At 42.0% G+C, this 72,089-nt stretch overlaps 1 protein-coding gene across 1 annotated transcript; it reads left to right on the forward strand.

Annotated features, from left to right (window-relative positions):
• Nucleotides 1-7,263: 7,263 nt before the first annotated feature.
• Nucleotides 7,264-51,223, forward strand: LOC148033499 (protein NUCLEAR FUSION DEFECTIVE 4-like). Its single transcript, XM_087681443.1, has 2 exons — nucleotides 7,264-8,216; nucleotides 49,138-51,223. Exons 1-2 carry the CDS (start codon nucleotides 7,707-7,709, stop codon nucleotides 50,422-50,424), a joined length of 1,797 nt encoding a protein of 598 aa, XP_087537569.1. The 5' UTR covers nucleotides 7,264-7,706; the 3' UTR covers nucleotides 50,425-51,223.
• Nucleotides 51,224-72,089: the final 20,866 nt, after the last annotated feature.

A 72,089-nucleotide genomic window follows, 5' to 3' on the forward strand; every position in this document is an offset into this window, starting at 1 on the left:
GTCCACACGAGAATGGCTCGAATATTGGCTGACCGCCGACCATCACGCCTGCTCATATCTTGCACAGTGGCCCCCTCCTCCCACAAAATCTTAAGCTCATCAACTAATGGACAAAGATACACGTCCATATTTTTTACTTTGTAGCGGCCTGGGACAAGCAAGCTAAGGATGAGATGTCCTTTCTTCGTAGAAAGCCATGGAGGGATATTGTAGTTGACAAGGACTATAGGCCACACGCTGTAAGAAGTTGAGTGCAGATCGAATGGGTTCATGCCATTCATTGCGAGACCAAGCCGAAGATTCCTTGGCTCTCATACAAAGCCTGGGAAGGTAGAGTCAATGTGGCTCCATGCGCGCGAATCCGCTGATATTCGTTGAACTCCATTCGTGGACCTATTCTACGCATGCTACGTTGTCAAGCTCGCCATGCCGGACGTACGAAACATGTGGTTTATGTGGGGGATAAGCGAAAAGTGTCTGAGAACTTTTTGAGGGATGGTTTGCCCTTGCAAGTCCTGTCGATACCTGTGAGCACCACACTTTGGACATGTCTCCATAGTCTCGTATTCTCCTCGAAACAGATAGCAATCGTTGATACATGCATGGATGTTATTGTAGTCCATGCCAAGCTTTCGTAAAACATGTCGTGCATCATCACGAGACTCAGGTATGGTATTTGTAGGTGGTAATATATGATATTTCAATAACCTTTAAAAAATCATAAAATACCTTGAAAAAGCACAAATGTTTGTAATAATAGTGTCGAAAAAAAAAAATCAATGAAGCGTATGCACAAGATACTTGAACAACTCGGTCACACTCGTATTGCTCCACCCATATTTTGCTTGCATACTTAAGAGTGCAAGCAGTGTCTTCAGTCGAGATACTCGATACCCATCATATAATGGTATGGATGCTTCCTCTCTAAGCGGATCAGAAGTCTCGACATCCATGGGAATCAATATATCGATCATTGCCTCCATCTCAGGCTCTAAGATTGTAGGTAGGTCTGGAAGGTTGCCTGTCCCCTTTGGCATTGACCGTATAGATTGGCCTTGCGAGTGGTGGATTGGCTCTTGCACTCCATCCATCGCACGCCCACGTACTCTTCTAATTGGCCGCAAAGGGTGCACTCCCCCTTAGGACGAGACATCACCTCCCTAGATAGAAAATTTGCTAGCAAGACCCAATCTTATTGTATATGGTATTCAATTAGCTTGCGAGTACAATGCATGATTGATATTAACTTCAAATTACTGTTTGCTGAAAATCCACAATCGCCTGATTAATGATCTCAGATTGAAACTCGCCAAATCATCGTACGTGTTCTATAGACAATCGGAGTTTTCGTCTAATTGCCAACTTGCATTGAGAGCAAGGACATGGGACACACTGATTAAGATACGCCTTGAGATCTTGAACAACAGGGCCTTCTTCGTTTTCCATCTTGTCTACGTTACAACAAACAATTTAATGACTTGTAATACAATTTGGAAAAACCCTTTACTCATTGTTTATTGGAGGTCACTTATACTTCTCAAGATGTCTATTTGATGTGTGATCACTTGGGATGCTATGTCAATGTCTTAACATGCTATTGGACTAATTTGAGCACTCATTTACTCAATTTTATAGAGGTTTTCACTTTTGTAATAAGTAGGGTTGAATGCTATTTTGTTAGAGAAAATTCATGCTTATTGCTTGTTGATGCTTATTAATTACTTTGCATGCTACACTAATGTCTATGGTTGATGCCATATACTTAGCCATGCTTCTAGAATGCACTTGGATTGAGATTGAAGCTTAGTCTCATTGAGTTTGACTGTCACTTCTCACATCAAGCATTAATTTAAGACACTTCATGCCTCTTATCATTGGATGATACATGAGCCATTTATTAGATATATTATAGTGAGACAATAGGACTAATTGTGACATGTATATGCTCTCTTGATACTCATTGGATGCAGTACCCCTATTGTAGGATGGTTTGATGTTTTGTCTTAGATCTAGTACTTATATCTATCATAGTGTTGTTAGTGGTATTTATATGCTTCTAGGTTATGTATTGAGCCTTAGTGCCCTCTCTCATTTCCTTTTCTCTCTCCTCTCTCTCTCTCTCCCATTTTTTCTCTCTCCTCTCCCTCTCTCATTTCGTTTTCTCTCTTCCTCTCCCTCTCTCATTTCATTTTCTTCCTTAAATGTTTTATTTGGAAAATATCTCCCTCTCTTCCTGCTAGCTTTCACTCAAGAGGTCCTTCCATTTAAATGCTCCTAACACTCTCCAATGAGTTGCATTTAGATGAGTTACATTGTGAGTTCAATTTGAATGCAACCCATAGGGTGTTTTATCTAGAGAACTAATTTCATGTCGTAAGCAAATTTTTTTTACTAATTTCTTTCCTATCATCACGAGACTCAAGCATGATATTTCCAAGTGATAATATATGATACTTTAGCAACCTGAAAAGAAATCATAAAACACCTTGAAAATGCACAATTGGTTTTTATAATGATGCCAAAAAGAAATCCTTAAAGCATACCTAGAATGTGCATGAACAACTCGGTCACACTTGTATCGCTCCACCTGTATTTTGCTTGCACACTTAGGAGTGCAAGCAATGTCTTCAGGTGAGATACTCGGCACCCATCATATAATGGTATGGATGCTTTCTCTCTTAGCAAATCAGATGTCTCGACATCCATGTGCATCAATGCATCACCTCCATTTGAAGCTCCAAGATTGGAGGAAGGTCTGAAAGGCTGCATATCTCCTCCAGTATTGACAGTATAGATTCAGTTGTGCCTTCCAAGTGGTAGATTGACTCAAGCACTCCATCTATTATACATCCACAAACCCTTCTAATTGGCCGCAATAGGTGCATTCCTCATTGGGATGAGATGTCATCTCCTTGTATAAATTTTACAGCCACATTTAATATTTTTATATATGATATTCAATTAGTTTGCAAATGTAAGGCATGATTGATACCCACTTTTCTTACTGTTTGCTCAAAGTTTGAGATTGCATGATCAACGATCTTCGATTGGAACTCGCCGAAGCCTCGTACATGTTCTATAGACAAGCGACGCTTTTGTTTGATTTCGAGCTTGCATTGAGAGCAAGGACACATGACACGCTGATTAAGATACGCCTCGCGATCTTAAACAACACGACCATAATCGTTTTCCATTTTGTCTACATTATGACAAACAACTGGTTTTTGTTCTCATTCTCTTTTTCTTTTTTTCAATAGAATTAACGTCAACTGAAACATATTGGTCTACAACACATAACGAACTAGCTTAATATACATTATAAAGATTTCATATAAACCTTCTTGCATTTTAATATAATTTTTTAAGAGCTATTGAGCTTACACAAGTAGAAGGCAAAGAGTCATCTTTTATTTACGTTTTTCCAATAGTTAAGAGACATTTCATCATGATAAGAATCCTATTATAAAGATTTACCCATGGAAATTATATATATTTATAGTATGCTTAACCATAGATTCCTTCAAAGTAAACATTAAACAACTTTTAGATTTTCCATCCACTATATCTACTTAAGGTTGGTTCTAATATAGGGAAGATGATCGACATTGATAAAGCAATACATGCCATTTCATATCCAACACCTTTCATAATGTAGAAAGATCATAAAGTCAATCTAAGGTGTGCACAAATTGATCCCTTTTCATCCAAATTTTAGAGAGTGCGTAGCCTTGCAAATCTAGAGACTATAGTCATTTCTAGGTGCATATTTATATTTGTAACATGTCTATCCACTGAATCCTAATGGCACAAATTTATCAAGAGGTAATCAATGTAACTTCTGCTCAAAACTCCATTGTAATAATCAAATTGCATTACCTGAAACTACTTAAGTCTACCTCGTAGGAAAAGTTTCACCTCAACCCTACAAGGATCAATCTAAAGCAAGCCTTAATCGTGACTATAGTCTCCTACCATGGTTATCAAATATTAGCTTAAGATAACTACTTTGCTAAGAGAGGGAGAAATGAGGGGGAGTAATATGCATCAATCACTTTATTAATAAGGTATAGTCTCAACTAAGGCCTCCTAAAATAACATTGATTTGGATCTAGAATGACACACTAGGATAGTTGATATTCAATCATTTCTAACTTGACCTAATCTAGCATTTCAGATTTTTAATGGACTTCTCTTAGTTAGAAGACCACTTTGTTGTATAAAAAATCTATGGGCAATTTAAACACCCCCTTCTCTCGAAGAGTAGCTTTAGTTTTCTAACTAACCTAACACAATTTATCCACCTCTGTCCGCGCTCTTCGTTTCATGTTCTCTCTCCCTTCTCTTTCTCTCTCTCTCTCTCTCTCTCTCTCTCTCTCTCTCTCTCTCTCTCTCTCTCTCTCTCTCTCTCTCTCTCTCTCTCTCTTTGTTGCCTCTCTCTTTGTTTCTCTCCACCCCCTTGTGTTTTGTAACTCATTCTTCTCCCTCCCTCCCTTTCTTTCTCTCTTTCTCTCTTTCTTTATTATCTTTCATGCTTACTCTCTCTCTCTCTCTCTCTCTCTCTCTCTCTCTCTCTCTCTCTCTCTCTCTCTCTATTCTTCTTACTCTCTCATTTTCTCTCTTTCTCCCTCAATGCACCTCATTCTCAAGAAAAACAAATAAAAGAAAAGAAGAAAGAACAATAACAAACCAAGAGGAGGCAATGTACTCACCACAAAGGCCTGAGGATGGATTCTTCGTCTCCTCTTCGCGACGGCCCCCCTTCTTCCTTCGTGCACTTCCTCCTCTTCTTCCCAAATGACAGCAGTGAGAAACTCTCATTCTCTTTTCCTCTCTTTCTCTTCCTCCTAAAGTCATGGTCTCTTTCACTCTCTCTCAAACTCTTTGCAGCAAAATGCCTCGCTTGGGTCTTGCTCGCTTTTTTTTTTCTCAGAGTACCATTGCTATTTGCAACACAGCTAATTTGCGTTGCAAAAACCTGTCGCTATACCCTTGTACCCTTGCAGTGAACCAAAATAATATAGTAGCACAGATGACTCTCACTTGTATTTTTTGAATTAGGAATATATAGATCATTGAGGATTTGGTATTTGCTCATTAGCACTTATTATGAATACATATTTGATAAAACTTTATATACTTTACTATGATTCTATAGATAAAATTATGTTTGATTTATGTACCCAAATGTTTTATTACATCATGATGAGTTATAAGATATTAGTATACATATAAAGATATAGAATAATAATCTATCCTTGGGATAGATTCCACGATTGTTAGTAAGTTATTAGCAAAAGTTATAAAGAAAACTTATTTATAAGATAAAAAGTGTAAGAAAGAGATGTAAACAATCTATTTTAGCACGACCATGTATTCCAATTAAAGAATTCATAAATTTAAATTCTTCTGAAGGAAAAGTATAAATATAAATTAGGATCAAATGTCTTTCGCAAAGTTAAAAAATAGTAAAAAGCTAATAAGATAATAAAATACACAACAAGTTGTACTTATAAGCTATATTTACCTTTCAACATAAAGACTAAAGATATGATAGTTTGTTACACTATCATATGAGTTGAAAAATTGTATAATCTTTGGTCTTGTTTTCAAATATCATAAAGAGGTCATCAAAATATTAGAGACTCAAATAAGAGTTGGACACATTTATAAGTGGAGAAAATGCCTCAATATTCTTTCACTGATCTCTTTCTCTATTTCAAGTTTTTCTTTAAACTTCTCATCATGTATACTTTTCTACTCAACATCAAACCTTGTGATGTGCTCATTCGTAACATTAGAATATTTATTTTTAAAAATCTCTTAAACTTATCCAAAAAAGTTGAAAAAATTCTTCATCAGTACCATGTGTTCTTAAAAATACCATATTGGGGAATATGGGAATTTCCCATAAGTTTGAAACACGTGGTTTAATCTTTGGATTTGACATAACTTGATCACTATAACTCCACATTGAGCACTCTATAGCTCAATAGATTCCATTTTTCAAGCGCTTTTCAATGATAGGTACATCATATGGTTTTAAGAAACTTATGGACATGTTATCCGGGTGCCCCCTTTTTAGTATTCAAAAAATGGGAATTGGGAGATTCCCAAACTCACTAATATTGTGTTTAAAGAAAATTGTAAAAATTTCACAAAATTTCAACTCATTTTTTATCTTAAAAAATTTAAGAGGTAAAAATAAGCATTTTTTCTAATAATGTTTTATCAACAACCCTCATTTCAAAAATCACTAAAAATTCAGGGTTGTTAGTACAATATCTTGAACACTTGAAAATCCACAATCTATTCCATATTAGCTTGTTAAAAGCATGTATACCCAACACTAAACATATTCTAGATGATCGACAAGTTGTAATGCCAAGCCAAAAACTCCTTCACCTGATGTAAAAGAGAAAATTCTTAGAAGTAGAAGTTTTAAGGAATACCACTTAGAGTTGCGTTGCACTAGCTTCATGAGGGGTAAAAGGAAGATAGCATGAGAGTAAAGTTGACTCTAGTTGCAAGAGGTGTTGCAAGGATACATGAGCATTTGCATTCAATCACATCCTTTTTGTTGGTCGCATCCCATGGATTCTAGTATTTATGTTGATAGTTGATGGGATTTCCAATTCATTATCCTTGCTAAGGTCCTACAAAACCTGGCTTTTCTGTGTGCGTTACGAGTGCATAGAGAGGCTTTGTTGAAACCTTGCTGCCCCCACTATGTCTCCATGCAAGCCAGTGCCAGTGGGGCTAATTCGTTCCCACTAATACTAACCCTAGTGCACCCCAGTGCAACGAAACCCTTAGGGTGGGTTTAGACCCGACAGACAAATAGGCATCCCAAATACAGATGGCCAATCAAATTTCAGGATGGAAAACTGTATGTTCACACACATGGTGGAAGGCCAAAAAAATTAGGGGCCTTTTTTGACACGTCATCGCCAAGTTTTTGCTTCTCTCTTCTGGCCTGTCCAGCACGGATACTTCTCCTTCATGCCATGTCTTCTCTTTGGCTCCTTTCCTTGTCAACCACTAATGTGAATGAGATGGCGGACAACTCTTGGGAAATCCTTGTAGATGGGTGGAAAAGGGGATTTTTCACCCTTTTGTCCACTGTACAAGTGTGAACCCACCCTTAGAGTGGAAAGACTATGCGGAAATTGGAATGTCATTTAAAGTCTAAAAACTAGTGACGACGTCACACGCGTGGTCGGATGCAAATGGGTCCTAATCTCCGACTGCGTAAGAGGTGAATATGACTGCCAGGACAGCGACGATAGGGTGGCAGAAACTCCCTGGCAGTTCTGCTCTTTAGGCTTTCGTGTTTCCCCTCTTCTTCGGTCGGACGAGCGAGACGAGAGAGAGAGAGAGAGAGAGAGAGCAGCCGTTCTGGATTAATTCCTGTCAATACATGTATAGCACAGAAGAACAAGCAATCAGAGAGAGAGAGAGAGAGAGAGAGAGAGAGAACTCGTACTCTTCTACGGAAGATTCATTGAGAGAGACAGAGAGAGAGCAGCTGTACTGGATCAATCCCTGTCAATATATGTATAGCACAGAAGAACAAGCAATCACACAGAGAGAGAGAGAGAGAGAGAGGGAGAGAGAGAGAGAGAGAGAGAGAGCGAGCTACTCTGACCCCCTTCCTGCACAGCAAAACAAATTTTTATCAATATTAATTGTTTCACCTTCACGTAGCCATGCCGCTCCCAATACAGTTTCCCTGCTCCTCCCCTTCCTCTTCACCAGACCTCGATTATACTGAGCGCACCAAATACCGACACCGCCTCATCGTTCGCAACTGGCTTGTCCTCATCGCAGGCATCTGGCTTCAGTCCAGCACAGGCTCGTCTTATGATTTCAGCATCTACTCGCAGACCATCAAGGGTAGCCTCGGATATGACCAGCAGCAGTTGGACTCTGTGTCCTTCGCTAAGGACATCGGCGCTAACGTCGGCATCCTCTCTGGATTGCTGTACGATGCTGCCCCGACATGGATAACCCTTGCCTCTGCAGCCGTTCTCGGTCTCACTGGCAATCTCATGATGTGGCTCTCCATCACAGCGAAGGTCGCCACACCGCCCCTGTGGCTCGTCTGCGGTTATGCACTACTGGCAGCAAACTCACAGACCTTCTCCAACACTGCAGCTGTCGTTACTTGTGTGAAAATATTCCCCAGGAGCAGGGGAACAGTTGTTGGATTGATGAAGGTCAGCTGTCTTTCCTCTCCATCTCATAGCTTTTGGCTTCAGAATTAATTGCGTGTTAGCCTTGATCATGTGTTTTGGAAGTACTATCTGCAAATGTTTTATCTTGAGGAATTGTAGTGTCTCGCTTGAGGATACCTTATTTTCAAGTTCACGACAATGAGCGAGATACCTAATGCTCAGAACGGCCTCTGGTTCCATGTGGATATTCATTGGTCTGTATTCTTGGTGCAGATTGCAGAAGCTACCAAAAACACAAAATAGAATTAAGAATAAAGTAGGAAAACCTACAAGAACGAACAAAGAAAACAAAAAAGGATTCCTGAGCTTAGCCGTGTTTATTTATCTTGTCTTTGCCAGCTATAGGCCTATGACTGGAGGTTATCAGAGAGAGCACCTAGAATGCTAATTTATTAAGTTTCAAAGTTTGGAGTTGATTGCACACAATTGATTCAACTGTTCTTTATGCTCTTTTTTTTAATGAACCCTTCTATATTGATGTAATTAGGCTACAATGCACATACACCACACCCTTGACTCTTGATGAGTGCATTAATGTTTTGATTTGAAAGTTGCACTCTTTTCCTTTAAAAGAACTGCAGCCTTTAACTGTGATGCTGCTGTCTTTTGATTTCTTTGGAGGGTCAGCACAAAGTTGATTTGTGTAGGAACCAGATGGATCTAGGTATAACCAGATGGAAGTGGCTGGATTCACAGAGTGGTATTGTGTGTGTTGGAGGAAGTGAGTAGGAGTTACAAGACAATGTGACAATTCTGAAGATGAGGTGAGTGCAGTCACTTTCATGCAAGCTAAGTTGCAAAAAGCTTGATCTTTAGATACAAGCATATAGCTGGGAGTGTGAAGGTAGGTGACAGCAGTTTGAATGATTTGGTGCAACTCTGGGACTGTTGACATGAGGGATAGAATAGTTGGTGCATGTTTATGGCAAAAGAAGCAGTTGGATATTGTAAGAGAGGTTGACTACCTAGAGAGTAATTCAACATGCCACTTTACGAGATTGAGGTCATGACATGATCTTCATCAATAAGGTTGGTTGGTGTGCAATTGGGGCCCTGGAGGCTCTACTCAGCTGACAAGTATTGGAGCCTATTGCATGGTGATCAGAGGTGTGGGAGATTATCGGTAGCATCACAAGGTAGCACATTATGAAGGCCTATTGCTAGCAGGGAGAACCTTTTGGTATATGCCAATTTGCTGAAGCTTTGGTCATCCATCATTCACTCCTTGAGAGGCTATTGGGACTTTGGGAGCAGCTTTAGGGGAACTCTTGCCATCAATGAGAACTTCGACAACAATTTCTACTTGGGCTTACCAAAGCTTGTTTTTCACCTTACAAGAACCTTGATGGTGTTACACTCCTCCACATTGGCTTTTTTCTCCCATCTCCCATCTGCTATCGTGCTACTATGTGGACACCATGTGAAAAACCTTGGAGTGTATTATTATCCGACTTTCTTATTAATCTAGAGAGTCAATGTTATATTAGTCATTACTGTTAGTGTTTACAATATGGATGGTTCAAAATTACAGGATTTTTGGACAATTTCAGCATATTTTTGAGGGCTCTTGAATTCGTGTTGCGGGCGATTGCAGCTTGAAGACAGCAAACAACACTCTGGACAGGGAAAGGGGGAGAAGAAGCAATTTGAGAGAGAATAGGTGTCTTGGGGTTTACACCCCCCTTTTAAAGCCAATGGAACTATCAGATTTGCCATCAGAGAAGTAGAGTAGAAGCTAGTGTTTGGTGCAAGTTTTTGGGTATAACAGGGTGAAATAGGATACGATGGAGGGGAGACTCATTGTAAGTAGGTTTTTTAATCAAGGATTGGTTTTGGGATACTTCGAGCCTCTAATCTCTTGCACATAGGTTGTTTCATCTCTCGTTGGTCTCTATTCTATGTAATCTCTATCATCATCTTTGCTCTCATATAATAATCTATCTAATCTTTTATTACCGTTAATCCTCGCTTAAGAATCTCTCTAATATCATATATATTGATCTATCCCTTACTACTCTTATTCACTTACACAACCAGAGATCTAGTGTCTTCTCAGCATATGCTCAGATTATGTTGACATCTTTTTGATGAATGTGACGTGAAGGCCGGGTGAAGAGTGAGGTATGGATGCAGGTATGGATATAGATGCGCAGATACTTTTGGGATAAGATATACAATAGGTTATGGAGTATCTTCAAAAGTTGCTTGAGCTTAGATACATAGATGATGCAATTGGGATGCAACTTTTGGTTATATGTTTGATGCTCCTTGAAGCTTATAAGTCCTTGATGAAACTTGACAAGTCCAAGGATGAATATATGCTTTGTATGCGGAAGATACAGCAAGTGCTACTGGATTTTAGTGCAAAGATGAGTGAGCTTGGATGTGTAACTTATGCCACTTATGGATTTTGGAAGAAATTTGAGGATGTATATAGGAGGCTTATGTAGCATATAAGTATCGATAGCAGCAATAGGAGAAGCAAGAAGAGGAAGAACAAAGGAGGTGGGACGAGGATGAAGCAAGAAGATAGATAGAAGAGGTATTTTAGATGTGGAAAGAGGAGAAATTAAGGATGCAAATGCAACCAAAGAAGGATAAATATATAGAGGAAGCATAAGCTTTTACTCAAGTTTCACTACTTGCTACCGAGGCTGAGCGACGACCTGCGAAGGATGTTTTTGATGCAATTATTGAGGAGTTGAACACTTATGCAGTGAGTGCCTATGCTGAAAGTACAGAGGTTGTGATTTATCCTATTGATGAGGTCTTTATAGTTACGATGGATGCTTTTAGTCACCACACAGATGGTCTTAATGTAGATACTTTTGATGTTGTGAGTACCCATGCAGATGATGTCTTGAATGAGCCTAAAGGGGATGGTAGGAACAATGCATATGTAGATTTTTTGAGTGCTTATGCGGAAGCCTATGAGGCTCATGTACTACTGGATGTAGTAGAAACTATTGATATGTTGACTAGTCATACCATGGATGTCTTGGAAGAGCTTGTAGTGAAAGAGTCAACCATTGCATATGCAGATTTTCTTAGTGTGTATGAAGAGGCTTACGAAGCTCATGTTTTACTTAATGCAGGGACTTAGAGGGAGATTGGGGACTTGTTGGATACACACGAGTTGCAGGATATAGTTAATAGTTTCTGAGACAGTTCATGAGTTGGAGGATATGCCTAAAGAGGATGTTAGATTTGATGCTCCATAAATGGAGAATGTTTTGGATGCTTTGTTTGACGCCCTGACAGGAATTCCAGATATGCTTCAGGATTTGGAATGTTTAGATGTTTTCAGAGGTAGTTTGAGTGTGTTGGATGTGGAGCAAAAAGGTTATCAAAAGCAGCTTTCTATGCAATGGATTTTGAAAGAACAGGCATTTGCTATGTATTTGTTGATGGGTGCATTTCAATCATGTATATGGAGGTTCCACAGCCTCTAGTGTATGGTGTATATTGAAGGCCTTATGGCCTTGTAGGGATTGCTAGGTTTGGTTCAAGAGTTGTACAGATGCTGAGTATTTTGATCTATGATCCAAGTGGATGCTTGCTAATGTACATGATCAGAGAAGTGCTCGTTATTCGGGTGTTTGATCCGGGTGGATGCATCGATAGCACATACGAGAGGATGTACAGGTTTAGAGGGGGTGGATGTCTTGCTGCTATGTGGACACAATGTGAAAAACCCTCGAGTGTATCATCATCCGGCTTTCTTATTAATCCAGAGAGTCAATGTTATATTAGTCATTAGTGTTAGTGTCCATAGTATGGATGGTTCAAAATTATGGGATTTTTGGACAATTTTAGCACATTTTTGATATTTTGGACATTATTTCTTGTAAATATCCTCAAAAGGTGTAATAAACTTCTAGAATAGAAATGTCATGCATAAAGTAAGTTGCTTTTTAGCTAGTTTTGGAGATCTCATGCAAAAAAGAAGGACTTCCGAATTCGCGGTGGGTGCGATCGCAGTTTTAAGGCAGCAAACAACACTCTGGATGGAAAGAGGGGAGAAGGAGTGATCCGAGAGAGTTCTGACTAGGCATCTTGGGGTTTTACCCCCCTTTCGGAGCCAATGGAACCATTAGATTTGTTGTCTAAGCAGTAGAGTAGAAGCTAGTATTTGGTGCGAGTTTTTGGGTATAACAGGGTGAAACAGGACACAGTGAAGGGGAGACTCATTGTAAACAAGTTTTCTTTATCAAGGATTGGTTTTGAGATACTTTGAGCCTTTGATCTTTTGCATGTATGTTCTTTCATCTCTCGTTGGTTTCTACTCTATGTAATCTCTATCATCTCTGCTCTCATATGGGAATTTGCCTAATCTCTTACTATCATCAATCCTCGCTTAAGAATTTCTCTAACATCATATACATCTATCTACCCATTACTACTCTTATTCACTCCCATAGCTAGAGACCCGGTGTCTTCTCGGCATACGCACAGATTATCTTGATACCGTCAGACTGCCTTGGGAAGCCTTGTATACACGTGGTTTGAGTTTAATAGATAATTGCCAAAAGCTTGACTTGAGATTAAATTTGCTGAAAATTTTTGCTTTCCTAATTCTTTTGATCAGTAAGTCCTTGATAGAAATGGGATGTCCATGGCCAATAAGATATTTGTTTAGCAGTTTGTAATTGATTACCAACCACTTTTTTCCCTCACTTTTTCTTCGAGTGTTTGTTGACGTATGATACGTGACATTGTCAGAAGTGGAGCAGCAGTGGAAGCATAAACAAGTGCTGAAATAAACTGCTGAAACACAAGACAAAAAGAGAAAAGAAAGAACACAATACAGATGAGAACTCAGATGTATGCACAGGAAATGGAATCCATATATCTGAACACGAGACAGTCGCATACAACAGTGAGTCACTGGCTGCGTGGGCACTGGCACTGGCTTTGGCTCCTCTCTCCACAGAGTCTGCAGATGGTGAAGTGAAGTGACTGACTGAGGAGGAGCCACTGAGTATAAATAGGCTGAAAAAGTGGGGAGCAATAAATGCTGGTCGGACAGCATTAATGCTGGCCGACTGGTGCATAAAATGCTCCAATGGCATAAAATGCCACACTTGAAAATACCTAAAATACCTAATAAAAATGCCCAGCCCAGATCAAGCTCAGACTCACACATGAGCTGACAAATACTCTGCTAACAGACATGACCATGGTGAGATGGTTGGTTCAATGAGTCCTTGGCGGAGTAATTTATTTATTTGCTTTTTGCTAATCTCTAGATCTTCTTCCCTCATCCCTATGTGAACAGCTTTGGTAGGCTTAGCATCTTCTTTGAGGAGAAGAGAAATAGCGAATTGGTGGCATCTTTCTTTGAATTTCAAGGGATCCTTAGACATTTATTGTCACAGCCAATCTTTAAGTTATTAGATATGATTGGCATGCCTTTGAAGTTGCTGATGATGCCACTGCTCGGTCTTTTGTTCGTTCACTTCATTAGGGAGCTGCGATATAGTGAAAATAGATCTTCTGATTTTAGGTAGGAGGTTATTGCTTTCTGTTGACCTTTATAGGCGAAGGTAAATTTAGTCCAGAATGTATAGGGAACCAAATGTTGCAGTATGTCTGTCCCTATGATGAGATCATACTAGAGTCCTTTCATTAATTGAATCTCTATTGGAAGCTTGAAATCACCAAGATATAGATAAGCTCGGGCAATAGATATAAGGGTGATCCTTTTGTGATTAGAGAGTTCCACGATGATGGGGCTCCTATCTTCAATAGTGTTGTGAGGGAAAAGCTAATAAGGAGCTATGGCTAGACTGGATCTTGTGTCTAAGAGGCTATTAGGAAACATATTAAATTTTCTTGAAGATCTTATTTTTACACAAATGCAGGAACATGGCCTTCTTCTTCTAGAGTGTTGATATGAAGAAGATATTTGTTAATAGGCTTTGTTCTCAGTTGATTGAGAGGTTTGACTTCTTGATGGGCTTTAGGTTGGTTGGGTGCGAGATGCTAAAGTTTGAACTTCCTGAGCTGAAGAAATTATCTCTTCTAAAATGGGAGTGGGACTTTGCAAAACATCCTTTTGAGTTTGGGTCTTATGGGCAAATAGTTGGCACAGAGCCTTGAGTTGAGTTTGCAAGGAGATCATAGCATCATTTATCCCATTAAATTCAGTCTGGAGTCTTCTTGTGTCTATTGTAGTTTCCTCAATGAATTCTTTAATTGATCTAGGGTGTTAAACCTGATCAAGCTTGTGTGTATAAACAAATTGGCCTTTTTGATAGTGTCATTACTAAAGATTCTAGTTTTGGGAATTTCATATGGATTAGAAAACAGGAGGGTTGTCCCCATATGTAGTACGGACTGATTCGTATGGTACGATCCATGCGGTAGCGTACCGTATGTATTTGTACAATTTAGTACGGAAAAGTTGGCTCTTTTTGGGCACCCTTCCCCAAGGCTATAACTTTCTTTCTTTCTTTCTTCTTTGTTATTTTCTCTTCTTTCTTTCTTCTTTCTCTCTCCCCCATGCCTCTCCCTCCCTCCCTCCCTCTCTCTCTCTCAAGCCTCTCATACCCTCTTTTTCTCTCAAGCCTCTCATACCCTCTTTTTCTCTCAAGCCTCTCCAGCTCTCTCAAGCCTCTCTCTCTCTCTCTCTCTCTCTCTCTCTCTCTCTAGCCTCTCTTTCTCAACCTCTCTCAAGCCTACTCTTATTTGTATGATCCTTCATGTATGGTATATCCATTCCCATCCATGTACCGTACCGTGTGTATTCGTATGATTTAGTACGAAAGAATTGGCCCTTTTTGGCCACTCTTCTCCAAGCTCGCTCTCTCTCTCTCTCTCTCTTTCTCTCAAGCCTTTGACATCCTCTTTTTCTCTCAAGACTCTCTTTCTTTGTCTCTCTTTCTCAATCTTCTCTCTTAAGCTTACTCTTATTTGTACGATCCTTCGTGTATGATGTATCCACTCCCATCTATGTACTTGTAACTTGTAGGTAGCTGTAGTGCATGTTGCGCATGCAGCATGAGGTTTTGGCATGTTACCCTTAAATATTCATCTTATATACTCTAATAGCATTGCTATTTTGAATTTAAACACCTATTCTATTATCTTTAGTCCAAAATAATCAAGTTTTTTTTTTTTGTACTAATATTATACCGTACCTTATAAAATCTTAAGGTACCATTTAGTACCGTATTGTATCGTACCTCACAACTATAAAAAATAGTTGCTACATGACCTTTCATTTTGCCTTTTTCTTCTGGGACTTGGTCTTGTTTTTGGTAGAGCTTGTTGAGCTGCTATCATCTTCAAAAATAGCTGAGGATGTCCTTTATGTTGGATATCTCTGATTCTTTGTGAAGAGATGGTAGCAACTTATGAAGAATTTAGAGAAGAGAAATGAGATCTAAATGTGGGATGGAATCTGTGCATGTTGATTGTTTCAATGAGAGAGAGGTCGGAATTACTGTCTAGTTCATCTTCTTCACTGGCTAGTCAATTCCATTCTTCATCAGTAAATGTGGTATAATAAGAATCATCAGTGGAATAGCCTTTTTGTAAACGCCCCGAACAACGTAGTATGCTTAACAATTATGATATTTGCTTGTTTTCGAGATTTAATATAAAAGAGAATGAACACTTAAAGCTGAAAATGAAAATTACTCACAAAATTACAGCCATGAAAATGTAAAAGTAATGGAGACAAGATTGAGGGTTGAAGATGGGCAACCCCCCCCCGAAGGAATGTATTTCTGCTCAACCCAAGTCCCTTAGGGAAGAGCTCAGTTACAATCAACCTGAGAGTGAGAAGAAGTAATTCTCACTCTCACAAGATCATGCAAAGATGTACAAACACACATGCATTATCTATTATGCAATGATAAGAACTGATTTCTTTACAGTATGAGAGAAGAAAAAGGGGAATTCAGCCTTTCTCCATCGTTGATCAGCAGTACAGGGATAGAGCTTGCTTCTTGTAGCTAAAATGGAAGAAAGAGCTCAAGAAGGAGGTGCTGTAATGAATTTACAGGCTTGCTGTCTTGTAAAACAGCAGTGATAGAAGAGGGAATATGGAGGAATTTGATAATGGAGAAGTGGGGGATGATGATGGGGATGGATAGGGCCAGTTTCTGGCTATCTGTGGATGCTGTACATGAGTTTACAGCAAAGAAAAATGGTGCTCAATGAAGAAAAACGAGCTTTTATTTATAGGAGAGGGGAGAGCTAGTACAAAATGGGAAAGTGGAGTAGCACAAGACAAGTGTCCAGCCACATGTCATGAGATGTGACAAGTGGTGGGACACTTGGAAACTTGTGTGACAAGTGTCTTGACACTAGTCTCTTCTTTATGGCCTTCCTTTTTGGGTTGAATACTGTCAAGAATAGAAACAACCAAATTTAGTAAGCACAGTCAGAGTACAGAACTTACTATTTTTAGAATGACATCCCTATTTTTTAGGACTAGCATTTTTAGGCTAATTCGAAGCTCCTAAAATTTAGGGACCCCCCCAATATGGGTATCATATGAAAGCTTTTTCCGTGTACATCGCAAAAATGGTATCCGAATCTTCATGTGACTTTCCTATGCAAAGAAATGTGCATTTCAAGCTTTCAGCCCACACATGCACATTATACAAGTATTTCATGATCATGCCATCTTGTTGATTGTAACTGTCTGTTCTGGTGGATCTAGCCCACACTTCAAGGCATCAATCCTTTCTGTGTGCGAGTCTAACCCTGATATGCGTGAGTTCTAGTCACAGGCGCCCAATCGGGTCATATAGGTGGAAGTGTGAACTATCTTTTCTCTAACCCACCGTGTGGGTCCACCATAACCTGTGACCACTCATCAGTGGCCAGCTCCAATGCACTTTTCTTTATATCTAATTAGTGCAAAGGAAATAAATTTACTAAATCATTATATAGACAAATTAATGAAAAAGGATACAAATTCTGTTTCTATAGAGTTGTGACACTTTTGAAAAGTTGTCAAGTAAAGAACCATCTTGGAAATTATCAGAGTTTTGAGAAACTTTGTTTATAGAGATAATCATCAGATGGGTAAGAGTCATAAGAAAACCCACTAGGAAAGTCTGATGTATCATGTAACCAATCAAAGATGAATCTTACTCCTCATAATCATCATAGTCATCTTTAGAGAAATCTAAATTGAGAGATTTTGAAGAATAAACTTCATCATAATTAGGGTTAGTATAGAAAGAATTGTTGATGATGGGGCTTTGCGGAGATTGGCCATGGAGAAGAAGCATAGCAAAATGAATGCGAGGTTGTGGAGGTCGAGAAGAGATCGAGTCGATGACGAGGGTCTTCGAGGTTGTGGGCTATTGAATGTACTTGAAAAGGAAAAGGAAGTGCACTACTTAGGGATGTGCCTATCTCACCGTGTAGTGCAAGGTGTCGGTGCCTATCTCACCGTGCAGTGCATGGTGTCGATGCCAGTGGAACTGGGAGTTGGGTTGAACCTTAGGCAAAACTTGTGGTATTGTCCCACATTTGAGAACCCAGATCGTGCAGTGGAAGGTGCTATGGGTGTGACTTAGGGAGACAGGTCTAACCGTAGGAGAGTGTAAACTTCCTAGGTGTGTCTTGCCCTAAGTGTGAAGTGGGAAAAGGGACTAGGGATATAATTGTCCTTAGGTGCAGTATTTGTGGCACTCTGATGGTACATGAGGACTTCTTTCCTTGCTTTTCTTGTGCTTTGTTTTTGTTTTTTTTGTTTTTTTTCCCTTAAAAAACTAAATAAATATTTAATACGTTAGGAAGGAGCACATTAGATGTCATCTTGATGCTCTTTAGGAGCTACATTGCAAGGAGGCCTAAGAGACTTGGTAAGGAAGGGTCTGCTTTGCAAGTAGCCTTTTATGTTGATATGTATGCTTAGGGGTGTCGTTGATAGGAAGGGATGACTGCACTTGGTGAAGTAGTTGTCGTTTATATCTTCAAGGACCGCTATACAAAAGGAAGGTCAGAGTGTGGCCGTCATCATGACACGGGCCATTGTGCAACTATTGATTCTTGCATTGAGATAAAATAAGAGTGGCGGCAGCCAGGCCTCTTCCGCTACGGGCTTTTGCTTGAGCAAAATCCTGAGTATCCTAAGATAATTACAAGTAGTGATGAATGTGGGGTCAGAGTAGGATGAAAACTCGTCGAGGAAGTGCGTGATGGATGGGGAGATGTCTCACTCAATGAAGATTAAGCACTCCTCTGGACTCCCTGCATTTACATTATAGATCTTGGGAAAATCATACCTACCATGCACATTTGGGTTATAGTCTATCCCTATTCTCTGCGGATATGGCATGTAGGTGGAATCGTTGCGCTCCTCCAGTATGGTGGTACAGAAGGCCATCCAAGCATCAAGGTTGGAGTCCTTGACACGTCGCCGCCATTTCGGTTGGGGTTCGTTTCCGCTGACAGTCTTTGGGATCTCCCAAACTTTATCTTGCCAGCAGTCTACAAGCTCTCTTTGCCATCTTGTAGGGTATCTTCTCTTTCCTCTGTCTATCAGTTTCCTAGTCGTTGGGTGAGCCAGATCGCCTGCTCCACCACTCTTAGAGATAGGGCCTTGTCTAAGGAGCGAGGATAGTGGAAGGAGACCTTGAAAGGTTGGCATTTGTTCTCCCATTGCTGTTTAAAGGATAACATTCTTCTTGTTGCAGGATTTGAACTTTAGGAACTTGCTGTGGTTGGGCTCTCAACCTCCTTTGTGCTTGCTCCACCATCTCTCTTCCTTTTTGCTTCCATCATTCTTTCTGGAACAGTGCCTCCTTTGGGATCTTCAAGTGGCATCTTTTGCCGTGGTGGGCTAGGTTCACGTGGTTGCTCTTTCTCATCTTGATCTTGCTCAAAGTATGGCTCCTTTTCCTAAACTGGCTCTCTTGGCTTTCAGTGGGGCGCTGCATTTGTTGTTCCTGCTCTCCAAACCCTAACTCCTCCAACTCCTTTATTGAGAGCCGAGCTTGCCTTAAGTATTGTTGTTCTTGCTTTGGTGCTTAGGCTAGTGCTGGTTGCAGGGGTGCGCTCCTAGAGACCATAGCTTATGGCTCTTCTTATAATTTTCAGCTTTCTTTTTAACCCTTCTACTATGCCCTTGCCTTTAGCTTGAGTCACATGCAGGACGGTATTTAGGAAGGCTTGTTGCTGGACTTCTATATATGCCTCCATTGCTTCTGCTCTTGCTAGTGCCATGATTTGTTCACTTTCTGCCAAGGCAAAGCATTTGGCAAGGTCCTTGAGCCTTCCAACAGTCTTTTCTTCCCAAGCCTTGGCCTTCTCCTCCATCCTTTCTATGCTCTGAGTTTGGCATTGAGACAACATCATTACCATTTGTTCTTGCTCTTTCTAGATCTCGAGTATCTTCTCCTTGTATTGTCTGTGGCGGTTCAACTGCTCTTTTAGTCGTTCTTGCTCTAGGAGGCCACATGGAGTCGGTTTTCCACCTCTGCTAGTCTTTTAGCTGACACCTTGTCTTTCTGTGCCTTGGCATCATGTAGTTCTTTGAGCAGCTGTCCCTTTTGCTGTTTCTCCTTAGGGAACTCTGCATAGGCTTGGGTCTTCACTCTTTCGAGCTCCTTGGTGAGCTCATCTCCGATTTTCCTCAATTGCTCAAGGTGCTCCTCCATGTTCTTATTTTGTTGTAAGAGGGCTAAGAAATCCATCTCCAGTCCTATCTCCTCCCTTGCCTTCGCATCATGGGGCTCTTTTGTGCTCTCTTCTTTCTTCTTCGCTTTCAACTCCTCCTTCAGATCGTTCATTAGTCATGGGCACTGGCGTAGCTGAGGATATGGATGTCATTGAGGCTTCTATTTTGGACTTCTTCGGGTCTTTTCTTCACTTTGCATCTATAGCCGCCGGCCTCTTTGTCCCTAGCATTGGGGCTCCTCCACTTGGCGCCAAGTCAAGTTGCTGCACTGTGTTGACTAGGTACTGCTCCCAAGCCATCACATTGCTTTGGTTCACTGTGGCCTTTGTGGTTTCTTGTGTGGTGGTAGGCGTGTCAACCATGACAAGCGGTGGTGGGTGTAATGGAGCCTTTCCCTTGCCTGCCACTACAGGTCCTTGAGCTGCTTGTGTCATTGCGGAGCTGGTGCTTGGTGTGTCTTCTAGGATCCTCCTTACCAACTCTTCTAATTGGGGGGTTTGCTCGATGACAATCTGAGGGCAAGAGCCATTTGCTCATCATCTTCTCTTTTTAGCCTTTCCTCCTCTTTTTGCTTCCTCCTTCGCTCCTCTTCTAGCTGCCTTGATTCTTTGTGTGCAGCTTCTAAGTCTTTGTCCCCTTCTGCTATATTTCCCTTCTTTTTGCTTGGAATTCTTAGCATAATTTTTCCCTTTTCTCCTTGGCTCAATGGGACAAATCCCTTCCCACCTCACTCGCTGACGGTTCTTTCGCTCAAACCCTCTTGTTGTCATTGGGCTTGGAGGTGAGCTTTCTTATTCTTTGCAGCTTGCTTTGCTTCTTCCTTAATGGGTGAACACGTTGGCGACCCATGGGCTGGTGAGCGCTTAGGTGTTTCTTCCACCACTTATTTCCTCTCTACATCTCCCATTGCTTCCTAAATTATGGCGGTTAGTATGCCCTTGAACCCTATGTTGGCCGCTTTGGCCGTTGGTTTCTTTCTTGCTATCTCCACTGTGGAAGTTGGAGATTTCCCACCCCTTGCTCTAGGGCTTGTGGCTAGCACTTTTGCTAAAGACTCAATGGTCTTACGCATGTAGCCGTTCCAGTTGATTTCATCCAAGGACCTAGTTGCAAGGCCCTCGAGCAATGGTACTTTGATCTTGCTCATCAAAGCATTGTACCTCTTGTTTGAGAACAATGCGCGGACCATTTTTGCCAGAAGTTTGATGTTGGGGTTGGGGATGCCAGCTAAATTGATCCCATCATTGGTGTACACCTGGCCCTTGTCCATCACCAACATGTTGTAGATGTCTCTCTTTGGCCGCTTCTTGGGCTTGTTGACAAGTCCTAGAGCCCTTTCCACAAGTTTAGGACTCAGCTCAACTTCTACTCTTCAGGTCTCCTCTCCCTGCCTCACCGTCACTATGCCACGGTTCCTGTTGGTGTCAAAGGAGTGCAGGAACTCCGTGCACTTGGTGTAATCGATGGCTTGGCCAACCTCGAGATACTTGTTGAGGTTGCACTGGTCAATGATTTGTTTCACAGCCTGCTCTTCTATCACCTTGTCTTCTAGATTCCGAACGCTTTTGTATTTGGGCTGGTTGAAGGCTCTCGTTTCAACCACCAAGCCGTATTTGGCTTGCTCCTCTTGTGAGAATGGAAACTTGCTACCTTTGTCGTGGTGCCCTGCCATCTCGGGTTTCCGTCATGATGCGACAACTCACTATTAGTTCACTTGAAACAACTTTTTGCAAAAAGATAAGAAGATCACAAATGTATGTTATGGAACTGAGAAATGTTTTAAGTATAGAATGAAAATTTTTGCTTCAAGCAATCCACACATTCCAACGAGAATTTCATGAAATTTTTTCTCATGTACAAGTTTACTTTAACCATCTTTTTTTGCTTTTGAAATTCAGTTTGAGGTTCAAGTCATGTTTTCTTGTCCACCTTACCCCTCCCCTCGGGAATGATGAAGACCTTTGCTAGGATTAGAGGATGAAGGATTAAGGGCATTAACAACGCTGGCTAGTTGGGTTTTACTTCTGCATGAGCCAATCATAGAAGTGTGGGTTATACTCTAAGTGGGCGTGACGGTCCATGTCATACGGCCTAATGTTTGCGTGTAATGTAGGTTAGGACATTGGTTAGGAAGTCACCAAAGTTCATTTTGCTAGCAATGTGCAATTCTTACTCGGTTCCTCGATCCAAATAGGGGTGGGTCATAACGCGATCTTCTAACGATCGATTGTGAGTGATGGCCAAGACCCTGAATGAGGTAGGGGCCACATAAGTTGGGTCGTACTCAAAGGTTTTGATTGCACGTCTCTGCTCAGGTCTGGCTATAATTTGGCAGCCCTCTTGTTCCCATTGGAGATGGAGAGCATATTATTTTCTGCATAATGTAGGTTAGGACATTGGTTAGGAAGTCACCAAAGTTCATTTTGCTAGCAATGTGCAATTCTTACTCGGTTCCTCGATCCAAATAGGGGTGGGTCATAACGCGATCTTCTAACGATCGATTGTGAGTGATGGCCAAGACCCTGAATGAGGTAGGGGCCACATAAGTTGGGTCGTACTCAAAGGTTTTGATTGCACGTCTCTGCTCAGGTCTGGCTATAATTTGGCAGCCCTCTTGTTCCCATTGGAGATGGAGAGCATATTATTTTCGCAGGAAGGAAGAATCAACATCAGCCAGGTTTTTCAGCTTTTTTATCTCTTGGTTTGTTATAAGACTTTGCTTTTGCTATAGGAGATCATCAACCATTGTTTGAGAGCTTGCTCCCGAGAAATCTCGCTGGCAATCAATTCCTTAGCTGCCATGGGAATCTTGATAAACATGAATTCATATTCTTCCTAGGTGCATGGTAAGGAGCGTATATCCATTGCTAATGGCTCATTTAGGAGGCCTAAATCCAACCGTTCATAGCTTTTAGCAAACATGAAGCTGGCGTCCAAGCTTTTGATGCAGGTGACCAAGTCATCCCTCGTATTCGTGGCTAGGTATGAGGCCAAAGTAAGGATAGACCTCTGCGCATAGGAGGGTCTAAGGCTTGTGAGAGGTTGGGGTCTGAGTGGGGCTGGACAACTTTGCAACTGATGCTTGCTTCATGGATTGGTCAGTAGGGTGTCTGTCGGCTACTTGTTTGAGGGGTTGGTCTTGCGGCTCAGTTGGTGCATTGCTTTCCTGCTAGTGGAATAGTTGGGACACTAGAGGTGCCAAGTTCAGTCGGTTTCGATGTAGAGGGTTGCGGTTTTGGTCGAATCCTGTTGTGGTCCTATGGGTTTGTTACCTTTTGGATCAAGTGGTTTCTCATTCCTAGCTAGCTTACTGTCCTGTGGAGATGGGCCGGAAGGCGGTGTTTGAGGGACAAGCATGCCACTTGTAGCCTTGGGCAACCAAATCCATTTGTTGGCTTTGTAGTAGCCTTGAGCATGCAATAGGGCTTTGGGGACCCATTGTGGCTTGGTTGTTCGTTTGCTTCTGTAGCACCAGCTTTGTCTCCCAGACTTAGGGTGTGAAGTTCTGGGATTTGGGTGTGTCTACTAGGGGTTGCGGCTGGTTTTGGTCTGGTGGGGTGGGACAAGTCACAACCCCCCTCCTTAGGCTTGACACCAAGTTCTTCTACTGGTGGCATTGCAGACTTAGATGGAACCGTCCTACCCTTGTTGAAAGCCATCACTATTCGAACTCTGCCAATGGCAAGGTGAATATGTTGTGAGTCGTAATTGACGTTGCAATGTGCTTGTTTCTTGAACGTGTCCTAGTAGCATTTTCTTACCGGCAGCCTTAGTGCTAGGGAATTTGTAGAATATCATTGGTAGGCTTTCAGTCTCGAAAGAGACCACTAATTTGCACTTTCCCAACTGTGAGTAAGATTGCCTCCCAAACGGGCTGAGTTTAGCGTTAGTAGGCTGCAATTGGGGCTGACCAACGAGGGTCCAATGGTCGTGTGTAAGAATATTAAAGTCAGCTCCCTCGTCAATAAGTGCATCAAAGGCATGTGTCTTGTGGGCAGTGACCGATACGCGCAGGTAGATAGGTGCTATTGCTTCTTCATCCTCGTCCTCTATCTCAGTGATGGTGGCGACTCTCATGCTCACTGGTGGTTTCCGCATTGGAGGCTTGTGCAACGGATGCATTGGAGGGAAGTACTTCTTGAGACGACCGCCATTAAAGAAGCCTATGCCCTCTTTCTCTAGAGTTTCGAGCTCTACAAATTACCAGTTCAACCAATGTTGCAAACCTTGAAAAGTCCCAATCCTTTGAACTTCATCTTCTGCTTAGGGCCCTTTACAGAGTATAGCAACACTAGGTCGCCTTACTTGAAGTTGCGTTGTTTGACACGTTTGTCAGACCAGCTTTTGCATCTTTCCTTCTTGCAGATCAATGCATGAGTCGCTAGGACTCGGATCTTAGTTAGGCGTTTTAACTCTATCAGGCGTTCCGTCCATGCTTCCTTTCCATCCCATCTCTCTTGGATTGCCACTCTCAAGCTTGAACTCTAGTAGCAAGATTGATTCAATCCCATAGGTCGGTTTGAATGGTGTTTGCCCTATGGCCCATCTTATAGTGCTTCCATGAGCTCATTGTCCGAGTTTGTGCGTAAGGCAGAGACCACCTTAGTCAAGACATTTACTAGGATCTTACTCGTGGATTCCGCTTGATCGTTAGCTTGAGGGTAGTATGGTGAGGATATCTTATGGATGATCAAGAAGGTGGATAGCAAATGGACAATCACTTCATTAACAAAGTACATGCCTTGATCACTAACTAGTTCGATGAGGCAGCCAAGAATTGTGAGATCACCTGCTCCCAAAGGAACTTGCCCGTCGTCCTAGCGTCACTCTTCTTGGTGACCGGAGCTTCCGCCCATTTCGTGAGATAATCCGTTTTGCTACATTTATGTACTTTGCCTGTGAGTACTGCGCCATGGGGCTGATCGGCCCAATGAAGTTGATTCTCCATTTTTCAAAGGGTTGTCGTGCTATTACTGGGGTCAACTCCATCTTGTCCTTATGAATGGGATTTTGATCCTTTGGTACTCGTCGCAATGCTTCACGAACTTAGCTGCATCGCAGAAGAGGGTGGGCCACCACAATTGAGATTGCAGTGCATTGCGTGCTGCAGTGTCTCCTCTGAAGTGTCCTCTAGCAGTTCCACCATGCGCTTCAGCAAGTATATCATGCATCTTATGTTCACACACACACCTTTACAATAACCCATCCTGTCCTAGCCTATAGATTTGGTCGGCTATTAATTGATAGGGCTAAATCTTGAGGATAAGGTGCTTTAACCTAGCCTTCTCTATAGCTCTTTCAGCAATCCATGCTCTAGGATTTGGACTATGTCAATTGCCTAATACGATGTTAGATCAGCCCTAAACAAGTCTCGTTCACTAGACATGTTGAAAAGGTGCGTATCAGGTAAGTCATCTGCGATGCCCTATTCGGCCGCTTCTCCTGTGGATATGTGGGACATATGGTTTGCTATGTATTGCTACTTATCTTGGCATACAACTACGGAGAAGTTAAAATCTAGAAGCAGAAGCAACTATTTAGCTATGTGTCCTGTAGCACAAGGTTTGTTCACCAAATAAAGCAAAGCTTGACGGTCAACAAAGAAGGTAAAGGGCGTAGCCAAAAGACAGTGACGGAACTTCTTTACCTCGAACACCATAGCTAGGCCTTCCCTTTCCGTTGTGGAGTCATTCATCTTCATATCCTTGAGTTGTTTGCTAGCAAAGCTCATAGGATAATTGAGAGTATGTTCATCAGGTTGCCAAAAAATAGCTCCCACGGCAAACTTTGATGTATCAATGTGCACGTGGAATGTTTTGTTCCAATCTAGGGCTCGTAGGATTGGTGCAGTCGTAAGAGCCTTCTTTAGTTCCTTGTAGGCACATTGGCATTTCTCAGTCCACTCAAATACAATCAACAATTTGCAAAGGGGTCTAGCGATTAATGCATAGTTTAGAACGAATCACCGATTGTACCCTGTGTGTCCTAGGAAGCACTAAACTCCCTTATAGTTCATGGGTGGTGGTAAATTGACAATGACTGCCGTTCTTAGACACTATGTGCCCTTGGATATATCCGTGTTTTACCCAGAACTGACACTTTAGGGGGTTCAAGGAGAGATTATACAGTCTACACTACTCAAAGACTGTGTGAAGTTTATCTAGGTATACCCTCCAAGTGGAGTAGACACATAGATCGTCAACGAACACCTCTAATTCTTGCCCAAGTATATCTTTGAAGATGGCACACATGAGGCAGTGAAAGGTAGCTGGTGTATTCGTTAGTCCAAATGGCATGACTATGTAAGTAAATACGTCCCATTCGATCACAAATGCTTTCTTATGTCTATCATTAAGGTGCACTTGCACTTGGTTGTAGGTTGAGAAGCCGTCCATGAAATTATAGGCTTCTTTCCCTGCTACTCTTTTGAGCATGTGCTCAGTGTAGGGTAGTGGATAGTTGTCTCTCTTAATCGCAACATTGACCTTTTTATAGTTCATACACTCTTGAATCTTTCCATTATTCTTTAGGACAATTACTATAGGTGACACCCAGTTTGTGTGCTCGATTTCGTAGATGAATCTGGCCTTCAACAGCTTATCTAGCTCTTCCTTAACGGTGTGTGCGTGCTTCGGATTCATTGGGTATGGCCGCTCCTTAAATGGTGTTGCATCGGGAGTCATAGGGATGTTATGAGTCACAAGCCTCGGATTTATTTCCTTTAGCTCATCTAAAGACCAAGCAAACACATCCATATACTCTCCTTGGAAAGCGATGAGATCGGCCTCCTCTTTGTCAGTCATGTTTTTTGCTACGAACACGGGTTGAGGCTTTTCCTCTTTCCTTGCTAAGTTAACTTCCTTGAACTTAGCAAGCCCTTCTATTGGTTCGCTTGCCTGTCCTTGCCTCTTAGCTCCCAGTAAGATCACTATCTTGTCACCCTTTTTGAAATTTGTGAAGTGTTTCGTGGTAAATCCTGGGGCTTCCTCTGCTCTTCAGCTTCTGGCCCTTTTGATTGCCTCCCCTTTTCCTCCTCCAACTTCCTGCGCCTTAGGTGGATTGGTAGGTCCCCTTTGGTGCGTTTGGTCTTAGGTGGTCGGTGTATTTTCAGATTCGCTTTTAGAGCTCACTTTCAACTCAGAGTTAAGACTTACAACCTTCGCTAGACGAAGGGGTTTCCCCTGGTGGTCGCGGCTCTGAGGCCGATTCAGTTTTAAAGAGTGGTGTGGTGCTAGGTTGAACTAATTCAGGTCACTCATAATCTATTACACCTAGATGGTCCGACCAAGTACGGTTGCATTCCGTCCTAATGACTCCTCTGCAAATTTCAATTCTATTGTCTCGACCTCTTTTTCACTTTCCTCATTTGTAGAGTAGCAGTCTTCGTACTTGCTGTCCGAATCCTCATATTCTGACTGCTCGTCATTTCCTGGGCTTCCACTCTTAGCCTTCTCTTCGTTCGTGATTAGTGCCCAATTATACAATAGATTCAAGTCATGCACTTTGGTCCACTGCCACTTCGGCTCCTCCATGAGGTCCTTGAGGGGTTTAAGATTGACAGCTGGGCTAGCTCTCTCATCAAGTATTCAAGAATTCCCTGGAGTTCGAACTTGTTAGATGAAACGTGGGAAGGGACAGTGTTGGTCGACTGCTAGAGCTCGTGGCCATCATGCAGAGTGGTACCGATGGTGTGGTCCTACTCTTGGGTAGTTGAGATGGTGTGGCTTTGTGGAACTCATTTGTCCTCGTAGCCCACTTATAATCCTTCTCATCGCCTGAGAATGGCAGATCAATGGTGGCTAGCACATGTTTCCAATCCTGCTTCTCTTCAGAGCAAGGGATATACTTCGTTAGTGGCTCGTAGGAATTCTTGACTTGTGCGTCTCCTTTCAAGATGGCAGAGATGGCATCTAGGTTGACCAGTGTGGTCTTCCTGTAGGGACCGGTTAGGCACGGAGATTGAGGCAAACAATCGTTATCCACAGTGAGAGAGACAGAGAGACAGAGAAAGTGCGAGAGAGCAGAGTAGAGAGTGAACACGTTTTTCGGTATAATGACCAGTGTACCACTTTAGGTTTTTAGATAGATATATGTATGAAAGTACAATGTGCTAAGGGTGTGTTCACACCCGTGCACATATAAAAGGCACGATGGCCCTTTATTCCCAACAACCTCCCACCTAAAGGCAATGTGCCTTAAGAGGAGAAAAGAATCAGTTAAGTCTAGGTATGTACAAAGCTGAAATAAATATATCTATCCAACTTCCATCATCTGTCGGCAATGAGCAAACCGCTCTTTTGGAAGACCCTTCGTGAGAAGGTCTGCAGGATTATCATCTGTATGCACTTTGACAAGCTCAATGCTCTTGCTGTCAAGTGCATCTCTAATGAAGTGGTACTTCACCTGTATGTGCTTTGTCTTTGCATGAAAGACAGGATTCCGTGCTAGCATGATAGCACTTTGACTATCACAATGGAGAACAGGTAACACTGTGATGCCAAGCTCTCCCACCAGACGTGAAAGCCATAAAGCCTGTTGGGATGTAAAGGTCCTTTATTCACCTCCGTATATTTTACACGTGTATTGTTATGTTGTACATGTGAATGCACCCTTACGAACTCTAAGTATAAATACATTTTATTCTTTGTGTACCAACACATTGTTGGTACACCCAAAATCTGTTCGTCACTCTTGCTCTCACTCTCACTCACCTGTTCACTTCCTCTGCTGCAAATCTTCACGCTTCCACTACCCGCGCGCTCCAACAACTGGTATCAGAGTTGAGGTTAAGCTGCTCGCGCTCCTCGAAGTCCGTGTGAGACAACACCAGCTCTTCGCTCGTGAGAAATCGGTAAGTCGTCACTCATACAGGTCAGGTCGTCACTGTTTCCAGGCACGTGTATGTGCTGGATAGTCAGGCGACAGTGTTGTAGGTCACGTTTTGTGCAAGCGACAACTTGATAGACAGGCGACAGGTCGTTTTTGACCTGGCAGGTAGGGACTGGTCATTTTTTGATCAGGCGGCAATCAAACAGGTCACGAGCAGCCAGGACAGGTCGTTTTTTGATCAGGCGGCAGTTGAACAGGTCACGAAAGGGTCACAAGCATCAGGCGCAGGCTGGACGGGTCACGAGCATCAGGATAGGCTGGACAGGTCACGCGATGTTGTTTTCGTCACGTTTTTGAGTAGGCGACAGCTCACGCAAGGCTGCCGCAGGCAGCGCAGGTCAACGGCTGCAGTTCGACACGTTTTTTTTTCCAGAAAATTTTAAAATTTTTTCTAAGGTTTATTGCAAGCAACCTCTTTGCCACTGACGAGAGTTCGCGCGTGCAAGCACAGTTCTCAGATTTGGTCAAATTTGAACCTTGAAATTTGGGGCTTTTCCCAGATTTGATGCTGTTTATGCTTGACAGTGACATCTGTGTCAGAAATTGTAGACATTGTGCGCATTGACCTCAATTAATTTGGGGATTTTTCAAAATTTGTTGGAATTTTGCTCATCGGAGTAAAATTTCTTGGCATTGGACCAAGGAAAATTGGGGCTTTTCATGTATTGATGCAATTTTGCTCAGCTGAGTCAATTTGGCTGACATTTGCGCACATTTGGATCTGGAAATTTGGGATTTTGTGCAGAATTTGATAAATTTCTGCATTATTTGCTTGTGCAGTGGCTGGTTTATGTCAAAACAGCAGAGGATTATTGCTGGTTATGCAAGAACAGCAGTGTATTTGCTGATTTAGCTTGTGCTCTTACAGTTACAGTGCTTTTACACTTGTACTTGGAAAAAAATGGCTGCAACTTCTTCCAGTTCTGACGTTAAAAGTTTGATTGGAAATCAAGCGATTTGATGGTCAGGGCTTTGATCTTTGGAAAGATCGTATGCAGGGCATACTGTTCTTAAAGGATTGTGAGGATGCTTTGCAAATGGATAAACCCGCACAAATGTCTGAGGTGGATTGGGCCAAAGTCAATAAAAGGACTGTGGCTTATATAAAGATAGGTGTCACTGATGACATTTTGACAGACATTAAGGGTTTAGACACTGGTCATGCAATATGGGAGAAGTTGAAGACTACCTATGAGATCACCACACCTGTCAATCAGGTGCATTTAATGCGTAAGTTGGTGAATATGCGGTTGGATGAGTCCAAGCCTGCAGCTGAGCACTTGAGTGCATTTACTGGCATTTTAAATCAGCTCAAGGATGCAAGTTTGGATTTTGATGATAAGTTGAGGGCGATCTTTTTGATCATGACATTGCCTGACTCTTAGGAGACTTTGGTTGTTTCTCTCAGCAATAACCCCAATCTCACATATGGTGGTGTGAGGGGTTCCATCTTGAATGAAGAAATTAGACGTAAGTCTAGTGGAGAAGGCAGCAACTCAGCTTATAATGTTAGAGGCAGGGCTGAAAAGAAAAACGCAAATGCTGGACAGAGAAGTAGGAGCAAGAGCAAAGGAAAAGAAAAGAGCGATGCTACATGCTATCAGTGTGGTCGGAAGGGCCACAAGAAGCCTGATTGCAGGTATTACAAGAAGGAACACGAGAGAAAGAAGAATGCAAGAGACAAAAAGAAGAAAGAGGAAAAGACAGATGCATCTGAGGCAGGTAAAGGCAAGGAAAAGGCCAATGTGGCCTCTAGTGTTGTCATAGAGGAGGTCTCGGATGCAGAGGCTGATGTATTATGTGCAGTGGATTATGATGCCCTTGTATGTCACATGCAGGATATGCAAATCACCAAGTCTGATGTGATTGATGCACTTTTGTCAGTTGATGATTGTGTTACTCAGACTTGGATTGTAGACTCTGGTGCCTCTTTCCATGTGACTCCATGCTTGGAGTGTTTTGCTACTTTTGATGCAAGCTGTTATGGCAAGGTTTACCTTGGAAATAATCATGCTTGCAGCATTGATGGGATTGGCACCATACACTTGTCTTTGGATAATGGGCAAGAACTTGTGTTGAAAGATGTCAGATATGTGCCTGGCATCAAGAAGAGTTTACTATCTGTTGGACAGCTTGACTTGCATGGTTACACCACACTGTTTGGTGGTCGTTTATGGAAATTAAAAAGGGGTTCCATGCTGATTGCTAAAGGAACCAAGAAGGGCTCTTTGTATTGTTTGCACTGTAAAGCTTTGAATGGCAAGTTTCTTGCAGTTGCTGAAATTGGCTGTCATTTGGAGTTATGGCATAAGAGATTAGGCCATATGAGCCAGAAAGGACTTGATGTTCTTACCTCTTTGAAGAGGGTTGATGGAAAAGGCTCTAAACTTGTTTTTTGTAATGACTGTCAGTTTGGAAAGCAAATGAAAAATTCCTTTTACTCTAGTGTCTCCCGTAAGTCAAATGTATTGGACTTAGTGCATTCTGATATATGTAGCATGCCTTTGAAATCGTTGGGTGGTGCTGTATACTTTGCCTCTTTTATTGATGACTGTTCCAGGAAAATTTGGGTTTATTTGTTGAAAAAGAAAAGTGAAGTGTTTGCTATTTTTAAAACTTTTCATGCATTCGTGACCACTCAGACAGGTAGAAAGTTGAAATGCTTGAGAACTGATAATGGGGGTGAGTTCACGTCTAATGAATTTGAGTCCTTTTGTGACTTGCATGGGATCAAGAGGGAGCTTACAGCCCTTCTTCAAATGGTGTGGGTGAAAGATACAATAGGACTCTATGTGAGAGAGTGCGGTGCATGCTGTCCATTGCTAATCTCCCTCATGAATTTTGGGGAGAGGCACTTAAAACCGCGGTTCACATTTGCAACCGCTCTCCAAACAGGTCCCTAAATAATGGCATTCCTGAGGAGGTTTGGTCTGGAGAACCGGCCTCATATGACCATTTACGAATATTTGGCTGTGATGCTTTTGTGCATGTTAGAAATGAGCTGAGGAATAAACTTGACCCGAAATCCACCAAAGGCATTTTCATGGGCTATGGTAATGAGGGTGAATTTGGCTATAGAGTGTGGCTACCTCAGTCCAAGAAAATTGTTCGCAGCCGTAATGTTGTGTTTAATGAGGCAAAGTTGCTGAAAGGTACTTTAGCCTCTGATGAAGACATGAAAAAGGTCAAATTTCAGAATTTGCAGCCACCTATTACTTCAAATGATGAGCCTCATGGTGCTGTACCACAGGCTGAAACTGATGATCAGCCGGTTATCTTTGAGCCAGATGATGATGGACAGCAAATAGAAGCACATGGAGGTTATGGACAGCAAGATAGACTTGCTGATTATGAAAATGCAGGTGCTGGAAATGAAAATGAAGGTGCTGTACAGAATGAACAGCATGAACAGCATGCTGAAAATAACGTGCTTCCAGATGTAGATCCGATTCCTGAGAATGTAGATCATTGGGTACGCAGGTCTACACGCCCAAGAAGGCAGCCACATAGGTATGACCCCTCTTTGCATTATGTGATGCTCACTGATGAGGGTGAGCCTCTGACATATTTAGAGGCTAAGTCATGCAAATTCAGCAATAAGTGGGAGCTAGCTATGCAGGAAGAGATTAAATCTCTATATGCTAATGATACTTGGGATCTTGTGTTGTTGCCCAAAGGAAGAAAGCCTCTTCCAAACAAATGGGTTTACAAAGTAAAGACAGTTGATGGGAAACCCAAGTACAAGGCAAGATTGGTTGCCAAAGGGTATGCACAGAAGGAAGGGATTGACTTCCAGGAGGTCTTCTTACCTGTTGTGAAGATGACCACACTACGTGTGCTTTTTGCTCTCACTGCTGTATTGGATTTAGAGTTGTACCAAATGGATGTGGAAACAGCTTTTCTGCATGGTGACATTGATGAGGAGATCTACATGAAACAGCCCGAGGGTTTTGTAGTTCCTAGAAAAGAGCAGTTGGTATGTAAACTAAAACGCAGCTTATATGGGCTGAAACAAGCACCACGGCAGTGGTACAAAAAGTTTGACACTTTTATGCTCTCTCATGGGTTTACGTGTAGCCATGCAGACCATTGTTTGTATATGAAAAAGGATACAGATGGCAGCCCTATCATACTTGTTTTGTATGTGGATGATATGTTGCTAGCTGGGAAGAGAAAGACTAGCTTGGATGCTCTCAAAGATCAGCTGAAATCAGCTTTTTTCATGAAAGATTTGGGGAATGCAGAGCTTATATTGGGCATGAGGATTCGTAGGGATAGAACGCAGAAATTGTTGTTCTTATCTCAAGAAAAGTACATTGAAAAGGTACTGGACAGATTTAACATGGCTGAAGCTAAGCCTCTCAGAGTACCCTTACCTCCATACCTTAAGCTTAGTAAAGCCAACAGCCCAAAAGATGACATGGAAGCCAATGCTATGAAGGGAGTCCCTTATGCATCAGCTTGTGGCTCTCTTACGTATGCTATGGTGGCTACTCGTCCAGACATTGCTCATGCAGTGGGAGTTGTCAGCAGGTTTATGTCAAATCCTGGCAAACCACATTGGGAGGCTGTCAAGAGTATTCTTAGATATCTGAAGGGTACACAAAGAAAGTGTATTTGCTATGGGAAGGGTGCACTTAATTTGCAGGGTTATTGTGATGCAGACATGGCAGGTGACTTAGACACTCGTAGGTCCACTAGTGGGTATGTCTTTACAGTTGTTGGAGGGGCCGTCTCTTGGTGCTCCAGGTTGCAGAACATCGTCGCATTGAGTACTACTGAAGCTAAATACATATCAGCTAGTGAAGCTTCTAAGAAAGCTATATGGTTGAGCAGACTCGCAGAGGATCTCGGCATGTCTGTGAGTACTCCAGTGTTGGGATGTGATAGCCAGAGTGCTGTGTATCTGGCTAAAAATGCCATGTATCATTCACGCACAAAGCATATTGATGTGCGATATCACTTTATCAGACATATTCTGGAGGATAGTCTAATCACATTGACCAAGATCAAAACACAGGACAACCCTGCAGATGTTCTCACTAAAAGTCTAGGCAAGGCTCAGCACGAGCATTGCATACGACTAGTGGGAGTTGGTTAAAGGTTCACTTCGGACCTTTAAGTGGGAGGTTGTTGGGATGTAAAGGTCCTTTATTCACCTCCGTGTATTTTACACGTGTATTGTTATGTTGTACATGTGAATGCACCCTTACGGGCCCTAAGTATAAATACATTTTATTCTTTGTGTACCAACACATTGTTGGTACACCCAAAATCTGTTCGTCACTCTTACTCTCACTCTCACTCACCTGTTCACTTCCTCTGCTGCAAATCTTCACGTTTCCGCTACCCGCGCGCTCCAACAAAGCCTCCTTGTATGCCTCAGTGGCAGCTACATACTCTGCCTTTGTAGTAGACAATGCAACACACTTTTGTAGCCTGGAGATCCAAGAGACTGCTCCTCCTGTGAAAGAAAACACATATCCAGAAGTGGATTTCTTGCAGTCCACATGACCAGCATAGTTTGCATCCGTAAAGTCAACAACAGATGCCTTCTGCTTTCCAAAGCAGATGCACAACTCCTTTGTGCCTTTGAGGTATCTCATAATACCTTTCACTGCATCCCAATGCTTCTTGCTAGGGATTGCCATGTATCTGCTAACCACTCCCACTGCAAAAGCAATATCAGGACGTGTAGCAACCATAGCATACATCAAACTGCCAACAGCTGAAGCATAGGTATCTTGGCCATTTCAGCCTTCTCATCATCAGATGTAGGGTTGTCCTCTGCATTGAAATTCACATATGGAGGCAATGGAACCCCAATTGTTTTCCCCCCCTCCATATTGAAACTTTGCAAAACTTTGGAGATATACTCCTGCTGAGATAGATAGAGTAAGCCTTTAGATCTATCTCTGAGTATTCTCATGCCAAGAATGTGATTTGCATCACCTAGATCCTTCATGTCAAAGCTGCCATGAAGACTTTGCTTCAATGAATCCAAGGCATAAGTATCCCTGCCAGCAATCAATATGTCATCAACATACAAAACCAAGATAATCAGGCTGCCATCTGCTACCTTCTTGGTGTACAAGCAGTGATCCACTTGACTTCTATGAAAGCCTTGGGACTGCATGAATGTATCAAACTTATGATACCGTTCTCTTGGTGCTTGTTTCAGCTCATACAAACTCCTTTTGAGTTTACATACAAATTTTTCTTTCCCTTGTTCAACAAACCCTTCAAGTTGCTGCATATATATGTCTTCATGCAGATCACCATGTAAAAACGCAGTCTTTACATCCATTTGTATGAGTTCCATATCTTCAACTGCAACCAAGCCCAAAATGGTTCTCAATGTAATTATCTTGACTACAGGAGAGAAAATCTCATCAAAGTCAATTCCATGCTCCTGCTTGTATCCCTTTGCAACCAATCTTGCTTTGTACTTGGGTGAGGAACCAGAAGTGACCTTCATCTTGTAAACCCATTTGCATGGAAGGGTTTTCTGTCCTTTAGGCAACTGCACCAAGTCCTAAGTGCCATTTTTTTCAAGAGATTCCATCTCTGACAGCATGGCTTTATACCATTTCTTGCTGTCCTCTCTGTCCATTGCTTCTTTGAAGCAAGATGATTCACCACAATCTGTCAACATGACATACTCAGCCACATTAATTGCACCATGAACAAACCTGTCAAGTTGCCTAGTAGCCCTAGACGATCTCCTAACCCAATGGTCATTGTTTGCTGGCTGTTCCTGCAAATTTCCATTTTCAGCATGTTGTCCTGGCATTTCAGCCTGCAAATCAGCATTAACAGCTTGCTGTCCTGGCTATTCTTGCACATGTAATGGCTCATTTTCATGGGCAATAGCTGGCTGATAATTTCCAGCATCATTTTCTGCATTCACAGGTTCATTTACAGCAGGTATTTGCTGCTGTACAGTGGGCACATTTTACTGCCCATAAGGTATTTCTTCCTAGAATACAACCCTACGGACCTCCTCAATCTTTTCGGGCTGTTTGTGCATGCGATCTTCCCAGAAGATAACGTCATTGCTACTTTCCTTTTCTCGAGATCCCACAATTTATACCCCATTTCACTCTTGTCACCATATCCTAGGAAAACGCATTTATAGGACTTTGGCTCAAGTTTGCTGCGTTTTTCTTTACGAATGTGCACAAAAGCCTCACAACCAAACACTTTCAGATGAGCATATGAAGGTGGCTTGGCCGACCACGCTTCTTGGGGAACTCCCCCCTCCCCCCCAAAGACCTGTTTGGTGACCGATTAATCAAGTGAATGGCTGTCATAACAGCCTCTGCTAAAAAACCATGGGGTAATGCAACATGAGACAGCATCGTACGGACCTTATCTTGTATGGTCCGATTCATACGCTCTGCAACTCCATTTTGGGGTGGATTATGAGGGGCAGTGAGCTCCCTCTTTATCCCTTTGCTGTCACAAAATGCCTGAAAGGCCTTGGACACATATTCCCCACCATTGTCAGAGCGAAGACACTTAAGCGTCTTATGTGTCTGATTTTCAGTCAATGTCAATATTTTTTTTAACTTGTCAAGCACTTCATCCTTTCTACGAATAGGGTAAACCCATACTTTCCGTGTAGCATCATCGACAAAGATGACAAAATATTTCTTTTCCCCTAAAGATAATCCTGGCATTTGACATACATACAAATGTACTAACTCTAGAGGAGAAGATTTAAAAAAAAGAGACTTTTTGTGAGACGTATGTGCATGTTTGCCATAAATACAATGATCACAATGCTCAAAATCAATATAACGAAGACAAGGCAAGTAACCCAAATAAGAAAGCACTTTCATTCCTGTTTGACTCATGTGTCCTAACCGGCCATGCCACAAAGAAACGCTTGGCTGCTCGATCATGGCAACAACATGGTCACGCACACTAGATACATGAAGTGGATACAAAGTATCACTCTTGCAACCTTTGGCAATAACCCTAGATCCCTTACAGATCTTCCATTTTCCATCACCAAAGGTGGTATGAAAACCCATAATCATCTAGCTGTCCTGTGCTAATCAAGCTCTTCTTGAGCTGACGTACATGTCGTATATGCTGAAGTGTAAAGACAGAGCCATGCTGAAACTGTAACTGTACACTGCCAATATCTGCAATCTCACATGCATAGTTGTCCCCAAGATGGACAACACCATGTCAACCCCTTGTATAGGCGGAAAGCCACTCACGATGAGGGGTGGCATGAAAGGAAGCACCTGAATCAAGAATCCAGGTATGCATGTCATCATATGTATATGCAAGTAAAGCATGTGCACCAAAGTGTGAAGAGACAAAGAGTACATCACTCTCACTGTCACTATCACAAGTGACTACATTCACCTCTTCAATTTTTATACTGCTCTTCTTAGGCTAACTGTCCTTCTTCTCTTCCTTGCTATCATCTGTCTTCTTGCCTTTTCCTTTCTCTTTCTTCCATTTGTAGCAGTCACGTTTAAAGTGACCCTTCTTTCCACAATGATGGCATTTGACATCTTTGCCACGTGACTTACTGCATCCCTTGCCATTATAATTGCCCTTTTGCTGTGATCTGCCCCTAGTGTGCAAAGCACTGGAAGACTTACTAGATGCATTGTTCTGCCGATTCATCTCTTCCATAAGTAGAGTACTCTCTACATTAGCATACAAAAGGATTACATTAGAATTGCTCATAGCAGTCCTCAATGTATCCCAACTCTCTGGTAGAGTACAAAGCAAGAAAGTAGCCTTAAATTCCTCATCAATCATGAACTTCAAGGCAACCAGCTGGCTGAAAATGGAGTTAAACTCACTCAAGTGAGTAGACATTGCTGTACCTTCTTTCATACGCAAATCCATAAGCTTTTTCAGCCAATACACTTTGCTTGCAGCACTCTTCTGTGCATACAGTTCTTCCAGTCTAGTCCATATAGCATATGCAAATCCCAAACCTTCAATGTTGAACAGCAAGGTATCAGAAATTGATAGCTCTATGGTTGAGCATGCAAGCTCATTCAACTCATCCCAATCATCTTGATCCATGTCCGCGGGCTTTGCCCCTTTGGTTTTGATCGGCTTTGCCTGCTTCTTTTGTAGCAGGATAGTGTAGCATTGCTTTTGCCAATTGTGTGCGTCTTCAAGCTTCTTTATGTGCATCAGATTACTGCTGTCATTGCTGCCAGCCATGATTTTCAGCCCAAATGTGATAAAAAAACCAGTAAATGCAGGCCCAAACTGTCACCCAAGTGACCAAGGTACAAACAAGTACCAATCAGCAATAAATGACCATGCAGAAGTACAGATTTCAGATCTGTAATTAAATTTTGAGAAGCACCAAACCAAGTGCTACAGCATTATCCAATTGATTACAGTTGTTCCTGTTAGCAGTCATGTTTGTCATGCCTTGTCATCTCCTGCCTGTGAGCCTCAGTCTGAGTCAGACGAGGACATTAGGAGCTCTGACATGTCTGTCATGTGTTATGATGGGGGAGGCTAGTCACTCTTGACTGGCTGTCTTAGGTTGTGTATTTCTTTTTGGCCTCTTTTAGTGGGCAGCCACTGGCTGCCCGGCCACTTTTTTGGTCACTGTTGTGGGGCGCCCATTTTAGGGCACTTTTAGGGTTTGCGCCCATTTTAGGGTTTGCGCCCATTTTAGGGTTAGGGTTAGGGTTTGTCCGTTGCCTATTTATTGGCAGCCCCCCTCCCCACTTGGTCAGTTGTCTTCTTGCAGATTCCGACACTCCTTTTCCCCCGTGGTGGTGCTGCCATCGTCATCGGCCTGATCTGGTGCCCTCACTGACGCTGTGGGCTGCGTGCAGGGACTGATCAGTCCATTTCAGTGTATTCAGCATTCATTTCAGTCAGTGCAGATTTCTCTTCCTTATTTTCTGCTTTCTCTCTCTCTCCCCCTCCGTGTTCGTATTTCCTCTTCCGTTGCGCACTCTCACATGGTATCATCGCCAAACTGAGAGTACACGGAGCTGAGTTTTACGCGGGAGAACACCCACAACTCTGTGTTTGCTGGTTAATACGTCTCCAACAGCTGAGGCGTCATCCTCTGCACCATCTCCTTGATCAGGGCGGCCTGTTTTGGTATCAACAAATTTGCGTTTGCTGCTGGCGCCTTCTCCAGTGGATGCCACGTCATCACCAACCTCTTCCTGCTTGTGTTTTCAGCCTGGGCGGCCCTCCTCCAGCTGGGCGACACCCTTCCAGCCTGCGCCTTGCTGTTCTGGCTGTTGTTTCATCGTCCGGCGGCTCTTTTCCTGCTGGCGACTCTTCCCAGGCTGCGTTTTCAGGCAGGCGGCTGTTTTTCTGTGGTGATTGCATCGTCAGCATTTGCGTTTGACATCATCCTTGCGTTCTGTGCAAGGCGGCCAGCTCAGGAGCTTCTGGTGTTTGTGTTTCGGCACCGGCAACCTTCCCTTGTTGTGTTTTGGTGTTTGCAGATTGGAAGATGTATTCTCATCAGTTTACAGGTTTTGATGATTCAGATGATGAGCTTTTGTCTCGACATTCATCTGAACGGAGGCGTGAGTTCTATCGCGAGGATCGTCATATGGAGTCTCTTCCTCGTTCCCGTCCCCCTTCTATTCATGTATCTCGGCGATCCCCTTCCAGTGGGCCGAAGATGCAGCCTTTGGTACCCCCTGTACAGGTACCCGTACTTCCTCAGCTACCCAAAGAGGACCGGTTGGATGGCTCCAACTTTTCTCTATGGACCTGCAAGGTGGAGTGTATCTTGGACTCCTTTGATCTTTGGGAGCTTGTTTCTGTTCCTACTCCCCGGCCTATGGTGGATCCCGCAGATGGGACATCTATGGATCGCGTAGCCTTATGGGATCGGCTCAATTCTAGAGCCTGATCTTTCCTCTTTCTGAGTTTGTAGGATTCTGTCCTTGTTCATGTTCACAGGTTGAAGACTGCAACGGACGTGTGGCAGAAGCTAGCGTCTCTCTATCAGCAGAAGACATTTGCCCACCGGATATCTCTTGAAAAGAAGTTGCGGATGCTCGCTATTGATGATAGTCCTTCCATGAAGGACCACATCAACAGATTACAGGATATGAGGGATGATCTTGCATCCCTCGGTCGGACGATATCTTCTGAAGACATGGCTATGATTCTTTTGACTCAGCTGCCATCGCCTCGGTTTGATGTCTTCTACACTAGCCTACTTACATCGAGGACCCGTGAGAAGCTTCTATGGGAGGAGCTATCCCCGCTTGTCTTGGAGCATGACGAGCGACTCAGAGAGGTCAGTGCTAGTGGATCCGACTCCACTAGAGCCTTTGTTGCAGGTTCGGGAGGACAGAAGAAGAAGAAGAAGTCAAAGGCTAAGCAGAAGGACAGTTCTTCAGGCTCTGACTCAGATTCAGAGAGACCGAAGTGCCCACACTGTGGGAAAGGGACACACCCCGAGGAGAAATGCTGGAAGAAGTACCCTCACCTTCGTCCGGGAGCGAAGGATGGATCTATATCGGAGCCTTCTTCTACCTCTACACCAGCTGTTACCCATGAGTCAGTGTTCCTTCATATCCATGCTTTGGAGGAGGATCCTTCTTCCGTGGCTGCAGTGTCTTTTGCGCAGCCTTGGTTAGTGGACAGTGGTGCTTCGAGTCATATGACTCCCCGAGGTGATTTGTTACAGGATCTCCGCCCATCAGAGGGTTCAGTCACTGTTGGTGACCTTTTATCGGTGCCTATTAGTGGTGTTGGCACATTGCCTTTGTTTACAGACCGACCTACGAGCTTCCTTTCACAGGCCCTACATGTTCCGGACTTGGGCCTTCCCCTCCTCTCAGTTTATGGCCTTACGAGGCTTGGCACACGAGTGATCTTCACCGAGTATGCCGTTGTTATTGAGGATTCTCTTACAGGAGCTGTCTTATCTACAGGTTGGCAGGAGAGCGGGCTTTACAGGCTCCATTCCCCTTCTTTGATACAGGGTCCTCCGAGGTAGTCTATTGCTACACCCGTTCCCGCTTGTGCACCTTCTATTCCACAGGTTCCTTCCCATCCCCCACCTTCTCCTCCGGTGATTCCCTCGTACCCCCCATCCCTTTCAGAGGGGGACGATCTCGGTGATGCGGCTGTGGATTCCCTGGCCCCTAATGTTTAACTCAAATGAGCAAAATTTCACTCAAATATTGAGAAATTTCACTCAAATGAGCAAAATTTCAACAATTTTGGCGAAATCCCCAATTCAAATGCACACAATGTCCGCAATTCCAAAGTAAATGCCTCAATTTTTCACAAACAGTGCTTAGTCTGGTGAAGCCCCAACTTTCTAGGCCAAAATTGCACAAATTTGAGATTTTGTGCTTACACGTGCGAAACCCTGTCAATGGGTTTAAGCTCTTTTTTTTCTTTTTTTCTTTTTTTTTGGGAAAAGTTTCGATGGGTCTGCTGACCCGCCAGCCGTCACCGTGGCCCGTGTCATTGGAACCCTGCCGGCTGCCGTCTGAAGCGCGTCGCCTGTCCGTCACGGGCTGGTCGCAGCTCGTCAGTGTCCTCTCGCTACTCCCCTCTGGTCCGCTACAGTCGTCGTCAGCAACTGCAATCGTTACCACGCCTGCTCCCTGTTTTGGACCCTGCCCATTGGTCTTCTCCGTAAGCCCCACTGCTGCCTGTCACGCCTACTGCCTGGACCACGCTGGTCAATCGTTACTTGCAGTCGTTGTTAGCTGCTGCACCAGTCCATTGTCTCTCCAGCACACGGGCCTGTCTACAACTCTCCTGCTCGCCTTTGAGCTGTCTCTTGCCAGCTTTGGTTTTCTACCTCAGCCTAACGACCGTCTACAGCACCTTATGCTCTGATACCAGTTTGTAGGGACCGGTTAGGGATGGAGATCGATGTAGACAGTCGTTACCCGTAGTGAGAGAGACAGAGAGAGTGTGAGAGAGCAGAGTAGGGAGTAAACACGTTTTTCGGTACAATGACGAGTGTGCCACTTTAGGTTTTTAGATAGATATATGTATGAAAGTACAATGTGCTAAGGGTGTGTTCATACCCGTGCAAATATAAAAGGCACGATGGCCCTTTATTCCCAACACTTCCAGGTGTCCATCTTGACTCTTACAGCTTTCGATCTGTTGCCTAAGAATATTAGACTGTTACCCCAATCTTCTATTACTCCTGTGTTTCTCATCCAAGGTCGGCCTAGTAGGATGTCGTAGTCCACTCTCTTTATGACTATGAAGTTTACTAAGACTAAACTCCTGCTATCTTCAAGGGCCAATCTCTCAGTACTCCAAATGGTCTAATCTTCATTCCGTTAGCCAGGGTGACAGTAAACCTTGTAGTCTCCACAAGTGGGTTGCCCCAGGCTTGCTAGACTGTATGGTTGAGCACATTGACTTCTGCTCTTGTATCTACGATTCCCTTTCTCGTGGCATCTCCTAATGCTACGGCAGGTAAAACTACGTGCATTTTTGTGCCTTTCCAAAACGCATTTACGTGCAAGGACTTAGGCACTGAGTTTAGGGTTAAGCTCGGTAATTATGTTGTTGCGTCGTTGTCAGACAAGCTGGTCGGTCCAAGTTCGTCAGATCCTTCCACCCACTACTTCAATACTTGCCATAGTATCGGGTTTGGCCTAAGCAGCTCTCCCAGAGGTAGAGTCACAGGGGCTAATATCAATGTCGTGAGTAGATTGCCAACAGCTTGCTTTTCATTAGGCTCTACGCTCTTTTGCTAGTGATTTCGGGCGGTCTACCTGCCTGTGGCATCTAGACTTTGTCTATGCGGTGCTACTTGGGGTGTAGATGAGTTTCTCGATCTTACCCGCGTAGACGAGATTGGTGTGCTCACGCTAGAGAGCGCATCGATCTCGTCTTCAATGATGGGTTTGGCATCCTTTAGGTACTCTTGGGTTTCTCTCACCCACTCGTTGACCTTATCTACTATCTCCAATTGGTGCCTCGGGTTGGGATACTCCCCAATCTTGGCACTCCTCTTTTCTGTTGTCTTAGGAGCAGATGCTTCCGCTCTTGCATTCATGACTTGCTTCCCCTTGGGTAATGTGATGGTACTGTCTATCTTGAGTGTAACCTTCACTTCAGCCTCTTTTCTCCTTCTGCAACGTCTCTTCTTCCCTATTGAAGCTACGTCAAGGTTATTGGGTCCGGGTAATGAAACACGGGCTTGCTTGGTTTGTGCTGAGTCATGACATTCAACGGGATTGGTGTGGCCTTACCATCAAGTGTCTCAACTTGAATAACCCCAATGGTACAGATGGTATGATTGCTAAACTAGTGGAGGTTCTCTGCCTAGGACACTTAGCATACAAGTGTGTGATCATGCACTTTGGACATCTTAGGTCCTCTTTGTCTCGATTGGCTTGCTCCCTGTCGGGGCAACGAGATGAGATATGCCCTGGGTGACCACAAGTCTTAGCATGCGATGGATTCTTGGTTCTGTTCTCCTAGACCTCTATTTCTTCTCCTCTACGTAATGTATTGGAGTGTTGCTCGGTTGATGGGTCACAATGGGTCCAGGTGGTCTATGTAACCTTGTAGGGTTGATGTCCATTCTAGGGATGGCTGGTTTTGAGGCGTCGGCTGTTGGGAGAGCTAATGGAGTTCCCCTTCCGAAGTTTGGTAGCCTATTCCTAGGTAATACGGCTGATTATATGGTTGTGGGTATGGAAATCATCTCGGTAATCTACAATTCATTACATCGTAGCCAAACCTACCGTAGCTAGCACATAGTCTTGATTTAGGATCTAGGCACTCCGTTGTTTGCAATGCACATATTGCGGTCGTGTGGGCCTTCTCATCATCTCTTGAAGCTTAGCCAACTTCAACTTCATGTCCGCCAACTTCTGGTTCTAACCGATACTCTTTCCCTTGCCATGTGCGCTCTGATTGGATCTTTCGCTAATGGCCGTAGCTCTCTCTGAGGATCTAGAGGCAGTGCCATCTCGAGTTGTGGCTCTTGAACTTCTGTCCTTGAGCAGGTCGTCCATACATATGGCTTCTTCGAAGACCCTAGCTAACACGCCCCTTTGCAAATTCGAGTTGTTCACCAAGGCCTTGTAAAGCTCTTCGCTTCGGATTTCGTTTATGAATACGGTGGAGACCGCTAATTTGTTAGGTCGTTTTGCCACTGGGATTCTCTTAAAGAGACTCCACACATGAGTAATGTAATCTCGGATATCCTCCTTGTCCCTTTGACTGACATTTATCAACTTGAAAATGAGGTTGTTGGAGTTATTACGTTAGTACGTTCGGCATTATCTAGGCTAGTATACTACGTCCAAGCCGTCCTTTGTCTCCTAGGCAAAGTCCAAAAGCTTGTGTGTGTTCAGCAAGGTCCGTGAGGCCGTTCGCCTCGCATACTTGCTTAAACTGCTCTACGAAGTTGTATGGTCATTGTCAACTTATACTTGTTGAGTTACTTAGCAACTATAGGTATCTTGGTTTGGCTCTTAGAGTTGGGGTGATTCCTAGCCTCGATAGCAATGTAGTTACTAGGGTTGCTCTGCTCTCCTTTGCAGCCGTATTATCTAAAAGTCACTTCGTAAGAAGCTCGCTCAAGGTAAGATCTACCTCTAGCGCTCTCTCCCTCTCAGCATTTGGTCCTGCCCTAGTTTTGTTGGCGAGAGCCAAGATGCGTTGAACCTCACACATTTCTATGTCTTGTCTTAGCTTCTGAGCTCACTACTCTTGGTTGTAGGTAGCTATGATTTGCAATGCTTTTCTTGCCAACTTTCTCTCTTCCTCGAGATCGGCTATGATCTCCTTGGCCACTCTACCGTGATGCACCATTTTGATCCACAGGTCATACTGATTTACAAGTTGTTGGATATCAATTGGGAATCCTCCAAGTTAAGTTCATTGTCTCCAGGGTTGGTACTAGTTTTTGGCATGCCGGTAGTTTCCTAAGCAACTAGTGTACCAATCACATTGATCAGATTGGGAAAAGCTGTGTTTCTAATCGTGCCGGTCTTTGCCACTTTCTAAGTGGCTCGATGACTCAAGCCTCTCAGTCTTCAGTGATTGGTTTTCTTGGTCACTCGTCTAGCATCTGGGGGTTTCCTCCTACTAGTGTTCGTTAACTTATATTATCTTGTGTGAGTTTCTTGTTATTCAAAACAATCCTCAATGTTACATGCACTTAGACATTGAGTTGTGCTTATCGATGTGCACTATGCAAAATTAGGCTTTTTGCTTTTGTGATGCACTCCAAGTGTTTAAGTGATGTGGTGTGCGAGTTCAATGGAAGCAATACAGATCATACTCTTTCCAATCAGTTATAGCTAATTACAGCTTCTTCGTATAGGTAATGGCCACTCTTGATGATCCGTTGTGGTCTCTACGGCGTTCTAGACGCGTGGTTTGAGAGAGAGCAGGTTCAATTAGCTAATTCGGGTCTCTAGCGGGATAAGCGACTAATGGTTGGTGACCATTGTCGTTTTTGGACCATCAGGTCGCGATTCTTGAGTTTGTCAGTTCTATGAGCCATTCTATGTGTCTAGAGGTCTACAAGGGTGTCGCCTAGCTTGGATTCGGGCTCTACCAGTCTTGGTATGGGTTTGATGTGCCAGAAATGTTGCTTTGTCTACTTGTTCGTATTGCAGTGTCCGAGTTGTAGACTTGGATATACGAGTCTGAGTTGCATGTTTGTCCAAGTGTGATGCTTGGGCCGCCGAAGGCCAACTTGTCTGAGTCCAAGTGATGTTCAAGGTCCAAGTATGAGTCTTGGACTCGGACAGTTTTGTGGTTGTCTAAATGGATTGTGACTCGGATTGTCCGAGGCCGCAGACGGTATCTGAGTGAGGCAGCCGGGGACAGAAAATCAATTGAATACTCCTCGCGCCTACTCTAACATTGCAACTAGGGCCATGACTATGATCAACTAGTATCAAATGACACTTAGAGCATACTTGTGGGGCTCGGGGATGCGGGAATGCGAATTGGCGACAAATCTGTGCTCTTGCCCTATAGCTCTCTCTCTCTCTCTCTCAAGTTCTCTCTTGACTGAATACACAAATGAGCCATTGCTACGTACAAGAGAAGAGAACAGAAGAGAAAAAGAAGAGAGGAGAAGATGGAGAGCTTCTCCACCAAGGTCCCTCACCCTCACTCCCTCATTCCCTCACACTCCCTCTCTCAAGCACAAATACAAGCACAAGTAAAAAGAAGAAGAAGAATAAGAATAATAATAATAATAATAATAATAATAATAATAATAAGAGCTAGTTTTGGCCATACACAAGAATGAGCTTCTTCTTTCACTTTTGCCTTTTATACATGCCCTACCTCCTTCTCGGGCACCCACCCCTTTTTAACATGATCGGTCATTTTAGCCTAGGTCCTTTTACCCTATTCCCTTTCTATTTACATTGTTCGTGCACCCATCCCTGTTTACCTTTACAAATTACATAGGAGAGGGCCTGGCACTCTTTTACAAAAATTTAGGGCGCGTTTTAATATTTAACATGTGCCTCTCTCTTTTTGCACTTGCCCTGGACTTTTAAAGTTGCTCTTGGGCTTTTTGCCTTTTTTCTCCTATTTTTTTGTTGGGCCGCCTTTTTCTGTTTTGCCTTGCGTCTTTTGATTTTCTTTCTCTTTCTTTGCACTGAGGCTAACACTTGGTTGTGGTTGAGCCCCAGTGGCATGTGTGAGATATTCTAAGTTGTAAGAGACTAGGAGGCAATGTTTATGGGATTTTTCTAGACCTCAAGAGGTGTGGAGGAGAGTCCTTAGGATCGTCTTTCACAACACAATAGAGCAAACAAGAGGAGAGCCCTCGTGATGGTCTTTCACAACAGAATAGAGACTATGGTTGCAACTTTGGGGGCATTATGAGGATTTCAAGGGAAGCCACTCTTTCCTCATCATTGGCCAGCATTTGAACAAGATCCCAACTCTAGATTACTCACGGGCATAGTGGACTTAGGGGCATTGTCACAGATAAGAGCTGATTGCATTTGGATTGTGGGACATAGCCGTGCTAATGACCTCTAGGATGTTTCCACTATAGAAACTCTTTCTAAGATTTCATCCATATTCTTTGTGGAAATGGAAGAGATTGCAAGGTGGTCTTGAGAGGAGGAGGAGAGAGGCATTGATGTAGACATGAAATTTTGACACCTTCTTTAACCTAGCCCCTCATATATTCTTGCACTATAGCCCACTAGATTGATTGTTCATTCAACTATCATATTTATGTACTCAATTGCTCTTTAGAGGGCCTTCTTTGCACTTCATTTTTAACCTGGGGGCAATTCCTTTGAGGTGTCATTAATGTAGTATTCTTTTCTTTGAAAAAGAAACGAGAGTGGGCACACCTTCGTTTCTTTTTATAGAACTTTTTGTACCAATTGTCTTGCCAAGATGTTTGGAGTTTCATTTTTTAATTTGAATACCCTTCTACTTTTTTTTCTAGGACCATATGAGAATGAATTTGACCTAATTTTTCATAGCTTAACACCATTTATATTGCTTCTTCTCCCACTTTTAGCCCATCACCAATGCAGCTACATGCTATTTTGGGCTGGCAAACTGCTTTATCTTGGCCCTTTTACCTTTGCATATGCAGCCATCTTATCTCCCAATCTCTTTCTTCTCCCCGCAATGGTGGTATTCTTTTTCTTGCTTCAAGTGCATGATGGCAACCTTTGGAACGATGCTAGAGTTGCCAGCTATTGGTACTCCCAAGTCTCCAATCTTGCACTTAGTCCTTCATGAGGATAAACTCTGATTAGGGAGAGCCTTAATCAGAGATTGCCATTTTGTGGGCACTCTCCATCTTGACTACATGCTTCTCTACTTGTGTTGGATATGCTAATACAAAAGACCGCCTTACTATTTTAGGGTGAGACTTACCTTCTCATGCACAACCAATCAGTTGATTGGTAATGATCAAGTCATCCACATAGATGACTATGATGATCAAACGTGCATCTCCTTTTCTCACATAAAGTAAGTGAGTGATCAGCATCAGAAACATAAAAGACAATGTTGACAAGATACTCTCCGATCTTGTCAAACCATGCTCTAGGTGCTTGCTTCAACCCATAGAGCACCTTCTTTAACTTGCACACATGCAGAATGCTCTAAATCCTCATAACTTGTTGGCTGCTCCATATACACCCCTTCTTGCAATTCATCGTGCAAGAAGGCATTCTTCACATCCATTTGCTATAAACTCCAACCTTTGGCTACTGCCAAAGTAATCACATATTTAACAGTTACATCCTAGCAACTGGAGTGAATGTCTTTTCATAATCTATGCTATATGTTTGAACATAGCCTTTTGCAACTAGCCTAGCCTTATACCTGCTAATAGAACCATATCCAAATGGTGCTTAGAAATGCTACCACGCCCTTGGTCTTGTGGTACACCACTTGTTTGTTGGAGCAGTTTAACTAGATGAACAACATATTTTGGTCCTCAATTACACTTGGTGTCTCCATTCTAGTCGTGAAGTTATAGTTTCTCTGTGAAGTGTTTCAAGTGCCTCCTCTGCACTTTGCTCCTGGGTCCCTTTGCAGATGTGGTGGCCTGGGACAGTGTCTTGAGACTCAAAGGTTGAAGTGGTGGCAGTGCATCTTCATAGGATACCCTCCACTATCAAGATACCAGCAAGAGACTACATTGTGGCAATACTACTGAAGGGACCTGGGTCCTGGGAGAAAGAGCTTTTAATATGCTAGTCCTGATTTCAATTGGTGTTTCTCTCTTTTCTTTCACAATGGCTATATTTGTTTGACATATTTAGTAATACAATAAAGCATATATGTTCCACTGTCTTGTAAAGATTATAAACATCTGAAATCAATAATTACAACCTTGGATCTGAAAATTGCAAGCTCTATATTTACATATTAATATACAAGGCGCCATTAGTGGCAGCAAGCATGTGATCCTTTTAGTCTGTTTCTTTGCTTCACAAGCATATTTTCTTTGAATACAAACAGCTACTTCTTGTCATTGTGTATCACGTCCCCATTTGCACTCTCTGGGCTGTGCATTTATACTCGTTAGCCGTACTTGATTTTTCAAGTTAAATTATATGTGTTTAAAAATGACATATACCGTAAAGTTATCGTCTCTTTGTATTTGTTTTCTTTTTTGGCCATTCATATGGGTGGGAAAAATAGAAATTGTAATGCAGGCACTGACTTAAACTTAATCATCAAGGTTAAAAATTGCACCATTCAAGTGCCATGTGTGACCCTAGTTTCACTTAAACAGGTGATTGTTAACTTCTAGCACGTTACAAAATAAATATAACATTGGCAATTAAACAATATAGAACAAGTGTGCAGCATATTGAATTCTACATGTATTCATGTTTCTAATTAGCTGGTTTCTCATTGAAGGCTTCGTTCATGTAGGGATGCCTTGGACTTAGTGGGGCTATGTTGGTGCAGCTTTATTATGTTGTTTATGGAAACAGACCGGAAGACTTTCCTTTGTTGATGGCTTGGCTTGTGCCCTCTATGTGCATTTTGGTCATATTTGTCATCAGGCCATGGCCTGTAGTTGAAACCAGGGATGAAAGAGAAAAACTTAACATGTTCTCAGCTGTTCTTATTCTTCTTTCAGCTTACTTGTTAGCTGTAATAATACTTCAGAATTGCATCAGTGTAAGCAGGCTATGGAGGATAATAATACTCATGGGCATCATTTTAGTGCTTCTACTGCCTTTCTGGGTATTGGTAAAGTCTGAATCAGGATCACACTCTGGTGAGGTGGAGGCCTTGTTTGACACCACCAAGCAAAATGAGTGCCATGATACATTTGAAGATAGCAGCATACTGGAAGAGCCTCTGTCACCTCAAGAAAATTCGTGGATTGATCAAGCTAATCTATCAACCTGTAAAAATCCCACATCTGATGATTTACTCACTGAACCTTTGCATAGAAATGATATGATTCCAAGATCCCATTCTGTACATGGCAAGGCCAAGCCTAAGCGAGGTGAAAACTTCAGTCTGCTGCAGGCAGTATCATCTCTGGACTTTTGGTTTTTGTTTTTTGCGTCGGCATGTGGTATGGGATCAGGGCTAACAACAATCAATAACATGAGACAGTTGGGATCTTCACTGAACTACACTGATACTGAAATTAATACTTCCGTTTCTCTCTGGAGCATATGGAACTTTTTAGGAAGATTTGGAGGAGGCTATATATCAGAATTACACTTGCAGTACAGAGGTACAGCAAGGCCACTGTTTATATCTGTTACGCTTGCAGCAATGGCAATTGGGCACATCATCATTGCAGTTGCCTTCCCAGGTGCTCTTTATGTAGGACCTATATTAGTTGGAATATGCTATGGTGCGCAGTGGTCATTGATGCCTTCGACTGCATCTGAGCTTTTTGGCCTGAAAAGTTTTGGTGCAGTATTCAACACGATAGCAATTTGCAGTCCTTTAAGCTCATACATACTTTCTGTGCAGATCACAGGGTATCTTTATGATGTAGAAGCGGCTAAACAATCCTTAGGGTCTAAACATTTCTCATCTGAATCTTCTTGCAGTGGTGTTCATTGCTTTCGCTCAAGTTTCTTCATTATGGCGGGTGTCTGTGTGGGAGGATCCATTATATCTACTGTGCTCTTTCTTAGAACAAAGACTTTCTACAAGGAGCAGCAATTGATGCTCAAAAGGTCAGGTTGATTCACTAGTTGGAGGAAAATGAATTGATGTGTCAAGCCTGTCTGGTCAACTTTGTCAGAGCTCACCAAATCTGAATTCTGCAAACCTGTCTGAGGTCTAATAAAAGGAGCATCTTCGAGCTCTCAAAAGATCGTTGGAAGGTGATGCTAACATGCCCACCCCAAGGGAAAGCAAGCTCAACAACATGCTCTTCAAAATAAGAAACTTAAAATTGTATTGCATGTTCCTATCTACCATTCAGGAACTTGCAGCTCTTATCCATAATCCATAGTGCCTCCAGGCCCTGCAGAATTCAGGCATTGCTGATTGCCCACCAGCAACCATACTCAGGATTCCTGATATTTGCAGTTTGTACCACTAGTGCTCTTTTCTTATTAGGTCTACAGATCAACACTGATGGGTAAACTTAAGTTAGGGTGTTAAAAACCAGGAATTTGAAATCTTCTCCAGCCAGGGAATATGCAATCTCTAATTCCAGTCTTCTAGCCATCATCGAGTGGGAAAAGAAAGCTCCATTTGATACTGCAAGAGAACACGGTGATCCCTGATCTTTCAGAGGAAAAGTTATTCATCCTTATGATATGAACAACAAAAACTACTATAGTTCTGTTTGTTTTACAGCACAACATATGCAAAAAATAAACTATGATATTTTAGGTTGAGTTGCCAAATAAACTCTCCAGTCAAAACAATAGATCCTTATCTAACATTTCTGTCCTACTCACATTTATCTATTAAGTACTTTATATATACATCTGAAATCAAGCTGCTGACCAAATGGAATTGCCATAGATTTACAATTGTTTTCCAGATTATTGAACAATAAATATATTTGCTTATGTTTGGCAATATTTCCATCAATTATAGCTAATTGACGCTTTTGCTTGTAACATTCGGAAAGGTCAAATCTTTCTCAACGTCCCGAAGTGCCAAACAAAATCAGAAAAATGAATCATGGGAAATGTACCGAGGCAAAAAAATCATTCTAAAAATTCTACACGCCTCAAGAATAGATTTACTTGAGGATGTGGTTTAATGCTTCTAGTTTGTGCCTTTAGGCAAAACTTGAACTGGCTTGTAGTGCTGCATCTTCTAAGCATGCTTTCTATTTTTAGCTCTGCCTTCTCTTTCTTCTCACTCCTTTCTTTGTCATCCTTGTTCTCATTGGTCCTTCAATTTCAAATCCATATTTCTCTATCTTATTTTTCTTCTCACTTCTTTCTTTATCATACTTGCCCTCATCAATCCTTCAATTCCAAATGTATCAATCAAGTGGCTACGCTAGTGATAAGCCACCTGTTTAATTAACCTTAAACCCATGTTCCAATCTCCTGTTCTCATTCCTATTACTAGCATATTGCACTAAGTGTAAGAATTGAACTCAAAACCATTTGGTCACCATGCTCTCATCCTACCAATTGACCGATATTTATTTGCTCTTTTGTAAGAAAAGAAAAAACATGCTCTTGATTTGTGAAAAAATGGAAAAAAATCTCTATTTGTCTTGTCTCTCTCTTTTGTGAAAAAATAGAAAAAAATATATATTTTTGTAACTTTTGTTATTAAAAAAAAACTCTTTCATTGTCTTTTCTCTCTTTCAATTGTAATTTAGATTGGATTTTGAATTTTGAAAAAGATACCAAAACAAAGCTACAATGAGTTGAAGTATTTGTTGGCTTATCCTATTGCTATAGTTGAGAGTTTGGGTGATATTTTTATGTGGTGCACAAAGTGAAAATTTTTGCAAGTAAATATTATATTTTTATGAGGGGCGTCACCAAAATTTTGTAAAAGAGTGCTAGACTTCCTTTTGTGCAAATTGTAAAATCTAGACGAGCATAGGTGAAGGGATAAGGCAATTAAAAGGGAATAGGGAAAGAGGACCTTGGTAAGATGCTCAGTCATGTAAAAAATGGGATGGGTGTCCAAAGAATTTAGGGCTTGTATATAAACTCAAAAAGTGAATGAAAAGCTCATTCTTTGGTGTGTGGCTAAAGTAGCTTCTTCTTTCTCTCTTATTCTCTCATTTTTACTTGTGTTGTATACTTGTACTGGAGAGAGGGAGTGTGAGTGTGAGGGAGTAAGTGTGTGAGGGTAAGGGACCATGGTGGAGAAGCTCGAAGAAGAATGAAGCTTGAAAGAGGAGGCATAAGGTTGATTGAGCTTGTAACCAGAATCGTAGAGCTATCAGAGTGCTTGTGGAAGGATGTTACTCACTTGAGCATTAAGGTAAGCTCACTACACCCATGGGATTGGAGACGCGTCGACTAGGTGAGAGATAGCGATTAGAGCTCACTTGAAACGCTTGAATAATAAGCAGTCTGTGGGTCTTGGCGGTTGAGCGTGAGCTCCCATTGCATTTTGGTTTCGTTACTAGGAACAACGAATGCAAGTTTGAGTACTTGCATGCTTTAAATCAAGCGTCAAAGTAGGGTTTCGTCCTCGAGCTGATGCTTGATGTAGGTAGGAGATTTTGGAGTTTAATTTTCAATGCAATTAAGTATTTTGGGGTTTTGATGATTAGGCATGTAAGATAAACCATTTCAGTACCTAAGTTGTGGTTTTCTTTGCATTTAGAGTACGATAGGATCAAGAGATTGAAATAAAATCATCAGACATTAGAAGAAATGGTTAAGATCCAAGGAAGGGGGGTGGAAGGCTCATTTTTAGCTTCTGCAGTGAGTGAGAGAGAGAGAGAGAGCTTAATAGAGAAGAGAGGGTCTAGGGCCAAAGCACAAATCAATCGTCGTGTACATGTGTTTTCTAGTTGAATTAGGTATATACAAACCTTGCCCCTTGTCTATTCTTGCTTCTTGAAAGCTTGTGGGGCCTAGCATGCCCAAAACCGTTGCCATTGATTCAATTTTTTGCATCGATTGGAACCACTTCCGTCGAAATCAGACGCGACTGACATAGCCTGATTTTCAGAATGAGACTCTTGGACCACTTGGACCATTCAAACACCATCCAGTCCACCGTCTGATTGGACACGTGACTCGTCTGATTCAGACAATCGAACTCACGAGAATCGGATGTCCAAAATCGGACATTCTGGGAATCAAACATTGAGAATCGAACCTTGTCAAATCGGACCAAGGGTGGATGGTGAAAATTAACTGATCTAGTACATAGGGCAATACAGAGCATCTTTCGTAGCAGGAAAACCTCCCGGTAGTCTTTCATACACATTAGACGGTTGTGGAGCCCCTAACTAGCACATAGTGAGACCCATAGACCTAGTAGCAACACTGACTGACTCGCTAGCTGTCTAACTTACTTAGAGCCACAAATCGCCCCGTAGACCCTCGATTAAGATTTGATCGAGCTGAAAGACGTAGACACCCTAGAGATCCCTGAGAGCGGCCAGCAACTGAGCCTAGAAGCATACTTGACCGAGAACGTACAAGGGAGTGAGGGACTTGTATATGTCATTCTGCATTCACACCCCACAATTATTTTCGACCTTGAAGTGCACTTAACAAAACTAAGCTTGATTTCGCACAGTGTACGAAAAGAACACACATTTGAAGTATACATAAGTTGAGGCTTGTTTGTAATAAAGAAAAAAACACACCCAAAAATAATACCATTGAAGCTCCCTTCCTTCATATCTACATTGCCCTTGATCAAGACCCCTTGAGACTTGTTGTGTGCCCCCTTGAACGAACCCACCAAATAGGAGACAATCCTCAAACCTAGATGGGCCATTAAGAATTCCAATCTGTAGGACCAAGAGAGAGACCTGACATAGAGAGCGAGATGCATAGAAGGATTAACTCCATTGGAGGCACAATGCTACTCCGACCTGACTAACCACAGCAACAACTTGGTGGGGCAAGAGGTCACAGATATGGTAGGAACTAGTGTGACTCACGGAAGCGATAAACTGGACTTGCAAAATTTTCATATTGAAATCCAGCAAATGGTGAGTAACTCCAAACCCGGATGGACCACCATGGTAGACCATCAGAGGAAATCATTGCAGACTTGGAGAAGGAGAGAAGATTACTACGTAGGGCATTGAAAAGCATCGCAGCCTACAACCAATAGCAGTAAACTAGGAGATTGTGGCAGGACGTAGAGATGTGAAAAGTCCATTGCGTGTTACCTCTAGCGAATAGGAATCAAACAAGTCCGAATGCACAAAGAGAGAGAGAGAGAGAGCGCACTAGAGGTAGACTTAATGATGAGCGAACTTCTGACGAAGCGGCTCATTGACAATACATCAACAAAGTAGAGTGCAACAGACTTAACAACCTCATTGCTTGCAAGATTAAGAGTCACCCAAGGCTTCAAGAGCGAAATATCCCTGCTATTGCAGAGTAGCTAGACAAATTTTAGCTGAGCAATGACTCGTATAGTTTCGTAGAGCAATTCGAGCAGGTTTGTGAGGCTAACGGCCTCACCAATCTTGCTCAGCGCTCGCAAGCTTTTGGCCTATACCTTGGCAATAAGGGTAGGACATGGTACATGAGCTTGGACACAATGGAACACAACAACTTCAACAACCTCAAGAATCTTTTCATTAAGAGATTCTCTAAGGCTGGGTACTCCGACAATCTCATAGTCCGGTTGATGAATGTCAAGTAGCAGAAATACAAATATGACATTAGGATTATGTTTTTCTCGTGTGGAGTCTCTATAAGAGAATCCCAACTAACGAACGACCCACCGAGAGAGTGGTCTCCATAGTATTTATTAGCGGAATATGCAATGAGAAACTCTATAAGGCCTTGGCAAGGGACTCGAGTATGCAGACAGAGACACACTAGCAAGGGCCTTTGAAGAGGCCATACAAGTGGATGACCAGCTCAAGGAGAGAAGCTCCGTGAGCTCTAATCAAGAGGATGAAGCTAATGCTAGACCCTCAAAAAGGGTCACAACATCTAGCGAACGGTCAGTCCCAAATCACCCAAGATAAAGGGAAAAGTGTCGACCAGAGTCAAGAGTTAGCAAAAATGAAGATGGAGCTCGCTAAACTTCAAGAGATGGTGAGGAGACCTACGCATCCACATGTCCAATGTGTGCATTGCGGCAGAAACCACCACCCAGCAAAGTGTCAAGATCCTCGATCTAAACCTTGCGCCAATTGTGGTAGATTTGATCATGATGCCATACATTGTAGACTTCCATACTCGCAGCCCTATAACTAGCCGTACTTAGGGAGTCCGCCACCGAACTTCTTTGAAAGGGGAGGCCCACCACTAGCTCTTTTAACACCTAATGATGTAAAATCGGCCGTCCCCAGGATGGAAATAAACCCCATAAGCATACCTAGGCCACCCGGACCTTTTGTAACCACCCGTTGGCGATTCTCCAATTCACTACATGTGGAGGAGCCGAATGATGAAGAGGCATATGTGAACCCTTACGCCTCATACGATGAAGAGGGCAATCCAATCCTTATGGACTATCAACCCAGTGCCAGTGATCGCATTAGGCAGATGTAGAAGTAGAGGCCTATGAGGGTAGACCCAAGAGCTGACTTGCGGTCACCCATCACATGGGGCACATTTCATTGCACTGCCCCAAGAGGGAGCAAGCTAACCGAGAAAATGCTGACCTCAGATGCGCAGTGTGGAATCACACACCTATTTGCAAATTGCCCTAGACGGAAACCATCCTCAAGTTCGATGATCATGCCATCAGTACACAGTGGGGCTGTTTAGAGTTGAAACACTCGACGGAGAGGCTACACCCATCCCTTTGCATGTTATGACCCAAGCACAGACAAGGCAGCATGTCAGCATATCACTACCAGGGTCTAGCAATCTAGATGCAACCTCAATAGGAAAAAAGAGTTGTAGTAGGTGAAGAAAGAAGAAAAGCAAAGCAAAGGTCACGCTTAAAACGGGGAGCGCTATGATCCTACCCCTAGGGAAGAAATTCACAGTCGCAGAGGCAAAAACATCCACTTTGAAGACTCAGAAAAAGGAAATGCCAAGGTCGGGGAGTACCCCAACCCGAAGCGCCAACTCGAAGCCATAGATAAAGTCAAGGAGTGGGTGAGAGAAGCCCAAGAACACTTAAAGGACACAGAGCCCATCTTAGAGGATGAAATCGATGATCTCTCTAGAGTGCGCACGCCGGTTTCACCTACATCACTGAAGCCAAGAGACATCACTGCACCTCAAGCAATGTCGCGAATAGACAAAGATTGAATGCCATGGCCCAGCAAGCTAGCCATGGCCATTGGCCAAGGAGCACAGAATTAGGAGATAAGCGAGCAACTAGCAATCTTCTTACGATGCTAGTAATCACCCTCGTGACATTGAGCTTAGGAGACCTACTTAGATAGCATCCAATGCTGTGGAAAGAGTTGAAACACTAGGTTGAAGGGCCGCTTCAGCAAGAGACAATTGACTTGCATGACCATGACACAATGACACATATACCGAGCTTGACGCTACACTCAGTGCCCAAGTCCTTACATGTCAACACTTTTTGGGAAAACAAGATGTATGCAGTCTTCCTAGTCCTAGCACTAGGAGACACAACAAGGAAAGGAATCGTAGACACAGGAGGAGTTAGTGTACTTAGCCACGCGGTGCTCCAGATCTGGATTGATCCACCTATTGAGAATGCTAGGTTTAATGTCACGTTGGCCAATGGGATGAAGGCCAAATCGTTCAGAGTGCTAAAAAATTAACCATTGAAGATCGCAAGAGTCCAATTCTCAGTAGAGTTCATCATCATGAAGGAAGTCGACTATGATATCTTGCTAGGCCCACCCTGGATGTGGAATGCACAAGTCATAGAAGGCTGGGACAATGATTTGATCTTCTTAGGAAATCGAACGGAAATAGTGAGGGTAGAAATGGACACTTGGAAGACTACGCCAGTCGACATCAACACCATCTCAGCCTTCCTGAAGGGTGACACTCATGTTAGAAAATCTTACGGGCCGCTAATGAAGTATATCCCTTGCCCTGAGGATGAGCGTGATTGGATGCATGGTCTAGCCACTATCGATCTGTTGTTTTCGAACAACGAGGAATACAAACAAGCTACTAATGCAATCGGTGAGCCCAAGAACAAACCCTTAGCACCACTATACATGATGACCAGAAGCTTGAATGAAAGGCCCACCCCTATCGTGTTTCATATCCCGAACAACAAGTGAGAGGTCCACAAGATCTTAGAGCACTTGGCGGATGAGCTAGTTGGCAACCCAGCCACTAACCTCAAATCCCTTAAGGATCTCTTGGTCGAATCCAAGTGGAGGTGGACCAAGGTGCACGATCTGAACTTGGTGTACAATTGGACCTTAGTCACCAATGAGAAAGAAATGGAGCATTGAGGATTAAGAGGTGACAAGGAGTCAAATGATGATAGTTTAGACAATGAGTATGAAGACTACTCCTATACGAACAAGGATGGTAAAGAGGAGATCGACACCATAGAATACGACATGGATGGTTGAGTGATTGAGCATATCAGAGTAGATTCAAAGCCACAAAGTGCCAATGCATCTAGAATCGAAAGAGGAGTCTTCAGAACCAAGTGTGATCACACTTGGCTAGACCATGTAGGGGTGATAGACTATGAGCAAGCAGGGTTAGTTCAGCCACGTGCCATGCCCCTATTGAGAGCCGAGTCACCGTCGTTAGATCTATAACCACTAGGAGCCACTCCCTCTTCTAGCGAAGATAGAGAGTTCAATTTTGAGTCAGAGGTAAGATCAGACAGCGATCCCGAGATACCTCGACTCCCTAGCGCAAAATGCACCAAGGGAGACCTACTTGTCTACCTGAGGCGTCGTCGATTGAAGGAGGAAAGGAAGAGACAAACTAGGGGGTCGGAAGCTAGAGAATATAAAAAATTGCAAACGATTCACAAAAGGTGATAGGGTAGTTATCTTGCTAGGAGCCAAACGGCAAGGGCAAGTGAGCGAGCCTATAGAAGGACTTGCCAAAGTAAAAGAGGTTAATTTGGCTAAGGAAGAGGAGACGCCATGGCCGTCTTTATAGTAGCCGATGACTTGAGCAAGCAAGAAGAAGCAAGACTCATTGCTCTCTTACAAGAGTACATAGACATCTTTGGTTGGAGCTGAAGGGAGTGGATCCGAGTATAGTGACTCATAACATCCCCATGACACTTGATACAACGCCGATCAAGGATCGACCGTATCCTTGATGAATCCCAAGCATGCTCATGCAATCAAGAAGAAGATAGATAAACTCTCAAGAGCAGGATTCATCTACAAAATTGAGCACACGGACTGGGTTTCACCCATTGTAGTTGTCCTAAAAAAGAATGGAAAAATCAGAGTGTCCGTTAACTATAAGAAAGTCAACATTGCCACGAAGAGAAACAATTATCCATTACCATACACGGAGCATATGCTCGAAAGAGTAGCTGGCTAGCAAGGAAGCCTACAGTTTCTTGGACGACTTCTCAAGTTACAATTAGGTGCAAGTGCATCTTGATAACAAGCATAAGACCGCATTTGCTACTGAATGGGGTGTCTTTGCCTACATAGTCATGCCGTTTGGGCTGACTAATGCACCAGCTACATTTCAAGAGCTCATGTGCACCATCTTCAAGGACATGCTTCAGCTGGACTTAGAAGTGTTTGTTGATGGCGTATGTGTTCACTCAAGTTGGAAAGAACACCTAAACAAACTACACACAATGTTTGATTGATGCAGACTATATCGCTTGTCATTGAACCCCCTTAAGTGTCAGTTCTGGGTGAAGTGTGGATGCATCCTAGGGCACGCGGTGTCCAAGAATGGCATTGCCACCAACTACTCGAAAGTTAGGGTGATTGTCAACCTTATATCGCTAGCTAACTACAAGGGAGCTCAATGCTTCCTAGGGCATATAGGATACTATCGTCGATTTGTATTGAACTATGTGTTAATCGCTAGACCACTCTACAAATTGCTGATAATATTTGAATGGACCAAGGGATGCTCACGTGCATATGAAGAATTGAAAAGGGCTTTAACAAATGCACCAATACTACAAGTCCTAGACTGGATCATAACTTTCCACATCCACATTGACACCTCGAAGTTTGTCGTGAGAGCAGTGTTGTGCCAGCCTGGCGAACACAATCTAGACTATCCACATAATAGTTAGTCAGTGGTTAGTTCTTCTGGTCACTAAGACCTAGTTTATGTATGGAGTTAGTGAGTATGTGTGATGAATAATATGAAGAATCTCATTGAGAGTTGATTGCTCTCTGTTGCCCCTATCTCTCTCTCATTTTTTCTACATGATATCAAATCATGAACCCCCATGATCTGTGAATGATATGTGAAACCTAGAAGCATGGCATTGGAGTTGCAAGGAGCTAGAGATTGAAGTCCTGAAGAAGTTCATGTGTGGCAGCCATTTGCATTGCTTCAAAGGTATGATTGCTTTGAGAGTTTAGCTCAAAGATTGCTGAGGCTATTCGAGTGGATTTCTTGGTATATGCAGGGGCTCATTTGAATCAACATTGAGATTTGTAAAGGTACCACAGTTGAAAAAGCATGATTGTTGAAAAGCGTACCTTTGGTTGAGCAGTTGAGATAAATACAATGGTTCAACTTGGGTTAGATGTCTTGGTAGTGTTCCAAGTGACTTGAGGTCAAGGTGGCCTTGTTTGACTATGTTCTCTCCTTCTCTATCCCTTGCTTAAAAAGTTGGGCCTATATGTCATCCAATTCTACTAGTGGGGGTCAAGGTCTATGATCGAGGCCATGATCAAAGGGAAAAAAGGTTGACTACTCCTTAAGGCCCCTTGCTACTCCCCTTAATGAGTTATGGTGATGTGGCCACAAGTGGGAAAGAAGGAGCCATAGGTATATATGTGGGTCAACGCTTACGGAGGTTGAGCTAGCTATTTTGGTTGCCATATATGAGTGCAAGGGCTCGGTTTTCCATGGGTTCCCCTATTTGTTTGTGGGGCTATTGGGCCAACTAATCCTATTCAATCATGGGGCTAGTCAAGGCCCCTTTAGACATTCAAACTCTTGAGATATGCAAGCTTAGTCAATCTATCTACTACCTATTGACATGATAGCTGAGTGTGTGTAGCTGTCTATCATGTATATGCCTTCAATAAGTCAGTAGCAAGAAATGGACAACATTGAACAACACAACAAGCATTGTTTTCTTCAAAACATCATGTTTGGAGCATGAGCACCCTGGTTGAGTAGCACTACTGAGGCTTGACATTTGGCAAGTGCCTTGATCATTTCAAGAGTGTATTCATTAGCACTGGCTATGCTCAATTAGCAGATAACCAGCAGTATTAAATCTGGAGCAAATCACTCTAAGGTTGTACTTGTGTAGGCTAAAGCTCTTTTGTCTTCATCAAATGCTTGATGGGAAGTATTGCCATTGGACTATGTAGTAGTCATCATGCTTACCTGTGGTATGTTGCCTATGATACCTATGTATGTCCTCATTTTGATGGGATATGTCAGATGACTCTCTACGATAGATGCTTTGTGGTAAGCATAGACAATGTCATGGAATGTTTGAAAATGTAAATGCCTTCACTCTCATGCATTTGTGCATGGTTTTGAGGTATTTAAAACTCAGATGTGGAAGGCAAGAGCAAGCTGAAATCTATCATTGAATGTACGATAGTTAACAATTGAAGGTTGAAGCACTATGATGCTTGTTTGGTACTTGCAAAAGCCTAGACCTTTTCAACATGTATTGGGAATGTGATGTGAATGTTCTTTGGATGTTGTGCGATGGAAATATTTTAAATTTGGACTAAATTCACTACTGTTCATATAGTGAGCTAGCTACTTACAGCTTTTTGTAAGAAGCTTGTCTAGCATTGCTACTAGTCATATACACCATTGTTGATGTTTGTATCCTGTCATTGAACCCTGCAGGTTATGGTACATGTCAAAGATGTTTTGAGCCGGTTTTGAGCTGAAAATGATTCATCTTGCACAAGGAAATAATTGATGGTCACTATAGGCTGCTTGTTTGTCTACTATTACATAGCTTAGTTGCATACAAGATATGTAGGAGATGAAGTCTACATGAATATGCCATCATGACTAGATGTTTTGCCACATGTTTGGGGATGTTTTTGACATATCTATGAGCTGAAATATACATTGATTATTGCATAGATTTATTGTCAAAAAATTTGATGCTTAGATACTATCTAATTCCGACTAGATTGAATATAAACTTGTAGAGATGGCAAATTCTGAAAGGACCAATAACACAACTCAAATAGTGGGTAACAAAGTAGACAACGAAAACTATGCTATCTGGAAGTTCTAGATGGAGAATTTTCTCATTGACAAGGGCTATTGGGACTTGGTTACATGTGCGGAGGTCCAAACTCCCCAACAGGAATGCAACTCCTAATCAGCTTAGGGCACATCAAGCATGGACTGAGAGAGCTTGTAGGGTACTGCATTGGCTATCCCTATGTATTTCTGATGCTATGGTTATGCAAATAATGAATTTCATCTCACTGAAGGGATGGATATTCTGATGAGATACTATGGTACTACCACTAGTGCCAGAAAAATATAGCTAAAGTAGAAGTTTAAGATGATGGATATGAAAGAATGATCCATTTGGACAATGTGACTGAGATAAAGACTATTGCGGATTAGCTAGTGTCCATTGGGGCTAAGGTAGATCATGAGGATTTGGTGGCTGTGACCTTGAATGGTCTAGGGCTGGAATATAAGTCCTTTGATACATCAATTTCAGTCAGGGCTGAAATGCCTGACTTTAATGAATTGGTATCCTTACTTATCCGTGAAGAAGTGAAATTGGGGTTGACCACAAGCTCAAGTAGCTCTAAAAATAAATATGTAACTTTTTACTCTAATCAAAGATGTTATGATCATCATGGCAGAGGTTCTACCCATGGTAGGGGAACCCAGCAGCATGCATCTCAAGATGGGTAGAGTCAGTAGGGATTTACTGGTAGAGATGGTGGATACTCCCATATGCGAGGGGGAGAGGGGGGAGGGGGAGATCTCAGTCTAGGGGCAGTGGTGCGCAGATCCGATGTTGTATGCGTGTGTAGTGAATGCCGGAAGGTCCCCAAGAACAAAGAACTCTACAAAACCTTCATAAAAGTAAAAATAGAGTTTGCATAACATGAGACAAAAAGACCAATTAGGTGCAATCTCCCTCCATACCTTTGGTGAGCGCTTCACAAGGCATGTATTTATAGATTTATTTATCTCCAAGCTCAAAAATAGCCCACTTTACAAATAGCATGCTTTTGGCTTTTGTGTTTGCTTTTGCTCAAATCAAGAGTAAGGCGTTTGGGCGTCCAAAAGTCGGGTTGTGCCTAAATACAAATATCATGTAATGAAATATTTAACTGAGCGCTTATGCGCATAAAAGATAATAAATATTTTATCAAGTGCTTTAATAAATAAGCGTGCTTAAATAAATATTAGCGTCACGCCTTTAGTAATAAGGCGTGCGCCCATTAAAAATAGTAAATCTTCTAGGCATTTTGAATTCACACCATCACACGGTGCTACCCAATGCTATCATTGCCTGTTCTACACATCAACTGAAGCATTCACAATTGTTAGAAAATAATAAGATAAAATCCAAAAAACGTGAATACCTAACACTCTTCAGCTACAAATAATTAAATAGGTTGAAACTTTATCATCCTAACCTTAATTTAATTCGAGTGCACACTCTAAACTCATAAACTCCATTAATTTGATATGTATTTTGCGAAATCACCCAATGTGGAATCGCCCACGTGCACATTAAATTAATATAATGCTCGAAAAGAACAGGTGTCCCCGTCAACCTCTCGCGCAAGAAATCGACCTTGTGTACGAGCCCCGGCAAATAAATATAGTTTTATGGAATCCATTGAAAAACCTCACGGAATCCATCGTGGAATATGCCTCTAGTTTTACAGAATCCACCGAAAAACCTCACGAAATCCACTATGGAATATGCCTCCTGGCATCATACCCCCGGGTTGGGATAGAAATTGTCCTCAATTGCTATTAGCTCAATGTGGAGCGAGTAGTGAGGGGTAAGCACTTAGGTCGTGGGCGTGCATCCATTGGGCCTCTTCAACAGGATGATTTTTAAATTTAACCAAATATCTAGAATATCTATGGCCAGTTCTAGTGGTCATAAAGCCAGTGTCTAGAATAGTTTTAGGTTCAAGAATTTCAGTTTCTTCTTCTAACAAAGGAGGGTTTTCATAGACAGGGTGGAGAGGTAATTAGCCTTTAAAAGGTCATAGCAAACTAATATGAAAAGTATTATGGATCTTCCAATGTTTGGGTAGTTCTAATTTAAATGCACTGTCATTGATCTTGTGTATTATTTTGAAATGTCCATAAAACCTAGGTATCCATAAAACCTAGGTGCTAATTTAACAACAGGGTGTTTCTCAACACTTTGCAATATTCTCTTTTCAATGCGTAACCGCACATAATTACCAACATTGAAACTCATGGCTTTTCTTTTCTTATTAGCTTGTTTAGTGTGTGATTGTTGGCCTTTCGCAATCATATCTTTAACTTGAGCAAAAATAGTAGCATGTGTATTGGCAATATCATCAACAGCTTTAACTTTGTTCGACAATGATGTGACAGGTGTGTGCAATCTATGTCCATAAATGATTTCAAAAGGTGCTTTATGAGTAGCTATGTGCGGTGTATTATTGTATGCAAATTGAAGTATATGCAAATGTGTATCCAATCGTACTTGATGATATCCAAATTTGAGATCGATCTTGCTAAAAATAGTGGCCCATTGTAGTTTATCCATGAGGTCGTCTACCCTAGGGATTAGATATCTATTCTTAATAATGATTTTGTTTAGGGGGCGATAGTCAATGCACATCCTATAAGTATTATTTTTCTTCTTGACTAATAGGATAGGTGCACCAAAAGGAGAACTATTGGGCCTAATGAGTCCTTGGTTCAATAGTTCTTCAACCTGTGCTTGGATTTCTTTATGTTCAATCTTATTGTGTCTATAAGGTGCTTTACATGGTGGTTGAGAACCTGGGATTAAATCTATTTTATGGTCTTCAGGACGTGTAGGTGGTAAACCAGGTGGTAAATTAGCAAGAAATAATCTTTAAATTGTGAAAGAAATTGTGCATGCCTAGGATATATCTGATTTTCCTTAGCTTCAATTTCATTCACCCATACTAAATATGATTTACTACCTTTTCTCAATGCACGTTTAGCCTGTGTGTGACTAAGCAATGGAAAATTATCAAAGGTGTGCAATCCATGTAATGTGATTTGGTTCCTGTTAAAATGAATTTTCATGGAATAAGTGGAATAATCTATGTTAGGGTTATGTTTGCGACGCCAAGGCATTCCTAAAATAATATCAATAGCTTGCAAAGGCACAACCAAGAAATTTCGACGCTCAACATAATCACTGATTTTAATCTCTAAATCATGAACTTCTTGAGTACCATTGTATCTAGTATCTAAGAATGCAGCTTTTATGTGATAATGAGTTGGAACAATAGATAAATTCAATTATTTTACCAACTTTGCGAAAATAAAATCGTGTGTGCTTCCATCATCATATAAAACAATATTTTCTTGACCATGCACAAAACATTTCATTGTTAGTAATGAATGAGGATTTTGCATACCTGGTAAAGTATTTGAAGTATCATCGATATCATCGTCATCTTCAGTGAAGTCTAGCATATCTTCATGGTCCTCGTCATCAATTGCTCCCAAGTGATTGATTTGAATAGCTTGCTTCATAGATTGACAGCTCACTGCTAAGTGTCCAGGTTGATGACACTTGTAGCAAACCATAAGTTTTGCTTTGGAGACATTATTGTTGAGGGCCAAAAAATTGGGTATATTGGGATTTGGCTGGAGATAAGGCTTAGGGTTTGAATTAGCAGTTTATGATAAATAAGGAGGTTGAGTCTAAGGTGTACGGAAAGAAGGAGCAAAGTGATTTTGATTAAATCTTCGAAAGTTAGAATTGAATTGATTTGTACCAAAGTTACCATTAATCGAAAATTGTTGCAGTCACTTTTCTCATCCTTGCTGTGAATCAGCTCTACCAAGTTGCAAATGGGAACAAGGGCTTGCTGGAACTTTGAAACTGGTTTGGGAATTACCATTGTATGAACACCCGCTATGGAGGAGGTTAACAATTGAACTTTAGGCCTTAGTTTTAGTTTAATAACCTTAAGTTTTTTAAAATCTTAGTGATTTTAACAATTCGTTGCAGGATAGCGGCACGTTTTGGACAAAATCGGCAACGAACAATACATATTTCCGCGCGGATCGCTGAATTGTTGAAGATTAGGCCTCTCTTAAGCTTTTTAAGCTTATGAAGTTAAACTTCATAAACTTCTTCTCTGCTTCCTTTGTAACAAAAAATACTTTGCAAAGGAACTTCAGAAGTGGTCCTCTGCCTCTCTTGGGAGAGGTCCTTCGCGATCAGAGGGTATAGCAGGGGGTTCTTCACCGCCAGGAATACGCATATATTGTCAGTCCATCGCGAGACAGCCCGTAGATCTCGTTCGTTCTAGGAGCTTTGTCTTCGCGTAAGATGGTAAGTGATTGGAAGCTCTTGATCTTAGCTTCGCTCTGATACCACTGGTGCACAGATCGAATGTTGTATGCGCACATAGTGAATGCCGAAAGGTCCCCAAGAACAAAGAACTCTACAAAACCTTCATAAAAGCAAAAATAGATTTTGCATGACATGAGACAAAAAGACCAATTGGATGCAATCTCCCCCCATGCCTTGTGTGAGCGCTTCACAAGGCATGTATTTAGAGATTTATTTATGTTAAAGCTCAAAAATAGTCCACTTTACAAATAGCATGCTTTTGGCTTTTGTGTTTGCTTTTTCCCAAATAAAGAGTAAGGCGTTTGGGCGTCCAAAAGTCGGGCTGTGCCCAAATAAAAATATCAAGTAATGAAATATTTAACCGAGCGCCTATGTACATACAAGATAATAAATGTTTTATCAAATGCTTTAATAAATAAGTGTACTTAAATAAATATTGCCATATCTTTAGTGATAAAGCACACACCCATAAAAAATAGTAATATTCTAGGCATTTTGAATTCACACCATCGTCCCCAGTGCTACCCAATGCCATCGTCGCTTGCTCTACACATTAACAGAAGCATTCACAATTGTTAGAAAATAATAAAATAAAATGAAACAAAAGTGAATACCTAGCAATCTCTTCAACTACAAATAATTAAATAGGTTGGAACTCTGTCCTAACCCTAATTTAATTTGAGTGTGCACTCTAAACTCATAAATGTCCATTAATTTGATATGTATTTTGCGGAATCACCCACGTACATATTAAATTAATCTGATGCCCGAAAAGGACATGCGTCCCCTTCAACTTCTCTCACAAGGAATCCACCTTGTGTATGAGCCCCGGTAAATAAATATAGTTTTATGGAATCCATCGAAAAACCTCACAGAATCCACCATGGAATATACCCCCTGGCATCAGCAAAGGATCTTGGAATACTCAGTCTAGTCATAAAAATGCAAACAATGATAAAGATTGTCATTATTGTGGCAAGCATGGCCACATTGCAAAAGAGTGCTGGAAGAAGCAAGCTTATCTGAAGAAGGGTAGATAGCAAGGTCACTATACATCTTCTAGTCAGGTAGAGCTGAGACTGGTGAGAGATTATTTGCTATGACTTATGTACACAACAAGGGCAAGTAGCAAGGAAATTCTAATGGTTTGGTATATAGATTCTGGCACCTCAAACCACAAGACACCATATGGTGAGTGGTTTTATGAGTTGAAAACAGGTGCTAATGGCTATGTATGCATTGGAGACGATTCTCAACATGATATAGCACACACAGGGATTGTTCCCTTCATTATGCTTGATGGCAAAAAAATTCACTTGCATGATGTATTGCATGTTTTCTCAATCACCAAGAATATGTTATCTATAGGACAAATGGTTGAGCAGAACCTACATGTACGATTCAATAGAGATGGTTGCTTCATAGAGGAATATGGCAGAGGATGTAGATTGGTTGCTAAAGGCCAAAGACATGGTAGGATGATTACATTGAATGCAAACATATCTGATTTGAATGCTACTATGTTTGCTCATGATGGAGCAAGTATCTGAGACATTGATATGTGGCATAAACGGATTGGAGATATAAATTTTCAAAAGCTAAAACGTGTGTAGCATAAGGAGCTTGTTACATGACTACCAAGGTTTAAGTATGTTGATTTGGGACATGTATGCTCAGCATATTAATTTGGAAAACAAGCTAGATTTCCATTTTTCACGGAATAGCAATAGACCTTTACAACTTGTGCACTCAAATGTTTGGAGACCTACTCATAATGTTGTTGAGAAATAGACAAATGATGTATGCTCCAAGAGGAGCTGTCCTGAATCCCATATGCACAATTAGGAGAGTGGAACAACTCAAAGCCTATAAAGCTTTGTACTTGACTATGAAATGAACACAATATCATGATGCTTGGTACTTTCAGTTAAGTGTCTTGTCATTGTCAATTCTACACAAGATTGTGTTTATGAGTCCAAGCTAATCTATCTTGGAACCTAATTCACTTGTGTAATAGTTTGTCTCTACTTGTCCATGTCATTATGAACTTGGTTTACATCTTTGATCCACCATAGCTTGTGTCATGTCCTAGATCCACATCATTTAACATGGTATCAGAGCCCAGTTGGGCATGGCACAGCTCACACTCTGAATCTCTAGTCTCCCTTCATCTCTGGTGATCTCTAACCAGCCCACATTCAGCTCATATCTTCAGTTTCAACTTCAAATCTCAGTTGGACCTTGTGGCAACCATAGCCAGCAACACCCTGTCATCTTGAAGCTCCTGTATCTCACTCCACATACCAAATCTCTCTGATCTTCCTTCTGGAAAGTTGTTCTCAACCTCACAAAGCTTCCCTATATCACATCAATCCATGAGATTTGTCTATCTAGACCTCAGCATTGTCACTATTGTCAGTTGCTGCCATAGCCCCAGTTTGTGGCCTGCAAGACATACCTCACTTTGAGCTCTCATATCTCTCAAATCAGGCAATATTTCAGTGTGCTTTCTTCAGGAGGATTGTTCTTCTACTCAAGGAGCTTCTGCCTATCACATCTAAGCTTGACATTGGATACCTACAAGCCTGGCATTGCTGAAATTCGATGTCGCTACCATATCTGCGCCTGGTTATGTTTCGCTGATCTGCGCGCGGACTGCAGTACACGATCTTGACGGTTATCATGGGGCTCTTGTAGAGCATGGAGTAAGCTACATTTCCATAAAAAAAAGTTTCCAAAATGATCAACTCTAGCTCTAGATATCTGGAAAAAACCAGGCCTGGGTCAAAACCCTAATCCAAGAAGCCATAGCCATCAAGGTGCAAGCTCATTTTTCCTTCAATTTCTCATTCCTTTCAACTGAGGGCACACACTGCCACTTTTATCTGAGTTTGAACTCAGTTCCCAGCAAGATTAACACTTCAAATCAACAAGCAAGAAGAAGATCAAGCACCGACATTCAATACTAAGCTCAAGAATAGTATCTATTGATACTCAACTAGTGTCAGTTGACACTAACCTCCTTGTGACACTTCACAAATCCCCCTTGCTGGTCTTTTCTCAGATTGGAGCTGCTCAACATGGCAGAACTTGAGCAAATAGCAAAATTCAATGGAGAAGGCTTCCATGCCTAGAAGGAAAAGACCATGTATCACCTAATGCGGAAAGACTTGTGGGACCTGTTTGAAGATGATGCAGATAACAAGAAGGAAGATGATGAAGACGGGTTCGTTGAAGAAGAACAGTTCAAATCCAAAGAATGGAAGAAGATGAATAATAAGGCACTAGGCATCATTGCCTGGGGACTAAGTGATGACGTGTTACATCATATATCTAGCATTAGAAATGCTAGAACCGCCTGGGAGGAACTTGATAAAATATTTGGTACTCAAGCAAAGAATTCAAAGGTAAAACTTCTCATGCAGTTTTATAAACTGGATATCAAAGACAGTGCTTCTATGACCATACACATTAATAAGTTTAAGAGTTTAAAAACTCAACTTGCATCTCTTAAAAAGAATATTGAGGAAGATGAAGCAATAGCCGTACTGCTTGCAAGTGTAAACAAGGATCCATATGAAAATCTTGTGTCCACTTTGAGTAATGTTCCAAGCCTCACACTTAAAGATATTGAGCACTCACTACTCGATGAAGAAGGCAAAGTAAAAACCAAGAATGCAAAAGACAATGTCTCATCATCTAGGGAAAATCTTTTGTACACCAAAGGAGCTGCTGGACCTAAAGGAAGAGGTCGAGGATTCATCAACAACAATAACAATGATCGAATTACATGTCACTATTGTGGTAAGACTGGCCATGTAGCCAGTGAATGTTTCCACAAGAAGAGAGCCCAACAATTACAAAGTGATCATCACCAGAACCAATACATGGAAGAAAGAGAAGAAGAAGAATATGCTTCCACTACCATCAACAACTCTGACAGATTGTTTTGAAGAACTTTCATTGTATCTTTCATATGTTTTTCCCACAGTGGATCTTTCTTTTCCTTAGTGAATTTGATTTGTACAACCCTTGCCAAGATGTAAAGTCTCAAGCTTTAACTTGACTAGGCTGCCTATGAGCTAGTCTTCCGGGCCATGTTATCATGAAGGGGGGGCAAAAGCCAGCAAGTGTAGGGACTCATTATTTGAGGGGGGGTATTGAGAAATAGACAAATGATGTATGCTCCAAGAGGAGCTGTCCTGAATCCCATATGCACAATGAGGAGAGTGGAACAACTCAAAGCCTATAAAGCTTTGTACTTGACTATGAAATGAACACAATATCATGATGCTTGGTACTTTCAGTTAAGTGTCTTGTCATTGTCAATTCTACACAAGATTGTGTTTATGAGTCCAAGCTAATCTATCTTGGAACCTAATTCACTTGTGTAATAGTTTGTCTCTACTTGTCCATGTCATTATGAACTTGGTTTACATCTTTGATCGACCATAGCTTGTGTCATGTCCTAGATCCACATCATTTAACAAATGTATCAGTTGGTGGGTCTAGATATTATGTGACTTTTGTGGATGACTATAGTAGGTACACATGGATATACATCTTAAAGCATAAAGATGAGGTTTTGGATAGCTTTATGGATTTTAAATCTCATATTGAAGAAGAGCTTTAACTGTTTTGTCTCATGATTACGGTCTGATGGTGGTGGAGAGTATGTCTCAAAGGAGTTTGACAGATACTTAGCAATGCATGGAATCTGGAGGCAATTGACTTGGAGCTATACTCCTTAACAAAATGGAGTTTTTCAAAAGAAGAACAGAGTGATTATGGAGGCATCCAGGGTCATGTTAAATGAGAAGGACATTCCTTTGTCTTATTGGACTGAAGCGGAACTTACAGTTGTCTATGTGATGAGTAGATCAACTACAGCAGGAATACATGAAAAGACACATTATAAGTAGTTCTATGGCTATAAGCCTAATATCCAACATTTGAAAGTATTGGTAATATTGCCTATGTCTACGTTCCAGATGACAAATGGAAGAAACTTGATTGTAAAGTGATGAAGTGTATTTTCCTTGGATACTCATAGGAAAGGAAGGCATACAAGGGCATTGTTCTGACTATATGAGAGATATTGCTAAGTTGTGATGTGTCGTTTGATGAGTAAGCATTTTGGTATAGTGCTAAGTAGGTTGCAGTATATGATGACAATTCACAAGGCACATATGCTAAAAATGAATAGTAAGGCACTGCTTCTATCAATGGACCTACTCAAGATGCATCTGGCAGTGTAAGTCATTAGACTAGAAGACTTCGCAGCCATGGGTCTTCATCCACCATTGACATAGGTATGTCAGTGAGGGGGAGAGATAAAGGAAAAGAGAAGGTTTACGATGATATTACAAGTCCATTGACTTCAAGATATGAATCTTTTGAGAGTCTTGACAATGAGTTTGGTATATAGATAGTGGTACCACCTCATGAGAGAGAAGAATCTAGTTCACCTCTAGAGAGATCTCAGAGAGAAAGGAAGCCGGTGGATAGGTTTACCTACATTGGATATTCAATGAGACATTATGCATACATGATAAAATTACTGCAATACAAAGAGCCTATATCTTTTGCAGAAGCAATTTTAAGGATGAGAACTGGTGCAAGGCTATGGATGATGAATATGAGGCTTTGCTAAAAAATAGAACATGGGATTTGGTTAAGTTGCTTGAGGGGAAAATGCCTGTTGGATGCAAGTGGGTCTATAAATTAAAATGTAAGTATGATGGCTCAATAGAGAGGTATAAATACATATTGGTAGTGAAAGGATATGCCCAATAATTTGGGCTAGATTACGAGGAGACCTTTAGTTCAATTGCTAAGATGGCAACTGTACGGACTGTTATTGCATGGGCTACATCCAAAGGAGGCTAGAATCTTTATCAAATGGATGTGAAAAATGCCTTCTTAAATGGTGATTTGGTAGAAGAGGTTTATGTGGATCAGCTAGAGGGCTATGTGCATCTTAACTATCCGTCATATGTATGCAGATTAAAGAAAGAAATGTATGGCTTAAATCAAGCCCCATGAGCATGGAATGCTAGGATTACTTCCTACTTGCAATCACTTGGACTTTAGCTAGATAAAGCTTATCATCATAGCCTACTTAC

The sequence above is a fragment of the Lygodium microphyllum genome, chromosome 7 (genome assembly GCF_053477565.2).
Source record: "Lygodium microphyllum isolate KBCC chromosome 7, Lygodium_microphyllum_v1.1.10, whole genome shotgun sequence".
Lineage (NCBI taxonomy): Eukaryota > Viridiplantae > Streptophyta > Polypodiopsida > Schizaeales > Lygodiaceae > Lygodium > Lygodium microphyllum.

Bases quoted from the DNA above. Each gene is read 5' to 3' on its own strand.
- LOC148033499 (XM_087681443.1), top strand. From the start codon at position 7,707: ATGCCGCTCCCAATACAGTTTCCCTGCTCCTCCCCTTCCTCTTCACCA. The intron at 8,217-49,137 runs GTCAGCTGTCTT...TCGTTCATGTAG, and splicing joins CAGTTGTTGGATTGATGAAG to GGATGCCTTGGACTTAGTGG.